The 72,089-nt window shown below is 44.8% G+C and overlaps 1 protein-coding gene across 2 annotated transcripts; it reads left to right on the forward strand.

Moving 5' to 3' along the window:
* The first annotated feature begins 1,647 nt into the window (after positions 1-1,647).
* LOC147629012 (LYR family of Fe/S cluster biogenesis protein) lies at positions 1,648-43,307 on the forward strand. 2 transcript variants are annotated; one of them, XM_086812216.1, is made up of 3 exons: positions 1,697-1,930; positions 41,295-41,437; positions 42,735-43,307. In XM_086812216.1, exons 1-2 carry the CDS (start codon positions 1,816-1,818, stop codon positions 41,432-41,434), a joined length of 255 nt encoding a protein of 84 aa, XP_086668342.1. In that variant the 5' UTR covers positions 1,697-1,815; the 3' UTR covers positions 41,435-41,437; positions 42,735-43,307. The 2 variants fall into 2 exon arrangements, with proteins under 2 accessions (XP_086668341.1, XP_086668342.1); XM_086812215.1 differs by having other exon boundaries at positions 1,648-1,930; positions 41,295-43,307.
* Positions 43,308-72,089: the final 28,782 nt, after the last annotated feature.

The raw sequence follows: 72,089 nt of genomic DNA on the forward strand, positions 1-72,089 counted from the left end.
GTAGTTCCAAGGTTATGATGGTTTAGGATTGTTTTATGATGGTTTATGAAGGTTTATGATGTGTGATTCTTGAGTGACCTTGATGCGTAGTTCCAAGGTTATGATGGTTTAGGATTGTTTTATGATGGTTTATGAAGGTTTATGATGAGTTTTTGTATGTAAATTTGATGATGGTTTATGATGGTTTATGAAGGTTATGATGGTTTAGGATTGTTTTATGATGGTTTATGAAGGTTTATGATGAGTTTTTGTAATTCAAGTGACTTGGATGTGTAATTCCCAAGTGACTTAGATGTGTGATTCTTGAGTGACCTTGATGCGTAGTTCCAAGGTTATGATGGTTTAGGATTGTTTTATGATGGTTTATGAAGGTTTATGATGAGTTTTTGTATGTAAATTTGAATTGTGAATACATTATGATACATTTATATTTAGAGGAGTGTGTGTATGCTTGTTTTCAGAGGTGTGCATGAGAGTGGAAGGTGGTTATGTACGTGAATATTGAATCCATAGAATTAGTGGTTGAGTGATAGCCTAAACCATGGGCTAGATGGGTTTAGGATTGTGTGTGTGTGCGCGCAGGCGTGCGTGCGTGGGCACACAGAGGAGTAGAAAAGTGGATAGTAGAAATAAATAGTGATAGAAATTGTTTGATTGGCTTGGAGAAATCACCTACAATTCTCTAGTTGAGCCTTGGGGAGCCGCTACTCATCGAAGAAATTGTAGGGGAGGCCCAGGTGAGTCACTCTACCCCTTTAGAATAGTTGTGATGCCCAATAGTCCAAAAATAGAAGGTAGGGATTTCACGTGTTTCCACTAAAAGTGTAAGATTTTCCCATTTGTCATGAGGGTGGAGAGAATCTGGAACTCAAGTCAACCTACTGAGTCTATTTGAGGCATGATGTGACTCGGCAAAGTATAGGGGTAGGCACATATAAGCCATGGAAATCAATCACTGTAAGGAGGAGTGTAGAAAATTATTGTGATGAACGGTCTTGTATTTGAGGGGGAGTGCTATTATTTGTGTACACATGTGATGGTCTCAAAGCTCATAAATCAAAGGTTATTTTGTTGGATTTTATGAAATTAAAAGGTAGATTGCCTTTCAATCGTCGCCCACCTTTGTGCGACATCCTGTCTCCCACCTCCGTTTGTTCAAATCCGTATGTTTTGAAGTGGTTGATAGGGGAAAGCCGGATCGCCTTCATCTATTGCATGGGCTCCATGTAGCGAGAGTTGTATGGATGGTGTGCATGCATCTTTTGGCAATAAAGCACCCTTTATGTGGACTGCCACTGCTCATTTGTGTGTTTTACGCAAGGCGGCATCCATCGAGACGATGTCCACAGGACATATAGGCAGGTGGGTGGGAAGTGAATGTTCCTAGGTGTATGCACAATGTGCCTCCAGAGTGTCCGCCCCTACAAAGCTGCATGGCATCTTCCTTGTGCGGCACTCCACAACCTCTAGGTCAAGAAGGCCTAACAGCAGCATCCAATGTGGAAGCGCTTAAAGGCAGCCTTCGCCTTAGGGCTATGGAGCCCTTTGGAGCCTTCAAATTTCACCACTAGGCCTCTAGTTTTTTTATAGAGAAGCTGCCTTTGAGATATATCAATTTTCAAATAGTCATATCAAGCGCCCAGCTTGGGCACTTTTTGGGGACAAAAAAAGCGTCCCTTCGTCTGAACAGGTTCCCCTGGTTGATCAGTAGCTGTAGGGATTTTAGTACCAGCTTGTGACAAGAGAGCCGCTTCTACCAAGCTGAACTCCTTGCGATCTCTACGTGTCTTTGACAACAATCCTGTATGAAGCATCATGGCTTCCAGCAAGGTTTCTTTGGAGCTGCAGTCCTTTGTGTTGCGATCGCATGCCCTTAGGCTTTACCGCTCTGCACTCCGCACAGCTCGTCGGGCTCCTCAACATGCTCTAGGTAATTTAAAAATGCGATACACATACAGGAATAGGGTTTAACATAACTCTGTCTGTATATATGTGTGAGAGAGAGAGAGAGAGAGAGAGAGAGAGAGAGAGAGAGATTTTATTAACGTTTTCCAAAAGGCCTAAACGGACTATTAGACTAACACAATACATACGAACTCTAAATCATAAAACATGGATAGGGAAAAAAGTCATTTCTGTCTAGAGCCCTGCATGTACAACGATGCAGGTAGGTACTATTATAGATGGATGACGATGATGACTATGACAATGTTATCGTCCACGGGAGGCTGCATATGATCTATGGGAACGATACAAGCGTAGCATTTCTGTTATGGATGGATTGAGAACAAGAGCGGTAATACTTACAAAAAAAGAAAACCTAGAGTAACATCAATTAACTGGTGGACAGCTGTGACGAAAAGAAGCTGGACCTTCTCCTCTCATGGGCCTTCGACATCGACACTTTGCCCACCTGTTGTCGATCCCCGGTGGAGATCCTCACCCTCATTCACTGCCCTCTTTCCATCTACCTGCCGCAATTCAACATCTTCCTATGCAACCCAATCTCCACCACCTTCTCCACCATCCTCGCCCGCATCAACACCTCGAGGCAGCCTACCCTGGCTACCCTCCGCTTCTTTGATGAATCAATCAGATTGATGGACCCAACCACTTTCTTGAATTGACCTCTGCCCTTGAGCAAAACCGTCCAATCAAAAGAAATTTACTCTTTTCTGCCCTGGCAGATATGCAAACCCTCATTCGGCGAGGCGTCAAGTCAGCCTGCTGCCAGTTGCGGCACATGGCCAACACCAAGACCACCTCGGGGGCATCCTCCGACTGTACCAAATAGCCTTCCAATACCTTAAGCACGCCCTCGTGTCACATGCACAGATGTGGACATACTGAGAATCATGATCTTTTTAGGGCATTAACTAGCTATTTTATGAGATTTTTGATGTTGTGCTGTCCTTGGACCTGGTCGACAGAAGCTGGGTAGGTGTAGGGATAATTTCAAAAGCCTATAAATAGCAAGGGTCACTTCAGTCTTTAGTTATTTGATCCCTCGTAGGTGGGACATGTTATAGGCATAAATGTTACCTTTTGGAGGCCATGATTGGCTAGGATCTATGTACATCTTGATACATATATACAGGAAACACTGTTTTCAGTAACATCTCTCTCTCTTCTCTATGGTCATCTTTGTGTTTTTGCATAGTTCTTAATACATGCGGTTCTTCGGCATGTTACATGGGTATCGGAGCATGGTGGAAGTCCTAGAAGTGCTGAATTGGTGCAAATTTGGAAAATGCACAGTACAAAGGTGACTGTTTTTTGGTCCAGACTGGAAAACGCAGCCAAGTGGTTCTTTAAATCAGGTATGCCGAGGGTGCTAGAATGAGGGCAGCCATGGGGTATAGAGCCACCAGGTGGGTATCATGGGGTATGGAGCCCCGAGATGCTCAGCTCAGCAGCCATGGTACAAGGATAAGGGGAGGAACAAGGGGTTGCAGGCTTCCAAGAAGGGATATAGCTTTCAGCCCAAGAAAGGTACAAGTTTCCAGCCCAAGGAGAGGACAGGAAGAACATGTGCACATTTCTCAACGCAAAATAGAGCATTAGAGACTGGTGCAATCCAAGGTTTTCAAGACAAGATCCAAGTGGTCAAAGAGCGCCTCAAGTTTTGGAAGCAGGATGCTGATGTGGAGCCCACATGGAGTAAAGGGATGATGTGAGTCATCCAAGATTAGTTGGATTCCCATCATCAAGCTTAGTAGGAGGAGATGTGACATGCATAGATGTGGACATACTTTACTCTCTATATTAGCCAGGATTAGGATCTTTTTAGGGCATTGACTAGCTATTTTATGGGATTCTCGATGTGCTGCTATCCAGGGACATGTAGGTGTTGGGATAATTTCAAGCCTATAAATAGCAAGGGTCACTTCGGTCCCGAGTTATGTGATCCCTCATAGCATCTCTCTCTCTCTCTCTCTCTCTCTCTCTCTCTCCCCCTCTTTATGTTTGCGTTTTTCCATAGTTCTTAGTGCAGGTAGTTGTTCCGCATGTTACACCTCGCCATTGGAGTGGCTATAAACCCAGCGAGGTGTGCTATGACAGATTCCACCACGTATCCAAGTGTCACGTGCATCCCGCACTTGGATGCCCCACAGACATATCTGAACAAGAAGGTGTAGGATGTGGAGTGGAAAATGGTCCCATGTGAGCCTAGTCCAGGCCGAGTCAGCCAGGGTTCCACTCTACGCATTCGAGGTTAGTTGTGCATTGCATTGTCCTGCACATGAAGCAATGCTAGTCCGTACTATGAGTCTCCCTCTGGAATGATGTCAGGTGATCTGAGTATCTGGTTCCTCCAACCTAGGGGCAGAGACTCCTAAAACTATGAGGTACCACAACTGTGAGATAATGGTTGAAGGCAACAAGCGGAAGCAGAGGAGAGACTTGGAGTAGCTAGCCAATGATCCAACACTTTAGCAAAAATGATGAATGAATTATATGGCACAAAGGCCTGCCAGTATATACATCATGATGAGGCTGGTCGGCTAGCATAAAAGCTCTTGACTGAGGACAAAGTCCACGACTAGGAAAAATGCCTAATAGAAGGTGGGAAAAATGCCCAAAAATATCAAATAAATATGTCGAATAAAAGGGGGCATAAAAGGATCAAATCTGGAGATGATCATCCTCTTAGCTCCGGCATGGTGGTCCGACTCTCATACTGGGTAAAGAGCTGATCAATAGTATCTTGAGGAAGAGGTTTGGTGAAGAGAGCAGCTAGGTTGGGACAATACTGTAGAGAAATGATGCTGTTAGCGACCAACTCACGAAAAAAGTGAAAATGAACCTCAATGTGCTTGGTCCTGCCATGAAAAGATGAAGTACGTGCCAATGCCAAGACACTCTGGCTGTCTGTCAGAATGCGAATGGGAGAGTCCGAAAGAACATCAAGATTATGCTCAGTAGTAGCATAGGTAAACTCGACCAAAGGGATGTATCTCTCTCAATTATATGGTTGCCTAGAGCCATATGTGCAAAGCATAACCTCCAAAACTTGATTCCACTCTCTCCGTCTCCCCATTGGATTGTGGATGATTTGAAAAACACAAGTCCGTTGAATCTCCGGATGACCTACTGTAGGAGTGTTGCGACAATCATAAGAGATCTCTCTCCTAATCTTAGCACAATCTGGCACACTGACTCTATCAGCTTGGGACAACAAGTTAACAACTAGTTTCGAGTAAAGGTACTGACGAGCTTCCACCCTATTAGGTGGAATGATCCTTGAGTCTTGGTTTAAATCAATGGAGTTCCCCGCTTGGACCTACTGCCAATAGCGAATGAAATGCCCATTGACCCGATATAGCCCTCTCAAGGAATCATATAAGTCAACACAAAACTAGGTGAAAGATTCACCCTCCCAATCCTAGCAATTCCATCCAAACTACTCTTCTGATTTTCTTGTCAAGTCTTCGTAAACTCTGTCTACCTTAGGGTAACTATCCCCCATAAGGATAGGACATAACAAAATTAGAAAATATAGTCTCACTTAGGAACTTGACATATGCTGCAAATCCTAGCATCCCATACCACTAGGATACACACCATGCAAAATTTTCTTGAGACTTTTAAAGGCGACTCAGGGTGATCAATCCTTTCCCAACTAAGTCTTGGTGCACTACACCTCCACCCCATGTCATGGTCCACCCTACAAGTAAACCATTGTCAGGTGCACGCCCGTGCCATGGCTAATCTTCAGCATGAACTGGTTTAATCCTTGATTAGTGCAGCAGTTAGGACAAGCATTTAGGTCACCTTCAGTAGCAGAAGCATCAGAACCATCATCTTCATCATCATCGTAAGCATCATCAGATTCAGCAACATAATCATCATCATCAACACATGGAGGTGAAGAGACTCTGTCGGCTGGCTGTAGACAAGCTGTTGGCAGCCAGCAGAGGACCTAACAGCAGGCGGCTGAGTGCCCAGCTACTGGCTGACAGTAGGGGTGATAAAAGCGCAGCATTTCTATATATTAAAAGGGGTTTTTTCCCAGCAGTGTCGGCCGACAGATGGATGCTGGCCAACCAGCACTCCACACACATATATAAACATATATCATAATTCAGCATAGGGCATTCAGTTCATAAATCACTCATTCATTCATAGCATCCAGTAGACTCATGTAGAAGGGGTCTAGGTCACCCCTATGGGCCCTACATCATGTACAAGCATTAAATTACCTTTTTGTACCATATTAATACAAGAAAACCCTGGCACTCAATCTCTCTCTTCTTCTCTCTCCTCTGTCTTATCTCATTAATTAGCATCAATGTTCTTAATCAAGCTGAGTGCTGTGGATCAGTACAACAAGGCTTCCGCGCATGCAACAACCATTGGAAGAAACAGTGCAATTTCACACGTCCACACATTAGACAACTCTCATCCTAATGGAGCTCCCATAGGAAAATATACCGTGCGATCTGTCCCAATCTTGAGATATTTTGACTACTGTCAGGCAATCTCGTCCTCCCCTAGCTGACTCATCTTGTAAGATGCAATACTCACAGGCTGCAACCCTAGGATCCAATAAATCCTATGATCAACCAACCTTCCAGCTAGAAGACCACAACTAACTCAGCAGAGAAATCATCTACGAAACATTGCACTAATGCTTCCGAAATCAATGTCCCCCAAACATCCAACTTAACCATTATAAACCACAATTAAGATTAGATGAAAGGATACCAACACAGTGAAACACTTCATAACAAATATACATTGTATTACAAAGTCTTGCTGAGTTACAAAGGACAAAACACGACCCTTCCAATCTACATGGACGTGAATAGATATCAATAATCGGGACACACATCTGTCCCTGATTTCTCCATGTCCCACCTGCTAGGTTCACATGATACACGTGATCACTTTGGTGTGTCTTCACTCCTAGCTTTTGCACAAGTTTAGCATTAACAAAGTTGTGATTGCAACGTGGGTCAAAAAAGATGTGCATAGTCTTCCCTAACACCGACATACGTATCAAGTTGTTAGGACCAAAGATTGCCATGCAGAAAACACATTCCATGCAAGCACTCTGAACAATAGTATCCACGGAAGAAATGCGAGGGTTACCTAATACTTCGGTCAAATGAGCTGCCTTGGTCTTTGCCTTTGGACAACTCGCCTTCATATGGCCCTTCTGACCACAAGAGAAACACTTGCCCTCCTTAATGTTCTGAAGGGTCTACTAATGCTTCAGCCTTCTAATCCTTCTTTGGATTGGGTTCACCCGAAGACCGGGTTTGGTTCTACGGAGCCTTCTCAGACTTAAACTTTCGTTTACGCCTGGAAGCTTGCTCATTTTATGTGGTTTGAGGTTCCTGAGAGACGTTCTTCTGAGTCTGGCCGGACATCGTCTCCTCATAAATCCTAGCATGCCAGATGACATCCTCCTATGATTGTTCGGTTCCTAGAGCCTGTGTTCCCGTGCCAACACACGACCCACACAACGTTGTCTGTGCCGCTTGGAATGCAACTCTTTGAATCTCTGTAAGTACACGTCGAAAGATAGGTTCTTCATGTCTAAGTCCGTAACTTGGCCGCCAATGAGGTGGTAGCTCAAGTGGTGAAGTGTTTGTCTTGGGATTGGGAGGTCTTGGGTTCAAACCCCCACTAGGCGCTCCCTCGGCGGCATCGCCTACAGGCGGTGAAAAAATGGTAACTATGGGAGGATCTTGGGCCTAAGGCCAGTTGGAAAAAAGAGGGGGAAGGGGGGTGGGAGGGTCCGTAAACTTGGCCACAATGTCGAACTCATTCTCCAACTGGAGGAACTCATCTTGAAACACTGGCTTGAACTCTGCCCAAGTACCAGGTTTATTCTTGAGTTTGCTCCACTATGTCATGGCTTTCTCCCTCTGAAGACCTTGAACCATTTGAATCTTCCGAGCTTTTGGGGGAATGGGTGGAACCCAAAGTGTACGTTCTAGCGGTTGAGCCAAGAGTCAACCACCTCGTGGGTTCTTTCCTTTTTCAGACGCAAAAGCCTTGGATGCGAAAGGAGGAGCTACTGCTACCAGTCCCAGAGGAGCCGTTGCACCAATCACTGCCCGTTGAAGTACGCCACCTGACCCTGCAAAAGCTGGATCTCTTCCCAGAACTCTGCCAGGAGTTGTGCCATTTGCTCCTCGAAGTAAGCTTTCTCAACCCCTTTTACAGGTGTTCCCCCGATGATCTTCCTCATGGTCGAAAACCTCATCAACAAAGTGGAGTTGTGCTGCCATGGTAAAGGGTGAAATAGAAAGAAAGGAAGAAGATACCTATGCGACTGATTCTGAACATTCAGAAAAGCTGGGGAAAAAACATTCGTTTCACGCAAGAAAGTGGAGAAAATCATGCAAAACAAAGTGACCCTCCTGCACTCCACGCACGAGAGATGAAGAGCCGACTGAGAATCCTCGGGCTGCCTTCAGTCAATTTTGTCACGCGTTGAGTACAAGGGAGTTGAGGCCTCCTCTTTTATGGGCAAAAAAAACTCCCAAGTGCATTTCCCTCCCCAAAAAAAGCCTTTTTATAACTGTGAGCCCCCCTCCCACCCCCCCCCCTCCGCTCCCTCCCTCTTTTCCTCTTTCGCTGGTGTTTTATAAAAACAGCCCCATGCTTTAAAAAAAAAATAATAACAAAAAATAGCATAGCTTTTTTTTAAATAAAAAAGAACGTCTTCCTATGGATGGCTTAAAATCTGTTTTTTTCAAGCAGCCACCATCCACCTCTGCTCTCTCTCTCTCTCTCTCTCTCTCTCTGCCCGTCACCTGTCCATATCTGTGCCAGCCTGCCTGCTGGCCTGTATGGCCTGCTGCAGGCTCTGTATTGTCTGTTCCAGGCACTGTACAGCCTGCTATAGGGCCTGTACAGCCCTTTTGCACAACACCTGCTGGCTGTACACTTGTGCAACATCTGCTGTCTCCTGTTGGCACCCCAATTCAGAGCACAAACCAGCACCTAGACAGTTGCCTGCTGCCCTCATGGAACCTGTACATGATCGCCCTTCTCTGCATGCCTGGCTGCAAGCCCTACTGCCCATGCTAGTTGACTGCAAACACCATGGAAAAAACGCAGACACTAACTGCAGTGCTGACAATTCAGAGAGAACCTAGGGTTTCTTTTAAAAAACAGGGATTTCCCGGGGCAATTTCCACTTGCACGCATGCATACAAATCTCCCCTTTCTCCCCCTTCTCTCAGAATCCACAAAAATCTTATCTTGCCAACAAAACCTAAAAAAGCACTACTTCTTGCAGATTCAAATACAGATATGGTGACCAAGAGATACCTAGCTTAGGCGACCTTGAAAAACACGACGACATGCAAACCTTGCTTTTTCCCACCTTCACGATTAGGTTAGCTCTGATACCAACTGTAAGTGTCACATGCGGAAGCTCTGGGAGTCTTCTTTTAGCCCTAAACACCTTCCTAGAACATGCTGATGCAAAACTCAAGTAGAAGATGGAGAGAAGACAGAGAGAGATAGCTGAGTTTCAGTGTATTCATAGTGTACAAAAAGGAAGTACAATCTTGCTAGCCATAGGCTGCCCCATCAAAAGGTTGAAACACCTAGTCTATGACTCAGCTCACAAAGGAACTGAATGAATCTAATGAATCTTGGGTGAGCCTATTTATAGGTTTTGAGACTCCCTTGTAGGCTGGCCAACTGCTGTTGGCCTGTAGAAAAATACACTGAATGTGCAATATGCTGTCGACCAGCCACTTGGACCTCCAGTACCCTGTCGGCCAGATCCTACATCAACAATATGCCTCTCATCCACTGCTCATGCCGTAAAAGTCCTTTGCATCTGTTGCCCTTCAGTGTAAGATTCCTCCCCAGCCTCTCAAAATGTCCAGCATCTTCTCCTGTAATCAATCTCTCTTCAGAAATATAAAAGACTTGTTTCTAACTGTTTTAACTTAGAGAGAGAAAATATTCTAAAGAGAGAATATTCAGATTTTTAATATTTTTGGATAGAAAATTCTCTCATCTTATTAAAATAAGTTCCCCTGAAACAGAAATTCAAAAAAGAACTTTCCAATGTGCAATTGGAAATGGGTACAAAGGACCTTAGCCTAAGGGTCTAGATTTTCAGAAATTTTTGGATTATGGTCCAATTAAGGTTCCTATGGGCCAATAACATCAATCCATGTGTAGGGAGGAGATAAATCCAATTTGTAAAAGAAGATACCCAAAAATGAGTAAATGCTCACATAAGATGAAGAGTTGAAAATGTACAAGGTTTATTAGTAAAAAAACTATGAGCAATATTAAAAATATGAGATATTTTGGGTATCCAAAAATGAGTAAATGCTCACATAAGATGAAGAGTTGAAAATGTGCAAGGTTTATTAGTAAAAAAACTATGAGCAATATTAAAAATATGAGATATTTTGGGTATAATGATTCCATTTTGACACATATGTAAGGAAGGGGAGTTCTTTAAAGGAGGTGCATATTTCACATAAGATGAAGAGTTGAAAATATACAAGGTTTATTAGTAAAAAACTATGAGCAATATTAAAAATATGAGATATTTTGAGTATAATGATTCCATTTTGACACATATGTAAGGAAGAGGAGTTCTTTAAAGGAGGTGTATATTTCACATGCTTGAATGAGTTTTAAACTCATAAAAATTGAGATATTTCATCTCTCCTCTCTCCTCTCTCCTCTCTCCTCTTTCAAGTCTAGTTCCAAAAAGTTAGCTTAACTGACCTAAAAATGGTCAAATATTGACCAAACTGATTTAGAAAATTCTAGAATCAGTTTGTTTGGTTAGGAGCTCAATTTTTCCTATAAATAGAAGCCTCCCCCTTGTTGAAAAATATATAGTGTTTATGCATCGTTACTCTACTCTACCTAAGCCAAGAACTGTGAATTCATTAATAATTCACTAGTTTTTGGAGCTTCCCTCTTTCTTCAATCCCCATTGGTGGCTCCATCAACATACTTAACTAATTGATTGGTTGGGGCCTCTACCGTGAACAAAGAATCAAGCAATTTGTAAGGTAATTAGTGAATTTTGATCATTTTCTATAATTTCTTAATGTTTCTCTCTTCTCAACCCCTCTCAAGCTTGAGATCCTTGTCTCCCCATGGACTTCCCAACTTGTCATCCTTCCCTTTCTGGCAACCTTTTCACTGAAAACCGTGCCCAGTCTCCAAATCTACTCCAAATCTGATGAAGATATGTGCATCTGTTGCACTTTGTCTCCTTGCCTTCTTGCCCTATCCTTGAACGCTTTCTTTGGTCTTCTTTTCCTGAGTATCGAGTCTGGCACACTCACTCCACCCCTTGGAGGATCATCCTCCCTTGGAACCGTTTTGCTGAAAGCCTTTCCTGGAATGCCTCAAGTGGCATCCGACTCACAGGGCTGCCATTCCTCTTGGGTCTTGTGGAACACCACCAATCAACCTCTTGGGAACTTCTTCCAAGTCTTGTGTTACTCTCCTTGGGCTGTGCACCTTCATCTAGGACACCATCGGTGTTTAGCCTTGCTGAGCCTGATGCTGATACAATTTTGCCTGGTCACCACACCACGAAAAGATCAAGACGCGGGCGATGGTTTTATCCATGCGCAATGCAGTAGGGGTGGGTTAGACATGCGTAGCAACAATATCTCAGAACCAGCCTAAAGCTCTGATACCAATGTCACATGTGGAAGCTTTGGGAGTCTTCTTTCAATCCTAAACACCTTCTTGGAACATGTTGATGCAAAATGAAAGCAGAAGATGGAGAGAAAAGAGAGATAGCTGAGTTTCAGTATATTCATAGTGAACAAAAAGGAAGTACAAACTGGCTAGCCATAGGCTGCCTCATCAAAAGGCTAGTCTAAGACCTAGTCTATGACTCAGCTCACAAAGGAGCTGAATGAATCTAATGAATCTTGGCTGAGCCTATTTATAGGTTTCCGGACTCTGGGGACAGCTTAAGGATCAGCCCGCTTTGTTCATGTTTGATGATTGCGCAACTGAGAACTTCATATCTACAGAGATGGCAGTTGCTTTGGGTATTGAAGTAGAGGACATGGGTCCTCAAATTGAAGCAGGGGCTGTCTTTGTTGGTAGAGAAGTGCAGGTCATGCCTATTTTTAGCAAGTTGCACATACACATTCAAGGCTATGTGGATCATGAGGATTTTCTTGTGGCACCTTTGAATGGCTGTGATGTATTGCTTGGAAAGCCTTGGCATACACGTATTGATCCGTGCAAGGATTACAAGACCAATAGGATAGCCTTCATGCATAAAGGCCGAGATCATGTAATTAATGCAGGTGAAGAGGGTGATACCATTCTCCTTGTATCTCATGTACAAATTAAGAAAGTAATGAAAAAGAGTGTTTTTGCGTACTTGATTTTTGTACGGGATCATGTTGAGGAATATAACGTACATGTAAACACTCTTTAGTAATGATAGGCTGAAATTCTTGCAAGAGTACAATGATTGTTTTGCTGATGAGCTACCAAATGAGTTACCACCCGTACGACCGAAAGATCATCGCATTGATCTTGTACCGGATAGCTCACCACCTAATAGGCCAGCCTATCATGTAAGTGCATCCCAAAAAGAAGAGATCATGAGGCTGATAAATGAGCTTCTTAAGGAGGGTTTGGTTCAACCAAGCTCTTCCCCATATTGTTTGCCTGTCCTCTTGGTTGAAAAGAAGGATGGATCATTTCGTATGTGTGTGGATTATAGAGCTTTGAATAAGCTTACCATCAAGAATCGGTTTCCGATTCCACGCATAGACCACATCCTTGACAAGTTGGATGGATCGGCATGCTTTAGCCGAATTGATCTCAAGAGTGGGTATCATCAAGTGCGTGTAGTGGTTGAGGATGTACATAAAACTACTTTCAGGGCAGCATTTGGGCTTTATGAGTATCTTGTTATGCATGTTGGTCTTATGAATGCCCCGGCTACATTCAATAGAATGATGGATTGCATATTCCGTGGGTACAAGAAATTTACAAGTGTCTTCTTTGATGACATCCTAGTCTTCTCGAAGACCGAAGAAGAGCATCGAGCTCATTTGGCTATTGTTTTTGAAGAACTCCGTAAGTATAAAATCTTCATAAATGCAAAGAAGAGTGAGTTCTTCTTGTCAGAGATACATTATCTTGGGCATATTGTGTCCAAAGATGGAGTGCGGATGGATCCTGCAAAGATTGATGCAATTCGGAATTGGTGTGAATTGAGTGGCTTATGAGAGCCGTAGATTGCATGATGCAGAGCTATCTCTTGGCATTTATGAGAAAGAGCTCTTGGCTATAATTTACGCACTTACTGTATGGAAACATTACCTTCTTGGGACTGATTTCACTGTGAAAACAGATCACCAGAGTTTGAGGTATTTTCTTACCCAAACTAAATTGTCAGAGAAGCATACGAGGATGGCCAATTTCCTCTCTATGTTTCATTTTCAGATTTTGCACACCCAGGAAAGAAGAGTGTAGGGGCGAATGCATTGTCACGAAGGCCGTATGTAGCAGCTATCTTGGTTGCCTCTCATGGGGACTTGTTTGCCATGCGTGATTTGTATCATACGGATGCTAATTTTGCCACTATTTGGGCTGATTTGATGGCTGGTCATGCACATGCCTCTTATGTGATCAAAGAGGGTTATCTTATGAAAGATAATTGCCTGTGTGGTGTCTAACATGAGGCAAAAGGTTTTGGATGAGTGTCATGCTCCTCCATATACTGGTCATAGAGGCATAATGCCTACTACGCACATGATTGAGCGGTATTTCTTTTGGCGAGGTATGCGGAAGGACATAGAGGCACATGTATGTGCATGTATCACCTGTCAAAAGGTGAAATTTGATAGGCAAAAGGCACGAGGTTTGCTTCAACCATTGCCTATTCCCATGCAGCCATGAAAAAGTATTACAATGGATTTCATTATGGACTTGCCACGGACCCAACTGGGTAATGATGCAATTTCGATAATTGTGGACAGGTTTAGCAAGCAAGCTCACTTCTTGCCAGTCAAAAAGACCATCAAAGCTGAGCATATGGTTAAAATATATCTTACACAAGTGTTCAAGCGTCATGGAATGCCGAAGTCCATTGTTGGGGTTAAGAGATCCCAAGACTACAGGTCTCTTTTGGTGGGCCTCATTTGATAACATGGGCAAATGGTAGGGAACATGGGCACTTGAGAGGATAGTGTGAGTTGCAAGTCTATACCGACAACCACTTGTTTGCAATAATGTATTCATATGCATTGGTATAGAAATCTAGTCAGAAATGGCCATGACACTATGTACTTGATTCTCCCAAGATCAATATACTTTATTAGAGGGAGGGGCCGACTGTTCCAGCTCATTGTGTGTCATTGTGTGTCTCTTGTCAATTCAGCAAATTACTTCTTGTATTGAGCATGTGTCCATCAAATCTTAGTGTATTTAAGTGTATTGATTAGCATTGTGTTCAACCAAGTTACAGGACGCCAGGGCTGACTGGCATGAACTCATGGGAGTAGAACCTTAGCCCCTGGGCTGAAGGGAGGTTTGCGAATGCAAACCTACAAACCTACGGTTGGGTGGTGAGATTGCATGCATCCCATTTATTTGGTTTCTCTAATCTTGTTTATGCATGTGTATTAGGTGATCCTTGGAAGGAGTCCCTTATTGTCATGTGCATGGCATGCACATGCTAATCCTAGGGTTGTTTCCTAAAGGGCAGCAAATAAAAAAGACTTTTAGGACATGAGCAAGGGCTGTGGGAATCCCAAGAGGCATATTGTTGATGGAGGATTTGGCCGACAGGGTACTGGAGGTCCATGTGGCTGGTTGGCGGTTGGTTAGCAAGCAGATTGCATATTCAATGTATTTTTCTATTGGCCGAAAGTAGTCGGCCAGCCTACAGGGAGCTTTACATATAACTTTGTCTTTGATATCATGTGGTGTTGCCCTGCACATCTAGGACCTTATGTACATTAGGCTTTGATGCATTTGCATTCATGCTTCTTGTTTGGGCATGCATTTGCAATATACTTAGTGCTACCACAAGTAAAGCATTTCCCCTCGCTCATATATTGCTTTTTTTGCTCTGGAGTGAGACCATAGTCTCTCACTTTGAAGGGACGCTTCTTGGTAGTGTTATTTTCAACATTTGGACCATTTATATCTTGGTTTCGGTCCTTTTTAGATGGCTGTCCATTATTTTGTAGGTTTTGGACAGTCCTCTCTTTGCCTTGAAATGAGAGTTTAGCTTTATTGGATCGACTCAATTTGAGTTCCAATTGCTCGGTGGCAGTGGCAACTGCGATTAGTTGGTGTAAGGTGTGACCAGGATACATCTGTAGTGCCGCTTTGTACACGGGTTGCAATCCCGATTCAAACCTTCTCTTTCTTTTTGCTTCGGTGACATGCATAAATGGAGACACCTCCAAAAGCACTTTCCAAAACTTTTGTACATATGCATTCACTGTTTTTCTTTCTTCACCCAATCCCACTTCATTGTTATCTCATTCAATGCATTGGGAGGCAAGAATTGAACATAGAACCTCTCCTTGAACTTTTCCCATGATCTAACAGGATTCAATGAGAGCTTTTTCGTGAGTCACCAATGGACAGTAGTGCCTTTCATGAACATGCTTACATGCCGGATCATGGATTTCTGAGTGAAATCCTCATCACTGAAAGCAATATCAAACAAGGCAATAAAAGCAAGTGTCTTTGATGCATCATATTCCCCATGATATGCGTCAAACTTCCCAGATTTGTCTTTGGCTTTGAAGTCACGAGACTATGATGCATGTGCCTGATCTCAACATGTTTTCCCCCATGTTTATCCATTGGGACAGTCCCTGTGAGACTGGCATCATTTTAGAAGAAAATGGTGTTGCATAAGGCATAGATACATGTGCCCTGTAATAAGCATGTGGCATGGCTGGTCCCTTAACATGCATTGGTGCATTTTCAGCCATAGCTTCTCCCTCACGAGCACACTCGAAGGCATGAGTGTCATGAGAGATACGCGGAATACCCGCACACTTGAAGGCATGAGTGTCATGAGAGATACGCGGAATACCTGCACCAACAGAAAATTGCAGCCCATGTTGCATGTGTTGTGCATGCACATTTTCAACCGACAATGGCATTTTGATATACATTTTGACCACTGTCATAAACATTGTGTCCTATACGGGCTATATAAGGTACTCCTACATGGTGTGAAGTCGCTGATTGTTCTTGTCCCATAGTATGGAGATTCACCCTCTTAGACATAAGTTCTTGTTCGGGCACGTGTGGGGATTCCAAGACATGTGGGATGGTTGCCTTTTTTGCATAGGCATCCTTGGTACGAGCCAAGTATGCACGTGTTGCATCCCTCGGTTGTATGTGCAACTCTTGAGCAATCATTGCCATTACGTGATCCATATAAGATTCAGCTTTCTTGGCTTTCAAAGGGTCATGTACCAATGGATCCTCGCGGCAGTAGAGATTCAATTCCTCTTGTTGTGCATGGAGGAGAGCCTGCATACGAGTAAGTTCAGCCCTCAAGACTATAGACTCTTTTTCCTGCATCTTCTCTTTGCCATGGGACGCCTATCCCACATATTCATGTTCCCTATTGTGCACCACATGAGTTTGCTCATCCTATAAAGCATTGGAGGCATGCATTTCATTGTCCCCACCTCCTTTTTTTTTTTTGGAGAATTCATTAGCTATAAAAAAAACGCCGGCTGGGCTAAAAAAACTCTCCTGCTCATAAGAAGGCAGAGCAGAGATCCAATCAAGGCAGCTAGGGAGACTCTCCCTAGGTGCAGAATAGTACAAATATCAGTACAAAATTCAAATAACTGAGAGGCTATATCATACAATAGGAGGGGGGGAAATCCAAACAGGTGGCCTGTAGTGCCAGCGGGGTACCCGCGTGTAGGGTGAAGGGGCAAGTGGTGTGAAAGGCCTGGCGTCGCAAGATCGCCGCATCCAAGTCGCCCCGGATGTGGTCATACTGTCCTCGCAGGGTGTGAATCAACTCCTGCCAAATCCCCCGAACAGTCTCTGCTGGTGGCTCTAGTCTCCCCTCAAAGGCCCTGAAGCACCGGGCTCTCCAGGTGAACCATATGGCGAGGCTGCTGAGGAGCTCCCATCGTAGATCCCTCTCCTGTGTCCAGCTGGCGGACGAGAAATCCGGTGAAGGAACAAGGCGAGGCTGGCCCCTAATGAATCTGATGGCCTGGCTGTCCTGCTCTGTCTCGTATCCCAGAGCAGGCCCTGATGAAGTCGACCAAGCAGCGGCACCCTGTGTATACATGCCCTCTGGAGAGAGGGGGGCCAAAATGCGCAGCATCCTCAGCCAAATCTGCTGCGCCTGTGGACAGTCCCATAGGCAGTGTCTCTGTGTCTCCAATGGGTGGCCGCATCGGACGCAGGCCGCCGGGAGACCACTGTAGACAAGCCAGGTGCCAACTGCAGAGCCCCTGTGGGCAACCAGCCATTGGAAAGTCGAGATCTTGCGTGCCTGTCGGCTAGCCCAGAGCCTGGTCCAAAAATCCTCCAAGAACTCCTGTGAGAGTCCTTGTAGCCGCCAATGCTCCGATGCAGCTGGAGAGACCATCCTCCTCGCAGACAAAATATGCCTCCCCAACCGAACAGTGTATTGGAAAAAGGTGATCTCTGTGGCCTCGGGGGACGCATAAGGGTCATGCCACTCGTACTCGCCAAGGTCCCACTGGAGCCGGGCCAAGGGGCGCGCAGCATATGCCCAAATGCGCCAATCAGAGTCCACATCTGCAGGGTCTGGATCAATATGCCACTTCCGGGAAGTGGCGGCCACTACCCGTATCCTCTGAAAGATGCACTCTGCAACCAAAAGCGACTCGGCCTCCACTCTCTGAAGTCTGCCCTCATCCTGGATCTCATAGTAGAGGCATCTACCATCCTCAGTGCAAGCTCTAACAGCAATCAGGATCTCCAACTGTGTAAAGGCTCCCATCCACCGTGGGGCCACTAACTCGAAAGGCATGAACCACTCCTCAGTGAGTGCCTCCTGAATGTCATCCCTCATAATCAGCCCCCCTCTGGAGTGACTGAGCCTCTCCACCTGGATCTCCTCTGGGAGACTGCAGAAGGCCTGCCAGTCTCCAAAACTGCGTGCTGGGTGTCACGACCCCGTGTTTTTCTCTGGACAGTATGCAGGTGTGCACGGGGACATGGTGGACAGTGTGAATGGCATCAGATTGGAGTTAAAAAGAAAGCCCATGTGTGGACAACCCGAAGTGTGAAGGGGGCAAAGAGACTTTAATTAAAAAGGTTTTATAACCTTTGGTGGCCAAAAATTAAAGTTAATAAGGTTTTAAAACCTTGGGAGGCCCCTAGGTAATTTTTAGAGGCTACCCTACTTTTGGGGGAGGGGCACGCCTCTTTCTCTCTCTTGCTTTTTGGGAGAGGTGGTGCAAGTTTCATGCGTGGAGGAGAGGAGAGCTTGGTCGACTGGTTGCTGCTGGTGATTGGCTGCGCACAGAACTGCCCCATCAGACAGGCCGTACAGTACTGGCCGTACAGACCTAAGGACTGCAGGCCGTACAGAGCAGGTGACAGCTGTGGATGCAGGCGGCGCTGACGACCAGAGTGCAGACGGTTGGCAATTGCAGATTCAGGCGGCGCAGGCAGGTACAATCGATAGTTGCAGGTACAATCCACGTGGCAGCTGTACGACTGCAGGTACAGGTGTACGGACATGTACAGCTGGTTGCCATGCGTGTGCTTTTTGGCTCGTGGAAACAGGTCTGCAGGCAGCGCTGGACAGAACAGTGCATGCTTTTCTCCACGCACAAGGGGAAACTGTAGGCGGCTGCTGGACAGAACGGAAAGCGCTTTTCTCCACACGCCTTTGGAAGGCTGGTCGGGAAGTTTACAGTCGGGCTGTGCTGCAGAGTGCAGAGGCGCAACCTAGTACTTGTTTACACATGCTTTTAGGGGATTAAAGTCGGCTGCTGTGCTGCACTACAGGGCAGAGACCCAGGCCTACTTCTCTCTCTGTTTCTTTGGCCGATGCAGGATTGGTTGGTTGCTGTGTGGCTGAGTATACAGGCCCGTTGGGGACTGTTTCGGGACTGTTTATGGGCTGTTTTTGTTTGGCTGCAAATTCAGCTATGTACTTGGGTTTCTGGCTGCAAGTACAGGTCACTTGGTTATGTTTCTTGGCATGGGAGTGATGCAAGCTCGCATGGCTGCATGCTCTGCTGTCAGATACATGCTCATAGCCTCAGCAAAGAAAAGAAAACGAAATGGGGCGAGAGGGCACCCCTGACGGACTGATCTGGTCAACTCAAAACTCGGCCCCCATCCTCCTGCTATTAGCACCTGGCTACGAGCTGTGGAATATAGAGCCGCCACTCCTCGAATCCAGACTGGCTCAAAACCCAGGCGAAGCATAGTGCCCTCTAAGAAACCCTAATCGACTCTATCGTATGCCTTCTCTAAGAAACCCCAATCGACTCTATCGTATGCCTTCTCAAAATCGAGAAGCATCATGACAAGAAGGAGAAAGTGCAGGAAATACAGCCCAAAATTCCTCATGAAGGAGGCGCCTTCTTCTAGAGAGAGAGAGAGGGAAGAGTGAGGTGGTGAGTTGTCCACTGTAGGTGGCAGGCAGGTGCTTTGTGGAGCAAGCTAGAAAGGACACATGGTTGGTTACTCCCTTTGTACAAAGGGGATAAGGTTTGGGCGGTGGACATTGGGTTTTGTCCACCTCAGGACATCAGTGTGTGTGAACACTGGGCTGGTCATAATTTTATAAGTGAGTTTTGGTCGCCCAAAACTTAATGAAGTGTGGACACACTCACTTATAAATTAGTGCTAATTCCTAAGGCTAGGTTTATGACCAATACTTACTACTTGTCACATGCCACATAACCATGTCAGCAGACAGTTTCACACGCACGGTTTGCGGGCAGGCGTCCCCTTACCTTGAACTACACATTGGTTAAGCAAGCATGAAAACAACATGCAATTTCAATTGCAAGCAAGCACATAAAGATGCTATGCAATGCAGCATTGGTATGGACAATCCCCGTTCATGAGACTACAGCAAAATAGACGTGCTCCAGGCAAGTACATGAGGTATCAGACCCAATGGAACATCAATCCACCAGGCATTTCCGGGCATGTACACAGAGGCACAAGTCCCAACAGAAAGCCAAGTCCACAGTATCACATGAGTGGCATCAATCTTGGCATATACAACTGCCATGGATACTAGTCTAATGTACATACATGATAAGAAAGCATGGGTGGACCAATTGGGTGGCCAAATGGTGACACGTCCCATACCACCAGTGCTTGCTCATAGGGACTCTTGGCAAGACTAACCGTGATCCGCCATGTCCATGGCAGGAGTAAGCCTCTTGGTCTGGTCCAGACTACAACGAATCAATAATAACCCAAGACTCACTTATATAGTGCATATTGCTACTGTAAATAACAGTCTAGTTATAAATAGCCAATAAACTTGGATTTATTAAATGTGAACCTTTGACACCTGAATCCGCTTGCTTTCGGCCTTTCTAACCTTTGACTCCTGAATCCGCTTGCTTTCGGCCTTTCTAACCCTGTTGGATTATGTTGAAATGTCAACCTTAACATGAGCTGACACTCACGAGGCGCCTGCATGACCGTTCGACATTTACATCACTGGCGGGTTTGGTAGCTGGCACCATAGAAGCTAAAGTACGTGTATTTTATTTAAAGTATTGTATGTCACATTTTTTTGAATAAAAAACGTCTTTATGATATAATACGTGAGCCTTTGTAGTCCTTAAAAAAATTTTGATTGATAAGGTTGGATGCATGTCGTGTGGCTACCAGCTGGGAGTTCGTGTGGCCTTTGTCTTCTCTGCGCACAAGCGAGCTCTCTCTCTCTCTCTCCGATTCCAACCTCAATGAGGTGGAGAACAAACTACACCGGCACATCATGGCCCTCGAAGTACGGGTCACGGACCTTGAACAAGAGAACACAGCACTCAAGGAGGAGGTGAGTGCATTGAAAGTGGAACTGGTAGCCGTCAAGATCACCGAGAAGGAAGAGGGGGAGATCAATGAGAACACTCTCACGGCCATCAAAGAAGAGATCTCCAAGGAGATCACAAAAAAGGACATGGAGGGAAAACTCGAAGCCAAGCAGTCAGGATGGGTTGAGGTGGTGAAGAAGAACATCCGCAAAGAAGTGAGGGAGGAGACTCAAAGGGAAAATCATTCACACCACCATTGAGGAGGAGAAGATGAGGCATGCCTGCCGCCTCAACATTCGAGTCACAGGTATAGCCGAGACACCCAACTCCACTCCCGAGAAAGATGGACATCTTCTATGCATGAAGCTAGGCTACAGGGAAGAGGACCCTCTCCCCTTCACCAAAGCATGGAGAGCCGGGAAAGACTCAACACGCAAGCGAGCCCTCATCCTACAGTTTGCAGGAGAGACGGAGAGGGTCACCTTCATGAGGAAGAGGGTCATACTACGAGGCTTAGAGGGAGCTCCTATTTTCTTGGATGATGATCTCACGAGGATGCAGCTAGAGCATAGGAGAGCTTGCATGCCACGAGTCTTACACGTGAGGAGAGAAGGCAAGAAGGCCTTCTATCGAGATGGTCGGGTCATCATTGATGGCCGGCCCATGGATTAGCGGTTTGGGGCCTATGGGACACAGACCAGGCCACTGACAGAGATACACATGGCAGTATGGAACTGTAATGGTTCACTATGGGTGCAGCCTGGACGACTAGAGCATGTTATGGTGGGGAGAGACATCATACTTCTGACACAGACACATCAGAGCCCAGAGAGAGGGCTACCTCGAGTAGAGGGATTCCAGTGGGAGTCAGCACACAGGAGGACCACACGCCAGGGTACCTCGAGAGGGTCGGGGGGAGTAGCAGTTCTATTCAGACGGGAGCTACAGGGGAGACTGAGAGTGGTAGCACAGGATCTAGAGGCCAGATACATGTGGATCAGCTTACAGCTCTCACAGGACAGGGTTATATACATAGCCCTATGTTACTTTCCTCCATCAGGATCCTCCTATGTCAGTACAGAGGACATGCCACAGGAGGAGGAGACAGGAGCCTTGCCATACACTTGTCTATCAGAGGAGATTATGCATTATTCTACACTAGGGGAAGTATTTCTTACGGGTGACTTCAATGCCCACACACAGAGCAGATAGTGTGAGGTGTATGACTATGATGACATGGAGATCCTCCACCCTGTGGATCCAGAGGAGATAGGGGCTAGTCAGGCATCAGAGAACACTGGACCAGACAGAGGACATTATGGGGACCACTTACTAGAGTTGGGAGCCAGGCATCGTCTAGTTATTTATAATGGGATGCTACAGTGGCCGGGATCAGGAGGGCTGACATGCTTCCCACATGGGGGTCATGCACGGACCGGAGGCACGGTGGTGGACTACATTATGGGGTCTTTGGACGCATCACAGCTTGTCACCTCATTCTCCATCCCACCTCGTCCTATTGGGGCAGATCATACATACTTGGCATTTTCACTAGCCGGATCACCAATATCACCATCCTCCCACTACCATCTACTTCACACATGACATGGCAGACATATACACTGGCAGAGTAGAGGATGGGCTCCTACTCATGGATCCCCTGGCACCTATGGATACCATTACAGCCCAGCTGGCATCACTCCTACACACGGTTGCATTACAGAGCTTCCCACATCGTGTCCACTCAAGAGAGCCTGCGAGATCTGGGACTATGCCCCAGAACAGATGGTATGATGACGAGTGCAGAGCCCTATACTCACGGCTCCGCATACAAAGAGCCTTGGGAGCCATCACAGAGCAGGAGTCGAGGAGAGAGATGAGGAGACTTACTCGCCGCAAAAGGCGGGCCTTCGCAGAGATACAGGAGCTAGAGATCTTCCATTTCTTCATGAGTAGAGATAGCCCTATCTCATGGCGGCACTGCAGAGAGCCCCGGACACCCATTGCAGACCCACAGACATGGCACACATATGTAGAGGGCCTATACCACGCCCCACAGCAGCCACCTATACCTCAGCCACAGGAGCCTCGACCTACCACAGCTAGCTTCTTTACCCACTCGATGGTAAAGGAAGCTATCCGCCGCCTACAGCATGGACGGGCCGCCGACCATATGGGCCTACAGGGTGAGCATCTCATATATGCAGTAGATTCTTTGGCTCCTTTTCTTGCACACGTGTTTAACAGGGCACTAGCAGAGGGTTTGCCTGCGGAGTGGACGATGCACACCATTGTGCCGATCCACAAAACAGGGGATATGCTCGATCCGAGCAACTACAGGATGGTTATGGTTGGCCACGTGTTGGCCAAACTCTATGGTGCAGTGTTGGAGCAAGAGCTTAGCTTATATGCTGAGCGAGCAGGTTTACGCTCATCAGGGCAGGTAGGCTTCAGGAGAGCCGTCTCTACCACTGACCATGTATTCACTTATATGCTGAGCGAGCAGGTTTACGCTCATCAGGGCAGGTAGGCTTCAGGAGAGCCGTCTCTACCACTGACCATGTATTCACTTTGAGATGTATGATTGATCAGGCCAGAGTGAGGAAGAGAAAGCTCTATTGCTGCTTTGTGGATTTCCGCAAGGCATTTGACACAGTACCACGAGAGAGGCTCTTTCAACGCCTGCAGTCTCTTGGCATACCAGCAGATATGACATGGGGCATGCATTATATCGAGTCAGATGCCCAGGAGGTATGTCCGAGACTATTGCTAGCACCATTGGTGTGAAGCAAGGATGCCCACTTTCCCCCACGCTATTTGGGTCATACATTGATGAGGTGGCTGACTTCATTACACGGGGAGGCGGAGATGGAGTTGATCTAGTAGGTACCTCAGTACATATTATGCTTTATGCTGATGATATTGTATTAGTGTCTGAGTCTCCAGGAGGTCTACAGCAGCATCTACATGCACTCGATGATTTCTGCACACAGAGGGGTCTTACTGTGAACCTTGGGAAAACCAAGGTTATGGTCTTTCATACATCGAGACAGGGCAGGAGTCAGCTGACATTCACTCTCGTAGGACGCCAGGTGGAGGTGGTGACATCATACGTGTACCTAGGGGTTACCTTCTCTGCAGCAGCCACGCGCTTCACCATGGGTTCAACAGCCAGAGCTAGATTGACACGGGGATATGCAGCATTGGCTAGGCTAGAGAGACAGTGCCACCAGGCACATTTTCAGGAGCCCCGGACGAAGGGGTGGCTATTTGACACATTAGTCACACTGGCACTGATGTATGGAGCAGCGGTATGGGCGCCAGGACTTGCTACCCATTGGTGGACACAGATAGAGAGACCACAGGCCCTCATGATGACACGCATGATACGCAGCAAACCGTCAGTACCTCATGACATTATCCGAGCAGAGTTTGCTGTGCCTCTTATGATGGTAGAGGTCACACGTTGGTTCTCATAGCATGGCCTAGACATGGATCATCTACCACCATTCCAGTATGACAGGGATGCACCACATATCTGTCTCTCTCATAGTGAGAGGAACAGAGTATTGAGACAGGACCTATGGCAGCTCTATACACGAGAGACATGGATATCGCCTACACAGCCTCTTCCACCGAAGATGCTATACTACAAAGATCACTTCATGAGTATCACTGATGATGGATTTATAGAGAGGCCTAGATACATGGAGGGCTTTTTACCACACGGCTCGCGAGTAGCTATTGGTCAGCTTAGAGTCTCATCACATCGACTGGAGATCGAGACTGGCAGAACAGCACGGATCCCCCGAGAGGAGAGGCTATGCAGATTGTGCAGAGAGGAGGTGGAGAGTGAGGAGCATTATGTATGCAGATGCAGAGCATATACAGCCATCAGAGAGAGATATCCTATTTTATTCAGAGAGCCACATTCCCTACGCCAAATCTTTGAGGCAACAGACCAGCGCATACTGGGGAGATTTATTCTAGACATACAGCGTCACAGAGAGACATCATTATAGGCTCAGACAGCTCCAGAGGGGGGACGACAGACGCAGATTACTACATTTTTTCAGAGATCCATCCCACTCCTAGCCCCTACATAGCAGGGAATTACTCTCCAGAGAGCAGAGACACTCAGAGCCCGCAGGAGATAGAGGACACCTGGCTTTCGGACACCACGCCTATACCAGAGAGAGATGACAGAGATCAAAGCGCAGTTTCACAGAGAGAGTGCGGAGCGACTGGCTCGCTTCTTCAGAGTAGACCCAGGCATGTTCTTTAGGGAGCTGTGGACACCCCCTTCATTGATGTATACCATTCTATACCCCCAGTATGTCACAGGATGGAGCTAGCTAGGTTGCATATCATGATTGTATACTCCATGCATATAGCTTTGCATTCTCCTAGTAGTAGAGCTCCATCACCTCCCCCACTCATTGTACTTATTGCACACCCAGATTCAGCTTTTTAGTTCAGTACTTTTTCATTTTGTTGGGATGACAGAGGATACCCCACATAGGTACACTGATTTGTCTCATAGGCCGAGTTCGGTCTTTTGGAAGACGCTAATAAAATCTTTCTTTCTTTCTTTCTTTCTCTCTCTCTCCCCGCGTCTCTCTCTCTCTCTCTCTCTCTCTCTCTCTCTCTTGCCGTCTCTCTCTCTCAACTTTCAAGCCTCTTGAGTCTTCCAACTTCCAAGCCTCTAGGCCTCTAGGCTCTCTCTCTCTCTCTCTCTCTCTCTCTCTCTCTCTCTCTCGCTTTGTTCGCCACCCACCCTCGCTTCACTCTCCGCCTCCTCTCCCACTGTTCGCCCGTCACCTCCCTTTCCCGCCTCCTGCCCATTTCGCCCGTCGCTTCATCTCCTTCTCCCTTTCCCACCAACCCCTGTTCCCGCATTCGCTCCCTGCTCTGTGTGCCGCCGCCGTCGCCCCGTCTCTGTTCATGCTGCTCTGCTCGCGCTGCGCACCATGGCTGTGCTGCGCCTAGCGTTGCCCTGTCCACGCTGTGCTGTGTCTATTCGTACCCACCAGCCCTGCTTGCCCTGCCCTACTGTGCTGCGCCTGGCGTTGCTGTGCTCGCACTGTGCTGGCCTGCTTGGGCTGCCCGCTTCACTGTTTGCTCTCTCTCTCTCTCTCTTCGCCGCCCATTGACTGCGCCTTCTGATCGCTGATCGCTTAGGCAAAAATATAGTGTAAATTGGAGGATGCAATCGAATGCTCAAATCAAATGGATTTTAAAAAAGGAATGATATAGCATGAAATAGCAACTCCCCGATGTCAGGTTTGAACCCTCAATGGTAGGGTTTAGTGCACTTAATTAGCATTAAGTTACCGTTAATAACAGATAACAAAAAACTGAGAAATGCTTGATGCTTGCGAGCCAATGGATAGAATGCTTCAAGATTTGATGTGTGCACTTCTCATAGACCCAATTGATGGCCCCTAAGAAGGTTTGCTCCACTCCAAGTACACGCAACAAATTCACTTTTTTTCTCCAAACGGGCTGCGCTATTTGTAGGCATGGGTTGGCAACGGAATGCTTCAAATTAGTTGACGCTCTTTGATATGAAGTAAGCCTACGACCTTTGCAAGAGGCCTATGTAAATGGTTTGAAGTAGAAGGCTTCAAAGAGGGAGATCTCAGCTTACAGAAATTATTTGGGACTAAAGGTAAATTCTAAACTCACTTTGAAAATCAAGTTCTTTGGTTTGGATGTCACATTTCTCTACTCACCGGAACTACATGAAGAGTTTGATGCAACAACTTCCATCAGTTGGAGGAGGATTCCATTGTTGTTCTACTCAAGAGTGTACCTAATGAGCTGCAGGACTGGTTTCTAGCTACAAAAATCTGCCTAACCCAACCTTTGAAGGAGTTGTTGCTACCCACTTGGCAGAGGAAAGGAAGATTAAGGGAAAGGCAACACATGTACCAGAACAAGCATACCTATCTAGAGGTTACTACAAGGGGCCATCATCAAAAGCAAAGGGTAAAATGAAGTGCAACCATTGTGGCAAGAACAATCACTTGGAGAAGGATTGGTACTTCAAAAAGAAAGCACAAACTTAAGCCAACTTTGCAGCTGAAGAAGAGAAAGGTGAGAAGGCCTTTGGCTCAGCAAAAGAGGCTAACCTAGCCCATGATGATTGGGCATTCTAATCACCAAAGGCCGTTAGGCTACCTCCACTTCCTACCTTTTGTAAAACATCACACAAGCTAAAATATTGGAAATCTATGTAAAACAAAATAGGTTAAATCCATATATACTAGAGAGATGGATATCACTTGAGGGGAAGACTCTTGGGAAAAATCAAGTGACACCCATCTTAGGGGGAGCCAATTAAATGCCCATGGTGTAAAGCCCAAAACCTTAGAAATGAAAGCCTTGTAATAATGAGTCTTTTTTTTTCCAATTCAGGGTGTTGGTGAGGTGATCCTCACAACAGCAGATGTTGTAGACTTATGTCTTCCAGATGTATTGTATGTGCTTGGGATTAAGAAGAACTTGCTTTTCATCTCCTCTTTTTGCTAAAAGAGGATATGCAGTAAACTTTGAGGACAACTGATGCACAATCAAAGACCTAGTCACATCCGATACATTGTACCATGGGTTATATCAGCTTGACAGGTTTGACAGGAGAGAGCATGATGCTCATGTGATTACCACTGTTACACCTGCCATGCAAGAGGCATAATTGTGGCATACCAGGTTTGGGCATGTGATTTATGGCAGTCTGATACTATTGCAAAGGCATCAAATGGTGCAGGACATGCCTCATGTAGAACTGCCACCAAAACATGTATGTGAAGGGTACATATTGGGTAAGATGCACAAAAATGTATTCCCAAAAGATGGATCAACAAGGGCTGTCCGAAAATTACAGCTTGTGCACAGTGATGTGTGGTCCTTATGTGGATGACATGTTGCTAATTGGAAATGATAAGGAGAAAATTCCAGCCTTCAAAGCTGAATTGCGAACTTCATTTGAGATGTCAGGTTTGTTGCATTATTATTTGGGCATACAATTTGTGCAGGTAGATGTTGGGATTTATGTACAGCAATCAAAGTACATTCAAAAGTTGTTGCACAAATTTGGGTTTCAAGATTGTAAGCCCATCTCTACTGTGATGGAGCCAGGGCTCAATCAAGGCTCAAGTTGAGCATGTATGATGTTGGAGAATCTTTTGATATGAGTGTTTACAACCAAGCAATGGACTGCCTCATATACTTATGCAATACACGTCTAGATATTCATTTTGGGGTTTCCTAGTGTAGCAAATTTATGCACAGCCCAGGTACAAAGCATTGGCAAGCAGTGAAGTAGATCTTCCGCTATCTCTAGGGCTATCGCAAGGGGACAGCTTGCAATCACATGCTTACAATGATTTAGACTAGGCTGGTGGTATCGTATTGTATGAACCGTACGGTATCGTACCTGACAACTATGGTTGTTGTTGTGCCTAACCCTAATTCAGTTCTTGGAGCTCTCCTCCTGGGCCAACACTTTCCGCAATGCTTTGGGCTTGATACCGTTTGGGGATTGATCTACTATGTACATTTACATTTCCACTACAGGGGATTTGGAGGACTCTTGCACATTTTGTAGTGGACATGTATGTAGGTGTTAGGAGTTTACTAGTGCTAGGCACTAAGTTTATTTTGAATTTTTATACCTTAGTGTCACTTATATGCTTAATGGTGACACATGGCACTTTGTACTTTGGACCCCTTGGTCCTTAGATGTAGGGGGATGCTTTTTACATTAGATTCGCTCACACTTATGTGTGAGTCTTCTTGTTAGCTAATGCCAAGAGTGCAGCCACACAATAGTAGGGAGAAGAGGAAGAGAGATGATAACCAACAAGATGATCAACACAAGATTAAGGGGATTGTGGGAGTACAAGATGTAGTGGAAAGCATGAATTCATTATAGAACTAGGTCTTTTTTATAGGAGAGACCTCATTACATATTCTAAGCATATGCTAGATGTGATGCCACCACATATTCTAAGTATGATGCCACCACATATGCCAAATATGATGCCACCACATATGCCTTTGAAGAGGCTATTCCTACACAAGAGACTTGTACATACTAGCGGTTGTTCACACACATTGGAATCGCTTTATTTAAGGCTTACATTCAGTGCTAGTTTACTCAATCACCTAGCACTTGTTTATTCCCACATTAATCACTATTAGTATTTAACATTTTCCCCCATGGTGATAATGTGGCTAGAAAGCCCAGTCATCTTGGACTAGGTTTACTTTATCTTCTGGTTGCTGCTTTTTGTCGTCGGAGGTAGAGGAAGCAGAGTTTGCAAAGTCTTCATCAGCTTTCAGCTTTGCGAGCCTCTTCCGACACTCTTCGATGTAGTGCTTGGCTTGTGACAGTAGTAGTGACACTTTCCTTTCTTCTTCTTGGTGTCGCCTTGTGTGACGAGTCCACTTTGCCTTTGTCCTAGGAGAAGTAGGCTAGGTCTCCTTTGCTTGCATCACCCTTGGATCTGCTCTTCCTTGTCTGTTCCTCTAGGAGAAGTAATCCAACCAACTCCTCGAAGGATATAGGATTGCCGCCTCCTCTCATAGAGAGATTCAGAGAAGTATGGAAACTTTGATAGGACTTAGATAAGGAGTTAAGAACGGTGGTGATCAATTTCTTGTTATCAACTATCTCGTCTATATTCAACAGCTATTCTTTAAAGTCTTTCACCTTGGTAAGATGATCTTAAATGGAATCACTTTCGTTCATGGTCAAGTCGTCCAGCTCTTGTATCAGATACATGACTTGTGCTTCATTACGGGACTGGAACATGGTCTCGAGAACTACCCAGGCAGCCCTTGCAGAGCTATAGGATCGGATGTGAGGTACAATCGAGCGCTTGACTGAAAGAGCAATCATGGCCATTGCTTGAGCATATTACGGGCATCACACCGTCTTTGGTCTTCAGTGGGTTGAGGAGGCGGTGCTGTAATGCCTGGCACAACTTGTGCCACAATTTGAGTTGCCCTTGATGTCGAGGCGCCAGGAGTTGGTGCAACACGATGAGGCTCTTGCCCCGTGACAATCTCCCATAGCCACTTGGCAATTAAGAGATTCTTGAGCATGAAACTCCATAACGAGTAGTTGGGACCGTCAAGTCGATCTTCAGCTGTCATGAAGACACTGAATCCAGAAAGCTCGGTGGAAGCAGTTCTTTGCAACATCCTCATAGTAGTACGAGATTTTCCAAAGCTGGAGAGAGAACTAGGAACAGGAAGGCCTCCCCCCTTGATGTGAGCTCTTGGAAAAATACGAGAAAAAAATATTTACGTGAGTGTGCACACAAGGCACTGGGATATGACGAGATTGAAGGTGCGATCGCGGAAGTATACCAAGAACAAGGTGTATACTTGAATGAGCTAACACAAGACTCTGGGAATAGTGCACAAGAACTAGAGTGCCTATGGATGCTTTCACCTTAGAAAAACTCCCCTTACGAATAAGAATCCCCAAATATGCAGCACAGAGGCCTTGAATTTGACAAAAAAATGTAAGGAAAAGAAAGTCCCAAATTTGTGTACCTCTGTGAACAAAATGCTTGTGTGAGCTGATTTGTATCTTCCCTCTTTTCCTTTGACACCCAAGCCGGGCTGAGAATATAGCCCAGAACAAAACAGAGCCAAGAAGAAGCTGTGCTGGTGCTGAGAACTGAGGTGGGACAGCAGTCCGGGCAGTCCTGACGCGGGCAGCAAAGGCGGGCGCAAGCGCAGGTGAGAAGTGTGGGGCAGATGTTGGATATATCATCCAAATCCATTCAAAGGTTGAAAGGGGCTATGTAATCTTGATTACTTCACTCAAGACACCTCCTCAAAAGGGCGCCTACATCAAATATAGCCTAGAGGGAATATTTCTCATTTAAGGCATACCCACATGGGGGAGATGGCCTCTTATGGTTGTAAGACATCATAGGTGATGTCATGTGGTCATGTACTACTTGCCTATATAAGAGGCCTTTGCTAATGAAGATTCAACTCGTGTATTTCCATTATAATGCCCAAGCTATGTCTCATTAGTGTTTCTTAATTCACTCTTAATCATGGTTATAATCATGACCTAACCATGACTATAACCATGTTTGATCCTCCTTAGTTTTGTTAATTCACTCCTAATACCAACATTTGGTATCAGAGCCACATTAATACAACCTAATCCCTCTCATTTGCCTCATCATTAGTGATTAATTAGCTTAATCATAAGCTTATCTCTTCCTATTTCATAGCCTGAAATATAGGGCTGCCTTGGAGCATCCACAGCTCACAGTCGCCTCCACGAAATCGTACGGGATTCAAACCGTGTATTCTCAACATCATAAAGAAGCTGCAGCTCGGAGGAATCAGGCGGATTTTGCGCAGAGACGCCAGCATTGCAGGCGAAACCGGCGCCAGTTTTTTTGGGGGAAATCAATCCACCGATTGAACCAGTAGAAGATTCTCTAATTCGCCTTGGCTTTGGGGGTTTTCAATAGCTGCAAACACGCCTGTGCAGTCAGTTTCTTGAATGGATTTGTGGTTTGGTGGCTTCAGGTCTGACATAATCTCAGAAAGTTCATTTGGTAACAGTTAAAGCATGGATGATTAACTCACTTAATCACTAGTAATTAGTGCTTAATCTGGCCTCAAGTCATTGCTATTGAAGGTGCTAAAGGCATTTTGTATTCAGACTTAGGCTTCTATCTCATTCAAGTACTCCAAGTGACCCATTTTTTGGAAGTTGTTTTGAAAGCATTATCACATTGGTCACCATATACTTGATGATATTACTATATTGTGATGATGATATTGTTTACATCATTTTTTGAATCACAATGACTGAACCATCTGATGCTGAATCATCAAATATTCAACATTTGAGGCCTAAGAAGAAAAGCAGAAAGCCGAGGAGACGGGTAAGAAACAATGTCTACAACTCAAGAGCAAACAATGTTTTAGGAGGGAATGATTGGTCTGAATTTTTCATAAATAACCTCCATCTATTTGGTGAAGGTATCTAATCTTGTAAAAGCATTAGACACTGCCCTTGAGGGATACTCAAGTGGTAAGACCTTGCTTTATCATCATGTCTACATCCTCATTTCATGTTGATAAGTTTAATGGGATAGGCTTTCATACCTGGCAAGTTAGAGTAAGATTTATTCTCATGAAGAAAGGCCTGTGGGGAGTTGCTAGTGGAAAGGAGAAAAAAACCTACCACTAGAGATGGTGAACAAGGATGGTTACCTAGGGATGAGAAAGCTTTTGCCATAATTGCATTAGGTCTAAGTGACAACTACATACATCATATCTCTAATGCAAACAACTCAGCTGAAGCATGGGAAATCTTAGAGAAATTATTTGGGGCAAAAGGGAAGCATTCCAAGATAGGGCTGAAAATCCAATTCTTTAAACTTGAAAAGAAAGCTTCTGAGTCTTTACCTACTCATCTTAATTATATGAAAAGCCTAATGTCACAACTTGCAACAATAGGAGTACCAATAGATGAGGAAGATGCCATTGCAGTTTTATTGAAAAGCATGCCTTATGATGAATATGGGCACTTAGTGTCAACTCTTATGAATCTTCCGGATCCTACTTTAGAGGCCATTGAAGCTGCACTCCTTGAGGAGTACAAGAAGAAGCAAGAGAATATAGGGATAATGGAAGGGGCATACTTCTCCAACAACAAGTCACACTTCAAGAAGAAGAACTTCATCGACACAAAAGGAAAGAAGAAGACTTGTGGATTCTGCGGCAAGGACAATCATATTGAAGAAAATTGTTTCTTCAAACAAAAGGCACAAAAGGCATTTCTCGCAAGTCAAGACAAAGAAGAGCTGCAAGAAGAGGCCTCCGAAGAGGCCAATTTTATCGAAGAAGATTGGGCCTTTTGAGTAAAATCAAGGGATAGCCCAAACCATGTTTAAAAACCTCTCCATCCTAAACATAACTATCTCATTGTAAGTTTTACTATGGTATTCTAGCATCATCCATCATTGCTAGCATTGTAAACCTAACTGGAATAAGACCTACGGGCACCAGCATGGTCATCATAACTAGTTCTTGTATGTTGTAACTAGAACCTAGAATTGCCATCATAAAGGTAGCATTGTCATGGATTTGGTTGAAGGAGGGTTTGTTGGATATATCATCCAAATCCATTCAAAGGTTGAAAGGGGCTATGTAATCTTGATTACTTCACTCAAGACACCTCCTCAAAAGGGCGCCTACATCAAATATAGCCTAGAGGGAATATTTCTCATTTAAGGCATACCCACATGGGGGAGATGGCCTCTTATGGTTGTAAGACATCATAGGTGATGTCATGTGGTCATGTACTACTTGCCTATATAAGAGGCCTTTGCTAATGAAGATTCAACTCGTGTATTTCCATTATAATGCCCAAGCTATGTCTCATTAGTGTTTCTTAATTCACTCTTAATCATGGTTATAATCATGACCTAACCATGACTATAACCATGTTTGATCCTCCTTAGTTTTGTTAATTCACTCCTAATACCAACAGCAGAGGCGGCGCAGAGCAGCGCGGGTGATAGAGGTGGCGGTGGGCGCAGGAGGTAGAGGCAGGAGCTGAGTGGAAGCGCCACTGAGATCAGCAGCTTGGGGCTGACCATCGGTGGCGGTGGCTGGCTGCGGACTAGTGCCGCCCAGATTTTGGAGGCGGCCGGCTCTGGATCGGCGGCAACGGTGTACTAGTATTGTCTTGCGTGGCGGCATCTGGCTCTAGGGCAGTGGAGATGGGCGGCGCTTGGCTCTGAGACGGTGGCGGCGATCACGCGTGGAGGTCGTCTGGCTGCAGCTGAATTGGCTTTGATACCACAATGTTAGCTAATCCCAAGAGTGCAGCCTTACAATAGTGGGGAGAAGAGGAAGAGAGATGATAATCAACAAGATGATCAACACAAGATTAAGGGGATTGTGGGAGTACAAGATGTAGTGGAAAGCATGAATTCATTATAAAACTAGGTCCTTTTTTTTATAAGAGAGACCTCATTACATATTCTAAGCATATGCTAGATGTGATACCACCACATATGCTACATATGATTCCACCACATATTCTAAGTATGATGCCACCACATATGCCTTTTAAGAGGCTATTCCTACACAAGAGACTTGTACATACTAGCGGTTGTTCACACACATTGGAACCACTTTATTTAAGGCGTACATTCAGTGCTAGTTTACTCAACCACCTAGCACTTGTTTATTCCGACGTTAATCACTATTAATATTTAACTCTTCTCTCTGTGTATGTTGTCGATTGTGGGTGTTCTTTCTGTGTGTTCAAGCTTTCCATTGCTCTAGCCTCCTTGCCTTGCACCACCACCAACAAGACACCAAGACGTTAATCATGTGTTGGCGTCTTTGCAATTCTAAAAAATATATTCTTAGTCAAGTGTCAAGATTCAAGAGACTCATGAATTACAAACCATTATACATTCAAATCTTAACTCTTGATGTTGTAATGGATTGCGATTTGCAATTTAAGATACTACAACAAGACAAAGAAGTCACTTATCATGTCACTCCATCCATTGGAGACAATGAAGCAACAATATCGATGCTAACATGATTTCAATCCTGCCAACTCACTTTGGATTTGATTCACTTGATTTGTCAAGTGTATGGTTCTCAAGGATTTAGAGTTGAGGGGATGCAAGTTTGTATCTCCTCCTGTTGCTGCGGCTACGAATGCATTGTAGAAATTTTCATAGGCCGGCACTCGAACAATGTTGAAGGCAAGGTTGCATTTGTAGGAGAACCTATGCTTGGCCATTTGAGCCTCTCGCTTTAGCCTTGGAGCATAGCGTGCTTTTAATGTGCTTTGCCTATGCAAAGGCTCTATATGCCTCTTCTTTGTAAAAGCTTGGGAGGGCCGGGTGCTTAAAGACTCACCTATGAGAGGAGAATCCATTGTGGTCACATATGAAGGACCGGCGGATGCACCATCCAAAGCTGTAGAGACTGCGGGTGAAGGATCACCAACTCCCGCATCCGATGTTACACCGCCTAATGCATATGTACCCACATTGGATGTGCTTCTGGCTTGTGAGCTTAGGGATTCTCTCCCTTGATTCTTTGTTGCCTTGAAGATCTTTGCCGCCCTCACTAAGGGCGATGGAGAGAGAGAGAGAGAGAGAGAGAGAGAGAGAGAGAGATGCATGGTCACCCTAAGTGAGGGGAGGGTCCCCTCACAAAGGGCGATGGGGGCGACATCGCCCCTAGTGAGGTGTCCCCCCACTAAGGGCGACGTTGCCCTTTGTGAGGGGACCCTCCCCTCACTTAGGGCCAATGCCCCTCTCTCTCTCTCTCTCTCTCTCTCTCTCTCGTAGAGAGAGAGAGAGAGAGAGAGAGAGAGAGAGAGTTCGGCCTCTAGTAGAGTTAATACAGGTTCTCTCTCTCTCTCTCTCTCTCTCTCTCTCTCTCTCTCTCTCTCTCTCGCTCGCTTGTGCTCTCTCTCTCTCAGGACTTCCAAATAGATCTTCCAAAATCTGTTTATATATGCCTGCACAGACTCATTGTCCTTTTGTTCTATCTTGTCCCATTTGCTCATGATCTTCTCTACCACATTGGGAGGCAAAAACTGTGCATAAAACCTTTCTTTGAAGTGCCTTGCTTGCATCATAATCACCATGATAGGCTTCAAACTTCACAGATTTGTCACCTGCTTTAAATTCTTTAAGCCTCTTGGCATGGTGACCCTTATCTTCCAGCTTTCACTTCCCCTTATCCAATGGGGCAGCAGTAGGTACATGCATATGTCAATGGCGAGAAAAATGCGGCACGGAGCTAGGTGCCATATGCAACGGTGATCTGTGCAACGGTGGTCTCCTAGTACTTGCATTCACATAAGGGTCCCTGCCTAAAACTTGTTCACCATGGGCATACTCGGTGGCATGAGTAGCAGACAACACATGGTCTTCCTTGGCTGTCCCAACATTATACATAGCTTTCAGCTCATGACGGGGCTCTTCTCTAGCCAATTCCATAGGCAAAGTGCTACGGCTTACATACCTATCACTTTCCTCATGAGAAGCATGCATCACATGTACATTTTCAGCATGTCTGCCACTCATTTTGCCATGTACATCTCTTTCTTTTCTCGACCCATGAGGAGTGGAGGCTTGCTTTGAAGTCGTTTCACCACATCCCCACTGCGTATGAGATAATTGAGAGCTATCTCATGAGGGTTCACACCCAATTCCTTCGCCATAGAATGCATCGTGTGTGCCACCATAGACTCGGCCTTTGTAGCCTCCATAAGCTTGTGAACTTGTGGGTTCTCATACAACATTTTGAGCTCTTCTTCCTTGGCAAAGAGCTGCCCTCTTCATGTGCTCCATCTCAGCCTTCAATACATCTGGGTCATCTTCAAGAATCTTCTCTTTGCCTCGAGAAGGTTGTTCCACATGTGTTTGTTTCTCTACATAACATGTATGCATATGCTTATTGCCCAAAGCTTTAGAAGCATGAGTGCCAGTTGCTTGGCCAGTTGAACTAGGCCCTTGTCCATTGTGTGCAAGGCTATCCATAGTGAATGACGGCTGTTCACACAATGCCCAATGCCCAAATAATCATTTCCCCATTGAGAAGAGGGAAACAACCGTGCTCTGATACCATTGAAACTACAGTGAAAAGGTGTGAACATCCTTGGGCAACGTCTCGTGAACAATACGCACGTCAACACTAAAATGAACTAGCCACAATACACATAATCACTGACAGATACTGTCATGGCCCTGTGAAAATGGAACAGCACAAGTGTGGGCATGGTGGTTACTGAGTCAGAATATTGAATGATTCACATGGGGGGTGCCCGGACAGAGTTAATGATGTGTGGACATCCCTAGGTGTGAAGGGGGGAACTAGAACATTAAACTTTAATGTTTATTAAAGTTTGCCCCTAGGCCTTAGTGGCCCCTAGGGACTTTTAAAGTTTGGGGCCCTAGGGATTATTTTGGGGAGGAAGGCCACTCCACTTTTGGAGTGTTTCTCTCTCCTCTCTCTCTCTCTTCCCTTTTGGGAGTCGTGGAGCAAAAGTGGGCACACAAGCGTGGAAAAGCAGAGAAGGAGAAAGGCGACTGCTGAAGACTGCTTTGCTGCTGTTTTTTTGTGTGCTGTGCGCTGGAGAAGGCCGTACAACAGCCGTACAACTCTGTACGACTGCAGGTACTGTTGAGTTAATGCCCGGACAGAGTTAATGATGTGTGGACATCCCTAGGTGTGAAGGGGGGAACTAGAACATTAAACTTTAATGTTTATTAAAGTTCGCCCCTAGGCCTTAGTGGCCCCTAGGGACTTTTAAAGTTTGGGGCCCTAGGGATTATTTTGGGGAGGAGGGCCACTCCACTTTTGGAGTGTTTCTCTCTCCTCTCTCTCTCTCTTCCCTTTTGGGAGTCGTGGAGCAAAAGTGGGCACACAAGCGTGGAAAAGTAGAGAAGGAGAAAGGCGACTGCTGAAGACTGCTTTGCTGCTGTTTTTCTGTGTGCTGTGTGCTGGAGAAGGCCGTACAACAGCCGTACAACTTTGTACGACTGCAGGTACTGTTGAGTACAGGTGGCGTTGAGCTGTGGAACAGAGGCAACCATAGTAGGCGACTGTCAACAGGTGGCTGCAGGTTCAGGTACAGGCCGTACAGCCTTGTACGACAGCCGTACAGTGTACGGACAGGGCTGACACAAGCTGCCCTGAACAGAGCTGCTGCAGGCGGCGTTGGACAAGTGCTGGACAGAACTGGCTGCGCTGATTCAGGCGAGCACAAGTGTGGACAGCAGGCTGCGTGTGCAAGTACAACTCCTAGCACGTATCCCGAGGTAGTACAGACGGGTACGGGGCTGTTTTTCAGATCTGTACTTTCAAAGACAGCATAGAGGTGAACACAAGGAGGAAGGTACAGGCAAGTACGTGCACATGTGTGAAGCAAGGTTGTGGAAACAAGTGCCTGCAAGTACAGTTTGGTACCGTTGCTTCCTCCAGTGCTGTGTCACGAGCTGAATTTGGTAAGCTCCGTTTCTGTTCATCTATCTCTCTTTCTACTGCTTGATGTCTGTTGCAGATATGAGTTATCTGGCCCCTTGTGAGAGGAGGGGTATGGCAGATTGACAAGGGTTGAGACAGAGTTTGGACAGCATATGTATGAATGAGCTGAGATGTTGTATCATGCACTTGAGTTATGCCAGATGTATGCTCATGGCTGCCCTGCTTAGTGGTCTTGGCTGATCGGAGGGAGGCACAGTGTGTTATTTGGAGACACAGATCTGTGTGCATAGTTCCTCTGTGCTAAGAAGGATTTGTGGGCCGTCAGATTGGACATACAGGTGTAATCTCTTGGCTGATTTCTGTTGTACTCAGCCATTCATATTATTTTAATTGAATAAAGAAATACCGCAAGGGGCGCCAAGCTTTGGGGCCAACAGGTGTCGCCTTGTTTTCAGATTTGGGCACTCTAGCTCCAATCTGTTTTGTTTTCACATCTAGACTACAAGTGGACGGGTGACTGCTAGTCTACCGCACTCTGGTTTCTATCAAGGCCGGTTTCAAGGTTCCGTCCCCGGGAACAATCATCAACTTTCTGAAGGGGGTGAGCTCGTGGTTGCTTTGAAGAAAGCCATCGCTGAAAATTCAGCAAACATGTCTGATACAGAGGATGAGTACTTCTATCATGAAGAAGAAGAGCAAGAGACTTCTCCTGAGAGAGATGTATCTGAGGATATTTTTGCAGGAGAACAGGCTGCAGATGTTGAGCCTTATGAGGATGTAACACAGCCAGAAGATGTGCATGGTAAAGAGGATGATGATGCTCGGTTCAAAGATCGTTTGGCTAGTGTTATGGATACTTTTATGCAGCTCACACAGAGTGAGAGATTTGCTGAATTTATGAGATCTCGCACAGAGCCCCGCACAGAGCCTGAGAAAAAGAAGAAGAAGGTTCGTTCAAAGAATCTTCCTCAGGGTCATAGTGGTGCCATTCCACAGGAACCATCTTTTGGCCAGTTTCCGAACATGCAGCATGCTTATGGTGCAGACTCTCAGAGTTCCTTCTATGGACAGCCACCTATTCCTCAGCAGAATATGCATCCAGGTTATTTTGGTGGTGGTTCGGTGTTCCAATCCATGACTGGGGGTTACCCTCAGGGAGGCATGGGTATGTACGGGCCGGAAGGTACAGGTAAGTACGTGCACATGTGTGAAGCAGGGTTGTGGAAACAAGTGCCTGCAAGTACAGTTTGGTACCGTTGCTTCCTCCAGTGCTGTTTCAGAGCTGAATTTAGTAAGCTCCGTTTCTGTTCATCTTCTTTCTACTGCTTGATGTCTGTTGTAGATATGAGTTATCTGGCCCCTTGTGAGAGGAGGGGTATGGCAGATTGACAAGGGTTGAGATAGAGTTTGGACAGCATATGTATGAATGAGCTGAGATGTTGTATCATGCACTTGAGTTATGCCAGATGTATGCTCATGGCTGCCCTGCTTAGTGGTCTTGGCTGATCAAAGGGAGGCACAGTGTGTTATTTGGAGACACAGATCTGTGTGCATAGTTCCTCTGTGCTAAGAAGGATTTGTGGGCCGTCAGATTGGACATACAGGTGTAATCTCTTGGCTGATTTCTGTTGTACTCAGCCATTCATATTATTTTAATTGAATAAAGAAATACCGCAAGGGGCGCCAAGCTTTGGGGCCAACAGGTGTCGCCTTGTTTTCAGATTTGGGCACTCTAGCTCCAATCTGTTTTGTTTTCACATCTAGACTACAAGTGGACGGGTGACTGCTAGTCTACCGCACTCTGGTTTCTATCAGAGGTCGGTTTCAGATACATCATTGCTCAAGACAATCTACAAAAGAAAAGCATTGCACAGTACACCACCGTTCGGGCTGTGATACCAATGATGGGTCATGGAGGATGGCAAGTGGCCATGACTGTAGAAAGGGGAGAGAGAGAGAGAGAGAGTACTGTGGAGAGGTTGACAGAGTACAAAGCCAATGTTTTTGCACGACTTAATGACAGGTAGATTAGATGTGTTCAAAGTTCAAACTTCACCAAGTACAATGCTTTTTGTAGGCTTGTGAGTAGCCTTATTTTTTGACACATACACAGGACACATGTCAACACACACACACACACACACACACACACACACACACACACACTAATGACATGTGGCACACTTATCCTATTCACTCATAAGAGTGGGTCCACACACACATGGACACATAAACACATACAAGGGTTGGTTCACACATACGAAAAGCTCCGAATACCCAACAATCAATACCTCTGTGCCTTCCAAAGATTTTGATTGTTTTGAGGTTTGCAAGCCAATTGTCTCTGGATTTGTACGTGATAATTTGTGTGATGCATGTTACAACTACATTTTACACGATAGTTGGTATTGTTTTGGCCAATTTCTGCCATGTCTGGTAATATCTTTCTATGTATGAAAAAGAAAGAAATAAATTTCTGTTAAAGTTTGCTTGAGGTCTAAGTGACCTATTGAGGACCATGTAGAAACATGAAGACTATGGAGATGTTAAGCTTAATGTGTAGTACCTAAAAGGAAACTCCAAAAGGCAAAGGAAAAAATCCTACGAGTCAGCTGGTGAGTTGTGATGTTAGAAGGTGTTGGGTATTCAGAGCCTCACGTATGTGAACCAGCCCCATCATGTGTGTGCATGTGTGTGAACAGCCCCTAAAAGGGTGTGAACACTCACTTATGTGGTTGTGTATTTGTATGTGAACCTACTCGTAGAGTAGTAAGCATAATATCTAGATATTTTATGTATGTTTGAAGTAAGCAATGATGTCATGAGCTGAACCTTTACCTATAAAGGTATTGTACTTGATTGAAGAAATACAACAGTCACCTCATTCCAGTCGTGCATTACTGTCTCTCTCTTGAGCATTATTCTCTCTACCTATCTCTCTGCAGATGCTCACAATGGCCGTCTTCCATCCTCCCTGGCTCCTGCCACAGAAGGCACAACAATTACACCAAGTGGAGGCTTAATTGGCTTTCCTTCTTTGCAAGCTGCACGAGCTTTAGCCAACTCTGCACCCTTCTGCTTCACTTGTATTGGTGTGAGCTCCTTTTCTATCAGTGCACAGTTGCCTCTTAGGCTAGCCTTCACTAAATTGTTGGTGTGGCTTTGGATATATTCTCCCATGTTTCAAAATACTTGCCATCTTTGTACCATGCTTCAAATAATCCCTTGAGAGAGAGGGAGAGAGAGAGAGAGAGGTTTTCTTGGCTTAGCAGGACTGTCTCTTTTGTTTGACACCAGCTGAACTGCAACACACAATGCGGGAGGAGATGGAGCGTAACCGCAATGCCCAAGACCCTCATGCAATTCGATTTCTGATCACTGAAGGCATGCAGAGGCTGAAAGAACTGCGTGCCATGCTAGACAACCAGGGTCACTAATAGGTAGGAGTCATGAGACAACTACACTGTTTGCCCTAGTAATTTTTAAGGTAATCAATGGTGATGTCATTTAAGCTTGTAGAAAGTGGTTCCTTCTCATGGAACCTCTGGCAATTATGACATTGTGCTATATGCCTTGGGCAAAGAAGGATTATTGTCGTGCAGCTTTGACAGATTAGATTACAGCTGTCAGCCAAGCGGAGTTGTTGGCTTTCCTGCAACAATTTTGAAGGTCGTTCTTCTGTCAGCCTGCATTCTGGGACAGCATAAGTTCTGCTAGGCTGAGCTGTCAGTATCAGGGATAGATTTCCAAGATAAAGCTTGCAAATCCAGCGATCAGGGATCACAGCTCTATCAACCTGCGACTCTCATGAGTCAAAGCTGCGAGTCCATTCTTCCTTGAAAAATGGGAAATGGTGGAAGCCACGACCTATTTTCCAAGAGGAGAAAGGATATCCAGTATCCATACTCTGACGTCATGGTCATGGAGTGGGGAGGATAGCTACATGCTCACACAGGGACAAGCGACGACTCAGCAAGATCAGGTTGGTGTGATTTGTGATGCGTTGCAGCTCTTCCTTGTCAACAACATTCGTGCTGAGTCTGCCAATTGCTTGAGGCTCAAGGGCACTTTTTAAGGGGCACACAATTCAAGGGACTGAGTTGTCTACATAAACGAGGCCAGGCTCTTCACTTTCAAATCACACGAGCAGCTAGGTCTTCATCTCAAGATCAACACAAATCAGCCCAGCCATCATCCAAGAGCTTGTGTTTGCTCTTGCAGCAGCCTATGTACTAGTTTGCAGCCCTTGCATTCGTGCATTTAAGCTTAGCTTTGCATGTGGACAAGTATAAGATCTTCACAGTCAAGCTAGGAGCAACAGAGACAAAGGTTGGATCAGCAGTTTGCAGTTATAGCAGTAGGTTTCAGCCTCGTGTTGCTTTGGAGCACGAGAAACATTTTGTTCATGCATGTAGCATTAACGCTAGCATGATAGGAGTCAGAATTTGACTCTAGATCCCAGCTGATGTTTTGCAATTATGGAGATCATGTCTATTTGCCTTGTCTTTTGTGTAGCTGCATCATTAAGTGATTGTGTGTGTGTGTGTGTGACATATATATATATATATATATATATATATATAATCAGTGTTTAATTAGCTTCAATCTAGCACACTTCCCAAGTGTGTCAATTGATATCAGAGCTCTAGGTCCCCTAGGGTAGGTTGCAGCCAAATATGCATAGGTTGTCGCAGCTTGCTGCTTTAAGTCGTGTGTTTACATAGGATTTTTTTGCAGATCCATGTGTTAGGGAGTCTTGCAAGCAGATTGCTTAAGTCTAGTTCTAGGTCTAGTTCCATGATTTTCTTCATGGTAGACATGAAAGGAGAACTCAAGGCTATAGCAAAGGACGAGTTAGAGATTTGGAAGTAGAGGATATAAGATATGATCTTGATAGGTGTTAATGGGTAAACAAGGATTTAAGTGGTTGATTGTTTCTACAAATATAAGCTAGCAAAATGGCGAAATGCGATCCAACAAGTGATCTTGGTAAAGGCAGGCAAAGTTGACAAAAGATGAGTCTTCATAAGTGACGGTATTGGTTGGTATTTTGTATGTCTAATTTGAGCAACATTTCTTTGGCTTACTTTTGTTTGGGACATGAATATACCTTCTTTGGTTTGGGAAAATGTAATTTCAAAGCAATAAGATAGTAAATGCAAATCTATCATCTCAAAAGGAGAAGACAAGTTAGCCTTTACTATTGCAATCCCCCCAAAACTAGAAAACCAGGTGGTGGTTTCATGTATTTTCTTCTTGAGACCACCATTCAAGAAAGTGGTCTTATTTGATATAGATTCTATTCTTGAGTGATGAGCTAAAATACATACAAATCCGTATGGTTGTCATCTTGGTTGTAGGAGTATACTTTTCTCATAATCAATTCCTCCTTTTGGTTTTCATCATGGTTGTAGGAGTGTGCTTTTCTCATAATCAATTCCTTCCTATGCATGTTAGTGTCTGGACAAGCTATTTAGGTTGAGTTTTAGTAGGTGTGGTTGTATCCTCCAAATTTGAAGAATTAGAGCTGGTTGGAGATAAAGATATGGACTGATTTGTTAGGTTGAAACGAGTAAGAGGCTGATTATTCTTCATAGATACATCAAAATCTTCAAAACCATTCACTATGGTAACATGTATAGGTTGCATAGTACTCTTTTATTGAAATATTACATCTTGACTTGTGATGATCTTTCTTGTGTCATCAAGCTTAGTCCTCCTTTGTGGATGTACAAATACATACGGAATTGAGCCGAAGAATCCATTTTTACCAAACCATGCACGGAAAGATGTTTTGTCCTTCAAAGCCTTTGTTGGGCACTCGTTATGAAATTAATCTTGTGCTAGGTGGACACAATTTACTTGTAACCGGCTAAATGATAAGTTTATAGGTCATATATGGATATGTTGGAGCTTTGGTAACACAATAGGCGTCCACAAGTGTTGAGGACATGCAACAATTGTTGGGATGCATTTTGGGCATAATATAAACATGCTTAATAACATGTTTGATGATATTTTTGGGACTTTTGACGAACATACTACTTGCCCTCAAAACTTATATATAAATGGAGGTTAAGAGTCATAATTTAGCTTTCAACAAATGCAACATGCCTTCGTTTGAATCAACAAAAGGTGGCCTTGAGACTTGTTAATGATTGGTTTAGTCATTAGCATGCAAAGAAGTTAGCACACAGCATTCAAGTGTCCATATGAACTTAAAATTTGAATAATAATTGTATATACGTCATGTTTTGCTTTAAAACATGCTTTTCTTGTGCTAGGTGGAATGAACAATAAGTGTACATACATCGTGATTTATCTAACCTATTATACAATGGGTGAGGTAAAGAGTATGTCTCTTCTACTTCATTGTGTCATCATTACAAAATTAAATAGAAGACAAATCTATCTAAGATAAAAATCTAAGACAAATCTATCTAAGATAAAAAAATGTAATTAAAATGAAAAAGTATTAACTCTCTTCCTTATAGATGTGTACTTTGTTCTAACACAAGAAGAATGTCCCTACTACTCTCTCTCTCTCTCTCTCTCTCTCTCTCTCTCTCTCTCGTATATATTTCTTGATTTGCCTAACCTATTATACAATGGGTTAGGTAAAGAGTCTCTCTCTTCTACTTCATTGTCATCATAACAAAATTATTAAGTAGACAAATCTAAGATAAAAAAATCTAATTAAACTTAAAAGTCTTAACTTGCTTTCTTATAGACGTGTACTTTGTTCTAACACAAGAATTATGTCCCTAGTACTCTTAACTCTCTCTCTCTCTCTCTCTCTCTCTCTCTCTCTCTCTCTCTCTCGGTTCTATAGTAAAACAGGGAATAGGTTGAAAAAATCCTGTGTGTGTGTGTGTGCATGTGCCCTATTTGCGTTGCCTGTTGCACCTTGTTCATTGCACTGCTGTCTGTGCCCCCCCTCTCTCTACAATGGCATGAGCACCCTCGTGCCCTTCTCTGTTCGCGCTGTGCATTGGTGGCCCTTGATGTGTTGTGTCCCTTCGATGTTGTTGTAGTGCGCACCCGCTGCCTCCCTTGAGTGTACTGTGCACACCTGTTGTGCTGTCGCGTTGTGACTGTGTGTCTGTGTCCTTTTTCCCACCCGCCTTGCTCAGGCCCCCAAGGCAGCAACTAGGGGTAAATAGCCACAATGAACCTACAGGAGTTGGAGGCATACACACGACAGTGGAGGACAACACCAAGAAGTTATTGGGCGAACAAAAGAAGGTGCTAGACAGGGTTCTGAGCCAACATGAAAAACAGTTGGAGGCCTCCGCAAGGAGATACATGGAAAGAACAACAAGATTGAAGAACTGACAGCCCAGGTGAACCACTAGGAAGAGGTGATTCAGATGTTGAAAGAGACCCAGCTGCAAGAAATAGGAATGCCAGAGGTTGCCCCAATGATAGGGGAACTTCGGGCAGAAATGGAAGCCCTGAAGGCTACACTCAAGGACCATAGAGTGGAAGAAGGGGAACTAAATATTCAAGAGGGTCTAAGGATTGACTTGGAGGAGTTGAAAGCTGCGAGTGATAAGCTGCGGAAAGAAATGCAGACCACTAAGAAAGATTGGGTGGAGGTGGTGAAGAAGCACAAACCCCCACAGAGCATCATACATGAGACTCTCGAGGAGGAGAAACGTAGGAAGGATAGGGCCCTCCATGTGCGAGTACGGGGGGCTATAGGCGGCTTCCCCCAAGGAGGATGCCATGACGCTTTGCGAGATACTAGGAGTGGACGGGATCTCCCCTCCCCCCCCCTTGCAGATACATGGAGGGCAGGCAAGGATATGACACGAGAGCGGCCCCTCATTCCTGATGCCACCAACAGACAGGCGGGCTGGCCTCAAGGGCACACAGGTGTACATGGGAGATGATCTCACTCCAGCAAAGGTGGCACACCGGCGTGAGGCAATGGTGACTGTTCATGAGGCCCGCAGAGCAGGCAAGTGGGCTATCTACAGAGATGGTAGGGTCATTATCACTGAGCGTCGTCCCAAATAGGGACGCGGGGTCTATGAGACCAAACACCTGAGGTTGGCAGTATGGAACTGCAATGGCATGCTAGGGTTGAATCCAGGAGGCTTGAGCGAGATTCTCACAGGCAGGGATGTCATTTTTTATACAGAGACTCATTAGAGCCTTGAGAGGGGCTTACCATACATAGCCGGGTATGAGTGGGAGTCACCTTTTTGAGGTGAGACCTGCACATCAGGAGGAGTACGTGGCTCTGGGGGGGTAGCTGTCCATTTTAGATCCCATCTCCAACAGATTCTCAGCATCGTCCGGAAGGATGAGGATGCGCGGTATCTTTGGGTACGGCTACAACTTAGCAGTGCTGACTGAGTCATCCACATTGCTGTGTGTTATTTTGCACCACGCCAATCCCCTTACGCTACACAGCATGGCCAGTCACCATACTTACCATTATATGGGGATATCATGGAGTTCTCACAGCTGGGGGAAGTCCTCCTGCTCGGGGATTTCAACGCTAGGACGGGAAGTCAGTAGGTCCCACTACCCAAGCCAGACGACCTTATCAGACTACAAGAGCTGGACATCACTGACAGAGGGCTGCAGCGATCATCACAAGACCGTGAGGAGGTCACAGTGTATAGGAGATATTTCTTAGAACTGGGAGTTGCACATGGTCTCGTTATCTATAACGGGATGTCCGGCGGCCCTCCTCTGGCGCCCTCACCTCCTTCCCTCACTCAGGAGGCACCATGGACTGACCACGCCTATCTCTCTTTCACTCTTACCTGCACACCACCCATCCCTCCACCACCACCCCCCATGTCACATTACACTTAGGTCCTTTTTTATCATGAGCTTGATCTTGTTTACTCCAACCACATCTACCACCAACTCTAGGATGTGGAACCTACTGTTCCCCTATCCACTCTCATAGCACAGCTCACCACCATACTCCACACATCTGCCACCACTGCTTCTTTCCAATGCAAGCGGCGGTCTACCCCCAAGCCACCTTGCGGTTCCATGCCCCATAACTATTGGTATGATGACGAATGCCTGGCCACACGCTCCCATCTTAAGCATGAGGTACGGATTGGGAAAATCACGAAGCGGATTTCTCAATGGCTCATCCAACGCAAGAAACGAGAATTCTATGCTCGGAAAGAGGATGAGTTATACTGACTTTTCTTAGGGCCGAACTGCAAAGAGGCCTGGAGGAAACTCCGAGAACATCACCCTCCCACACCTATCACCTTCCCGAACACAAGGCACTCCTATGCACGCTCCCTCTATCATATCCCCCATTAGCCACCCCTACCCCCACCACTAGTTCCCCGTCGTCCCACCGCCTCCACCTTCTTCACAAAGGGCATGGTCCTCAAGGCCATTCGTAGACTACACAATGGGCGAGCCCAAGATCATGAGGGACTCACTGTCGAGTACATCTCGCATGTCGATGATACCCTGGCGCCCCTACTAGCCTACATGTTCAATAGAGCCCATTGTGAAGGATTTCCACCCTCTTGGTCCACCAAAACCATCATCCCCATCCTCAAAGCCCCGACGATCCACTTGATCCTAATAACTACAAGATGATCATGATTGGCCACACATTGGCCAGTCATGATCAGTGTTAGAGGCGGAGCTCAGTTCATTTGTAGAGAGAGCCAGGGATGCAGAGCCTCAGGACAGGCTGGCTTTCGGAGGAGCTACTCTACCCTTGACCACATCTTCACCCTCCTTGCCATGACGAGGGTTGAGCACGACATCAGAGGATTTACTGCTGCTTTGTGGATTTTTGCAAAGCTTTTGATACTGTACCCTGAGCCAGCCTCCTACACCGTCTACAGGAGATCGGAGTCCCATCTGAAATGGTTTGGAGCCATGGAGTCCCCCAAACAGCTAGCACTTGAGGGCCACTCTGGAGTATGGTATGCACTAATTTCCACTTGGCTCTCAGTATATGGGCTTTGCATGGACCGCCTACCCCCCTTCATTATCGTTTGGACTCCCCTTTTCTCCGGTTGTCTCACGAGGAACCGGGTTATCCGGTTAGATTTGCTCAGCGTGGACACCGACAGTGGATCTTGTGGACCCTCCACGAGCTGCTATGGACCTACCTCGCTTTGAGAGGAGTTACCTTGGACCGAGCCTCTACACTCCAGCGTGCCCGATGCCCTCGACACCCCGTCGGCCACCACGATCACCTCATCAGCAGATCCAGGACATGCTCCATCGTCATCGAGCTACCCTTCCACGTGACATAGCTGAGGGAGACCTCTCGGCCATACTCATTAGCCCCATACTTGATATTTTGGAGAGTGGTATACCATCTACTCGGAGCTGATGTTGCTCTCATGTTTCTATGTTCTTAGTATTCCATGATGAGTTTCCATAGGCAGTTTTGTATCACCCCAGTGAGATAGCTATGTTTATGTTTTCTTTTTGTTTTATTTTCCATTCCATGATGAGATATGCCATGGACATTATTGTATCACTTTGATCTCATAGGCCCATTGGGGTCTTTAGAAGACGCTTAATATATCTTTCTTTCTTTCTTTCTCTCTCTCTCTCTCTCTCTCTCTCTCTCTCACACACACACACACACACACACACACACACACACGTGTGCGTGCGTGCATAGCACATGCACATGCGCACGCACGCGTGCACACACACACACACACACACACACACACATAAGGCTTCCAAATACATATACTCTCACATTAAGCTCGCTTATAATCTCTCTCTCTCTCTCTCTCTCTCTCTCTCTCTCTCTCTCTCTCTCTCTCTCTCTCTCTCTCTCTCTCTCTCTCTCTCTCTCTCTCTCTCTCTCTTGCGCGTGCGCGCACACACACACACACACACACACACACACACATGCACTGAAACTCATTCTTGAAGTTGTTGCTGTTTGTCTTGTGTTTATTTGTTTGTTGAAGTTAAGGTTAAGACACTTTTTCTTGTCTTTGTTCTAATTTTCTTATGGTTTCTAATCCTAATGTTTACATATTATTAATATTAAGGCCATTAATTTCAATAAATGTAGAGAAACATGTTTTGGAGATTACAAGGTACGGCAATATGGATACCCAAACCCCACTCAGTGGTGGCCAATACCACAAACAAGTCAAATCATCAAAAAGAGGGTGGTAAGATTGTGCAACATCAACTCCCGACTCAAGCAAGCACCACACCAACCCTTGTGTGGAGGAAAAAGCAAACTCGGCCAAATGGGTTGGGAATTCCTAAAGCAACTAAAGTACCCACTTTGGCTACAGAACTGAACAAGGAACTTAAAGGTAAAAACAAAGTAGTACAGCAAGGAGATGCAGATAGAAGCCCTCCACAACCAAGCACACTGACAACATTGTTCAAATAGGTATAGAAGGCACAATAAAAAACTCCCACATGGAACTAAAACGACTGCACCAACAAATGCCCAAAGGTGCCCAGGTGACCCCTTAGTTCTCATGGCAATAAACAAAAGGTATCCAATGATTTCACAAATGGGTACGAGGTAAGCAATGTATCATTCACTCATCATGAACATGTTTGACTGCTTAAGCATAAGGAAAAATGGGAAGAATTCGATCTTATGCATTCCACATGAAACTGTAGAAAAAAGGTTCACGCGCCGTGAACCACATTACAAAGGTTCACGCCGTAAAAAAGCTCAAAATAGTTCACGCCGTAAAAAAGCTCAAAATAGTTCACGCCGTGAAACGATAATTTTTCACAAGCCAACCACGCAGTGCCACGTGGCATTCTTCATTAAGATAGCTGCCTTGTCCGACGATTGCGTTATAAAATTGATTTTCTTTCCATTTTTTGTCATTTCGCATCATGTGCGTGGATTGATCGTCTGCATTCGCTTCCGTGTGCATCTCCCGAGCTCCCATCTCTCTTCAGTGATTCTCGACTATCCCTTCAATGTGGGAGCTTGATCCTCATTTTTTCTTTTTTGTTTTTTGTTTGTTTTTGTTTTTGTTTTGTGTTCTTCAAGAATCACAATACACATTAAGTGGTAACACAAATGACCTAAAGCCCTTCACGATTGTATCATTCAAACAATTAACAAAATACACCAAACAATCGCAATCAAATGATTAAAAATAATGTATGCACTTTCACGAACATTGTGTCTACACTTTCATGGCCAGAGCCTTTCACAGCATGCACTTTCATGAAAACTATGTCTGCATTTTCACAACCGCACTCTTTCACGACCAGATCCTTTCACACGGCCACACTCTTTCACGACCAGATCCTTTCACACGGCCACACCCTTTCATGGCCAGAGCCTTTCATGGCGGCCACACCCTTTCACAGCTAGACACTTTCATGGCACAACACTTTCACGGCCTACACTTTCACGAAAACTGTGTCTGCACTTTCACGGCCAGAGCCTTTTCACGACGGCACCCTTTCATGGCCACACCCTTTCACGCGCCAGAGCCTTTTCATGGCCGCATCCTTTCATGGCCATAGCCTTTCTCTGTCACGCCCTATCACGGCCAGACACTTTTACGGCTTGCACTTTCACAAAAACTGTGTCTGCACTTTCACGGCCATAGCCTTACGGCTTGCACTTTCACAAAAACTGTGTTTGCACTTTCACGGCCTGCTGACCCTTTACGGCCTGCATATTCACGTACTCACTCTCCTACCTTTCCATGAACTGACTATTAACACATTAGAGGATTGCTCCTACACTAACGACCTTTTCAATTAAACTAACCTATTTTCCATAAATTATTTTTAAAGAAAAAAGAAAAAGAAAAAGAAAAGATATCAAACCAGTCATTCGACTCATCCTATGTGCCTAATAAATGTCAGCCTCAGAGTCCGAAGCCCACGAGAACCTATCTACAACTCAAGGCAGCAGTGTTACTAGATCCCTAGCCAGCCAGAGAAGATGGGGAACACAGCGGTCGAAGCTGAACTTCTTCGTTCCTTAAGCCCAACATTTCCATGGGACCATCATCCGCAAGGGAAGCTCATACACCCCATGGAAAGGTAGCCCTCCAGTACCACAGCCCATCCGCAAGGGAAGCTCATACATGCCATGGAAAGGTAGCCCTCCAATACCACAGCCCGGAATGTCTGCAAATACTGGAAGAGGCTGAAGTTAAAGAAAAACTAGACAAAGTTGGTCTCGAAAAAATGGCACAGATACTCTCCCGCACTATCGACATAGAACTCTACGCGCGGTGGAGTACCTAAAGACCTACGACAAGGGGACCAAAAGAGGACAAATCACCAAGGCAGACGGCACTACGGAAGAACTCATCACAGAGGACCTAATAAGGGAAGCTCTGCAACTTCCAGACACAATCAGGGCCCACCAACACACCATTGACAAGATGCCTCTGGAGGCCATGCTGAAGAAGAATTTATACAATTCGAATGGTGCAGAGTACGAGAATATCCAAGATGAGGCTACAGAGAAGGCTTGCAGCGCCATGTCTTTGATGATGCAAATAAAGCCAGTAGACAGATACAACAGAGTCAGTCTCAACAGAATTGAAAAAGTACATGAAGAGAAAGAAGAAGATTGGGCATACTATCTACACAAGGAAATGGAGAACTACTTGAAGGCCCACCAATCTAAAATAAGCAACCCTTACCTTCTCACACAGGTTCCCAACCATGTAGTAAAAAGACCTCTCAAGCCTGAACCGGAAGAACATATGTAGTTGGCTCTACTACCAGACCAGCCCAAGTTCACAGAGCTGAAGATGTACACGAAGGGCAAGCCATCTTGATGGAGACCAAGGATATAATAAAGCAGATGAAGAAAGATCGCAAGAAGAGAACATATAAAAAGATGAGGGGAGTGCTTACCGATGTTGCTACTAAGTCACAAAGACTAGAGGAGGAAGTGGCCACAGAAATCTGCACTTACCAAGAGGCACTGAAAGAAAATATTCTCAGCCATACCACACAGGAACCCCGGCAACAAATCACTCCTCCAACAAGCCCAACCCAACTTATATTTATAGGCTTATCTCCTCTCAAAGACTCAAGTCTGGCAGACACGCCAACAGAGATCCAAAACTAGCAATGCTAATACAAACTGAGGAAAGACAAGATGTGGAAGCAGCCCCGTAGCCCTAGAACAGGAACCAGAGGCCCCATGGAAGCAAGTAAAAGACAAAGAACTCCAGAGCCATTAAGTCAAAGCAAGAGGAGAAGATTGGAAGATGACGAAAGACTACCCCAGCTGGCCTCCCTGCAGAACATTGACTATTAAGAATTCTTGCAGGAGACCGTGGAAGGCCTCGAGGAGTTGCTCAACCAACCACATACTGGCTGGAGACAGAATCAAGCACCAATGCAATGTGGGAGCAAGAACAAAAATTTTGGCGATGCCACCTCCTGACAACACATATGCTCCACGACCGTAACACTGCCCTTTGGAAGCAAGTAAAAGATACATCCACACAAGTACAAAGGTTAAAGGCAAACTTGAAAGCAGCTCTGAGACAACCCATAAAGAGGTAATTATGAAGAGTTTGAAAGCTACAAAGGAGCAAGAGAAAAGGTACAATGCACTGGAGAATAATAACATGGTATTAAGCCAAACAATAGTACAAAGGATCAAGGAGAATGCTGATATCAACGCCAAATTGGAACAAGCGAAGGAACAACTCCAGAAAGAAGTCAACCACACAAAAGAACTCACAACACTCCATGCACAACAAGTACAGGACTTCAAAACCAATTCCAAGGCCAAGGAAGAAGCATTGCAACACCAAATCATGTAGCTAACATCATAGCTCAAAGCAGAGGAGGAGAGGGAAAACAATCTACAACATGAAAGGGAACATACCAACAACAAGGCTCATGCAGAGAAGATCAGAGCTCTTACTAAAACAATAAGTGCAAGCTAGGAAGAAGCACACAGAAATGAGTTGGCACACAAAGAGACAGTGACACAGCTTACAAAACAACTTCAAGACACTCAGAGGTTGGCGACCCAAAGACTCTAACAGATTACCGAAGTTCAGGCACGGGAAGAAACTGCCTGGTGAGCCCAAGAAGATGCAACACAAAGATTTGAAGAATTGGATGCTGTAAGGATGGTCAGAGAAACGTCTATTTCAAACCTCCTTAGCAACACAGGCTCCCACATATAAGAATTAGAGCGCCAACTCGCAATCCAAGAAAGACGTCAGCGGCGGCGAGAACCTAATGATGATCTTCGTCTCCTCCTTGAGCGCGCCTCCGAGTTGGGACAACTGCCAATAACTCCTCGGGCCCCTTCTCAAACTCTTTCTTTGTTTTTGTCTACACTAACCCTCTCTCTACTTCAATATGATATAAATCTATCTGAAGATATAGGCCTAGGAGAACTAACATTAATCAAACAAAATACGAAAAGAGACGCTGATCCTATCGTAATCATGGGAATTTCGAGGGGGCGACTTAGTATTGACTAATCTCTAGGACATATTTTTCTATCCTCTACATCCTATCGTGCGAAACCTTCGTAGTTGGTGTCATGTTCTCCAAAACTCAGAAATTCTGGACAACAGTGTTGAAAAATTAGACATGTTTGTCCCAGATGACATTCCAGAGACGCTCGCCTGTTGAAAGAACGGTAGAGGGGGAGGAGACACACACACAGAAGCAAACCCTAATGTATATTGCAAACCCTAACCATAGAGGGAAGCCATCTCCCTTCTCACACAATGTATAAAGCCATAATCCATAATACACACAACACACTATGAGTTGTGTCCACACACATCTAACCCTAGCTAATGTCCACACACTATGACCAGCTGGAGCGGTCATTTATGTCTCACACATGTTCCTACCTAACATGCCAGCACATAGCATAGCTGGCTCACACTGACATCGAGCTTGAATCTCAACAGCCCCTCTCAAGCTCATGATGTACTGCGGATGAAGATGTAGATGAGCTTGGGATATCAAGGCTCTCAACACTCCCCCTCAAGCTCATCCCATGTACTCCCAGCATAGTACGGAAGTACTCAAACTTCTCCTTGCTAAGTGGCTTTGTAAAGATGTCTGCCACTTGCTCATCAGTCTTCACATACTGTAGATCAACTGTACCATCCAGCACCTTCTCTTTGACAAAGTGATAATGGACCTCTATGTGTTTGGTCCTCGCATGAAATACTGGATTCTTGGCCAACTGTATACTGCTCATGTTGTCACAATGAATGACAACTTTGCCATCAATAGGCTCACCCAAATCTGCCAAGAGATTCTTTAACCATACTGCCTCACAAGTAGCAATGGCTGTACCTCTGTATTCAGCCTCTGTACTGGATAAAGCAACTGTAGGTTGCTTCTTGCTACTCCAACTCACCACGGCACTTCCAAGTGTAAAAGTATAACCACTAGTAGACCTCCTGTCATATGAGCTACCTGCCCAATCAGAATCTGTGTAGCCATGTATATCCAAGCTTTTACCACTCTCATAAAGTAGACCATAATGTGCAGTGGTCTTAACATATCTCATAATGCGTCTCACTGCATCCAAATGAGGTTTTCTGGGGCTCTGCATAAACTGGCTTACTAGCCCCACAGCATAACTCAAATCCGGGCGTGTGACAGTCATGTAAATGAGACTACCAACCATCTTTCGATACATAGATGGATCATCCAACTCCTCACCATAATCAGCCCGCAACTTCACATTTTGCTCCAAAGGTGTACTCATAGGCTTACACCCTGTCATGCCATATTTTGCCAACATATCCAATGCATATTGGTGTTGCACTAACCATGTACCTGCATGGTCTTTGATCACTTCTATTCCAAGAAAGTATCTCAACTCACCAAGGTCTTTTATGTCAAATTGCCCACTCAATGCTTTCTTGACATGCATCACATCTGCACCATGATCACCTGTGATAATCAAATCATCCACATAGATGACGAGTAAAACAATCCCATGATCTGTCTTCTTCACATAGAGTGAAGAATCTGCGGTAGAAATCTGAAAACCAAGAGAGATAAGATATCTGCTCATCTTATCACTCCAAGCACGAGGTGCTTGCTTCAAACCATATAATGCCTTTTTCAATCTGCATACATGAGTGGGATATCTTGGGTGTACATACTCTTCTGGCTGTGCCATATACACTTCTTCTTGTAGATCTCCATTTAGAAATGCATTTTTGACATCCATTTGATGCATTTTCCAACCATTAGCTGCAGCCATAGCAATGATTGCTCTTACTGTTCCCATCTTTGCCATTGGACTAAATGTTTCATCATAGTCCAATCCTTGGGTTTGTGCATAACCCTTTGCTACCAATCTTGCTTTATGTCTTTCAATGGAACCATCAGACTTGCACTTCACTTTATAAACCCATTTACAACCAATAACATTTTTGTCCTTTGGTAATGCAACCAAATCCCATGTGTCATTATGAACCAATGCGTCCATCTCAACATCCATTGCTTTCTCCCATACATGCTTTCCAATAGCCTCTGTATAGCATGTAGGTTCCACATGCTTCACCATAGATGTCATATATGCATAATGCATAGCAAAATCTCGATATGTCAACCTATCAACTGGATATCTGACTCTTTGGGATCTCCGCAATGCGTGCGGATCACTCTGAACACCAGTCACTCTAGCATGTGGTGGCACATATCTATCCTGCCTTGCACCAGGTGTGCGTAAAACAGGTATGCCAAGCTCCTCATCCAAACTCTCTGAACTCGATGACTCATAACCTGTAATTCCAATGCCTTCAACCTTCTTCTTTCCTTTATCCACAGCACTACTCCCAGTACTCACACTCTCATGCCTCAAAACATCCTGACCATGGATGTACAGTACTACTCCCAGTGCTCACACTCTCATGCCTCAAGACATCCTGACCATGGATGTACAGTACTACTCTCAGCCTCTGCTGCTGGCCCAGACATAGTAGTAGAACTAGAACTTGCTTGTGGCAAGTTTACAGGCACATCAGCCTCAAGTGACTCAATGACACCCTCATCCTTTGCTTTGTACCAACTAGCAAGCTCATCAAACACCACATCTCGTGAGATGACCACTTGTCTAGTTTGTGGATTGTAACATTTGTATGCCTTTCGATCCTGTGCATATCCAACAAATACACATTTTTCTGCCTTAGGATCCAACTTTCTCCTTCTCTCATCAGGCACATGTACATAAGCTATGCATCCAAAAACTTTGAGGTGTCCAATGTTTGGCCTATAACCTGTAAGCCGCATCTCTGGCGTACTTCCATGAATGGCTGCTGTAGGTGTTTTGTTCAGTATATACACTGCAGTAGCACATGCTTCTGCCCAATAATAATCTGACATGCTCTTTTCATTGAGCATTGCCCTAGCCACTTCACAAATGACTCTATTCTTCCTCTCAGCCACACCATTTTGCTGAGGTGTATACCTGCAAGTCAATTGTCTTCTTATTCCATGCTTTCTCAAGAAATGCTCAAAAGCCTTGAGGTGTATTCACCACCTGCATCTATCCTCAAACATTTAATCCAACAGCCATATTGCTTGTCTGCAAAAGCTTTGAAATCCATAAACTTTTCCAACACTTCACTTTTCTCTCTGAGAAAGTATATCCATGTCATCCTGCTGAAATCATCAATGAATGTCACGTAGTATAAACTGCCTTTGATAGTTGGGTTTTGTGCAGGACCCCATACATCACTATGTACTATCTCAAGTGGCCTACTACTCATATTTTCTTCTCTAGGAAACCTCAACCTTGCCTGCTTTCCAAACTGACAGGCTTAACAAACATGCATATTCCCATCATACTTGAATCTAGGCAGCCCACTAACAATGCCTCTTGTCTGCATGTTCTTTAACCTTTGTATATTGACATGTCCAATCCTCTTATGCCACATATCAATGTCCTGTACCACATTTTTGCTTTTGGAGAACATGGCTGATTTTAACTCAGGAATTCCGGCATCCAGCTTAAACAATCTGCCTTCTTTCTTGCCTTTAGCAATGACTCTACATCCATGTTTAAAATCCTCAACGAAGCAACCATGCTCGTTGAAACGAACCTGTAATCCTTGTTCCACCATTTGACCAACTGAGGCCAAGCTTTTTGTGATAGAAGGCACATACAATACATCTGACATAGACTTTGTTTGACCATTGTGCATAACCAATGGTACACTTCCAACATGTGTAATGACATGCTGGGTATCATCACCTGTCTCCACATAGCCTTTCACATCCATAGGCTTCATATGCTCAAACCATTTACCATGACAAGTCATATGGTTTGATGCTCCAGAGTCCATATACCAAGTATCATCATTCTCAGCATTTGTCATCATAGATCCCACAACATGTTTCATGGCAAACAAGTGATTCGCAGTGCCATTATTGCTGCTTGATGCATAATTTCCACCATGTTGTGCATAATTTTCACCATAATGACCACTACGTTGTGCTCTACCCCCTCTCAAATCATTCTGTTTGCGGAAACAATCTCTTGCCATATGACCAGATTTCCCACAGTAATGGCATTCCACATCTTGCATAGATGTTTGTTGGCCTTGCCAACATCCTCTACCATGAGGATTACCTCTGCCTCTTTGAGGTGTATATCCACGACCACCTCTAGCACCATATGTGGGCTGAAAATTCTGTTGTGATAACCTGTCCTGCCATCCACGACCATTACCACCACGGCCACGTGATGCGAATCTCCCCCTTCCTCTAAAACCTCTCTGTGAATAGAAAGCCTGATTTTTGCCATTATCATCATGGCTAGTAGATGCATCCAGAAATGAATCACTGAGTTTGATTTCCTCAACAAGTAAGAGCGAAACCAACTCATCAAAGTCTGGTAAACCTGTACTCCGAACCGAGATAGATGTATCAAAAGATTTATATTCCTTGCCAAGACCACGCAAGGTAATATCCACCAAATCATCATCAGGCATGGGGGCATTTATTGTTGCCAATGCATCTGCAAACTTCTTTATCTCTTGCACATAATCATGGATGCTCCTTCTATTCCGCTTCACATTATGTATCTGTTGTCGCAATTGAGACTTGCGAGCACTCGTGTCTGTATCAAACATCTTTACCAAAGTATCCCATGCATCTTTGGGATTCTCAGCATCCTGTATGTGTATGAGCATAGCATCCGAAATACATATAGACAGATAATGCAACACTTTGAATGCTCTTTCTGACCATTGCTTATGAGCTATAATCTGCTGATGTGCACGTTGTCGGGGTAGTTCCGGCTCTGGCTCAGCACCTGTAATAATGCATCAAATTTTGAGTTGCTTTTCTCTGTTTTGTGAGAGCTCAAAAACCAGAATTTTCAGATACATGTTTGTTTTGCCAGATTTACATGTATTTCCACCATACATCAGTGGTTCCAAGCTTTAATGGAAAGCTTCCAAAAACCAGAAATTTCCTTTGCTTTGAGTTGCTCTAACTTGCTTTGTTTTTGCCTGAATCACCTGCAATCCGCTCAAGGATGTTTAGAAGACCTTACCCAGTAGGCCAAGCTCTCAGATCTGATAAGAATCGGTGTGCTCCAAGCTTCACAGCTCCAATGGCAAGCTTCACAGCTTCTTCTCCCTCTTCTCTCACTCACTCATAAACCCTAATAGACAGCACAAGGCTCTGATACCATGTTGAAAGAACGCTAGAGGGGGAGGAGACACACACACAGGAGCAAACCCTAATGTATATTGCAAATCCTAACCATAGAGGGAAGCCATCTCCCTTCTCACACAATGCATAAAGCCATAATCCATAATACACACAACACACTATGAGTTGTGTCCACACACATCTAACCCTAGCTAATGTCCACACACTATGACCAGTTGGACGCGGTCATTTATGTCTCACACATGTTCCTACCTAACATGCCAGCACATAGCATAGCTGGCTCACACTGACATCGAGCTTGAATCGCCAACTACGAAGTAGTAGCACATAGTTACCAATGGGTCATAAGTCACGTGGCTGGCTAGAGGTATAGTCCACTCTCTATCACCCTTTTGGCATTCTAAAACTCTACACTAATATCTACAAACATTTAGAAGCCATGCTAACAATTGTATAATACAATTTTGATGCTACCCATACAGAGTATCCCACTATAAACGAAGAAGAAATTCCAGACTTAAGGGAGTTTATTAAGTCTCCTAAGCCTAGCCACCCACCCCCTAGCAGCACAGGTCAGGGTCAAGAAGAATCTTCTTCTTCATTTTTAAAATCAACTTACCTTGTCTATTCTAATGTTGCTAGTAAGCTACTTAACCCATTTCCTAACACGCAACTACTAACACCTCTCAGGCTGACTGCATTCCATGCCCTTTGCATGTGACTTCATAGCATTTAAAGCCTTTGCATGTGATGGCATATCTTAGCATGTGAGTACAATTAACAAGGTGAATAATTTCAAGATTATTACATAAAAGCTATCTACTATGCCTTGCGTAAGAAGCAATGAAGAATGTAAATTTAGTAAGGTCAATAATTTTTCAATTATGACTGAGATTATGGCCTAATTCTTTGAGAGGAAAAGGGAGTGAGTGAGAGAGAGAGAGAGAGAGAGAGTGAGAGAGATAAGAACATGACGCTGCTATTCAAAACATACAATAAACCTAAAATCTGATATAATTAATCATAACAACAACAAACCCATAATTAATACGAAAGACATGGCAATCTATAGTTGAAACCACTTTATTCCAAAAAAGGGTTATTACATGGGCTGTTGCAATCTAACATTGTTTAAAATTGAAAACATACTATAACTACCTACGGATCCTACACCTATACACTTTTTTGGGCTACTTTATTCTTTCACTTCTCCCGTAAGGGCTCCTTCGCCTCTTCTGCAATATATTCGAAACTTTGCCAAGTACCGATATAGCGCTTCCAATCTTCATGTTCCTCACACGAACAAATCTCCATAATCAATAGGCTCATCTGCTAACATCTTTGTCGAAAGGTTGTGGGCCTCTACCGTGATTCTGAGATGTTTTTGTTGCATCTCTGTCCGTTTTGTTGCATAAATCTTTCCTTCAGAGTATAGCTAGGGCCATTAGAAGAATCCATTAGAGATGAACAAAGGTACTTGATGGTTGTGAGGGTTGTAAGGAAGAGAACAATAGAGAGAGAGAGAAATACAATGAGAGGGCGAGGGAGATAACAAGAGGGAGAGACAGGTAACAAGATTTGGAAGTGAGGATTAGAGTAAGAGGTAGGGGTCAAATTTATAGATACACAAAGCAAAAAGTTACTTTGCATGGTTACACACTAAATTTAAAAAAGTAGATTCTTGGCTTTTCCCTGAATTTAGAAAAGTACATGCATGATTTTTTTCCTAAATTTAGAAAAGTAGATGCATGTCTATCCACTTTTTTTTTGAAAAAGTAGATGAATGGAATGAACATATTTAAGGCATTGACATATAACCATGTTGAAACATTAAAAAAATGAAAAGTAAATAATCAAACATTTTATTATTGCAACATGATCTTTTCAAAACTACAGTACAATGTCATGAACAGTACTAGGTCCTTTTCACATTGTTCTCCTGTTTTTGTTGAAAATTCTCATTAGGTCCTTTTTTAGAGTGGGTTGATGTATAAACATATTATGGTTTGCATCTAATCCAAAGATACACAAATATACAAAGTAAAGGTGTTTGTATGCACAATATGGTTGCCTTCTTGCACCTGCCTTGATTTGAAAATTGGGACATGTGCATGATGGATTCTTTCCCATAGTCACCTGGTATTTTTCATTGCGCGTTGTCGAGTACAGAGATAGAGTATAGGGGTGCTGCTATGGTAGCTTATGAGGTAGCTTGGTTTGAGAAGCTACTTGTTGGTGATGTGGGTGAGCCCGTGGATAGGGTAGTTGTCATTTATTGTAATAACATGAGTAGCATACAGGTGGCCAGTAACCCAGTATACCATGCTAAAATGAAGCACATTGAGGTGCACTATCACTTTGTGAGGGAGAAGGTTCTAGCAAGGGATGTAGATCTAGTATATGTCAGCACAGAGGATCAGGTGTGGCTGACATCTTCATGAAGGCATTGGGCACAGAGAAGCTCCACAAGTTAGGAGCTTACTTGGAGTGTAGTGTGTATGGAGTTGAGCTCAAGGGAGAGTGTTAAGATATTGAGCTCAACTACTAGTGCTACAGAGAGCAGACATTGATGACCCGCCTGGGTGATAGTTTTCGCACTTATGCCACTGGCATGGTTGGTGAGATTATGGTCGATATGCCACTAGTGGATGACAGGCTATGTGACAGCCATTTTGGAGTACTAGAGTTATAGTACCAGCTCATGTAGTCGGGGTTCACACTATAGACCGACTACTTTGTATGTTGCTGTAGGAGAGTACTTTCCCTTTATATATGTACTCTTATCTTTTAGTTATATGGTTGTAGAGAAGAGAAGAAGTTTTATTAAAAAAAAAGGCATCCATCTCTCTCTTGTGTGTGTGTGTGTGTGTTTGCTTGCAAGGAACTCAAGCTCTCTCTCTCCTCCACATTCTCTTTAGGACGTTTGTGGGAGGAATCTTTGTCGAAGAGATTCCAAGATAGTTGTGGAAAGTGAGGGAGACGAGGGTGACAGGATAACCATGGTGAAGATGGGGGATGAACAAAGAAATGTGGTGTGATGTCGGTACCTGGGAAGAGGGGATCTAGGAAAGGAGAATCAGAGGTGAAGATGCCATGGAGGTTGTTGATGGTGAAGCTATTCGATGATCAGGGTGGCGGTGGCATGGACATCAAGGCGGGGATGGTCGTTGCTCTAGAGAGGTAAAGGAATATGAAGCCAAAGGCGATGGAGAGGATGATGGTGATGGTGATGGAGGTTGCTCCCCTGAGGAGGAAGTGGGTGCAACGGCGACGAGTGGGTAACGGATGGTAGATGTGGCAAGGATACAAGTGGCATGGTTGTCAATGGGAGGGGTGTTGATGACAAGGGTGAAAAAAGGATGGTAGTCGATGGGGGAGGTGTCGAGGAGGGCGCTCCCTAAGGACGCGGCCCATGTGCGAGGTCAGAAGGGGAAACCAGGGTCAAACGAGGGATGGCGCTTAGGATGGGCCACTGAGTGCGCGTAAAAATACCGTGCAATGTGTGTGAAGTGTGGACCGACAAAACATAATACTGGTGTGTGTGTAGAAGTGAGACGAGTGACTATAGAGTGGAGGACCGTGGAGTGATGAGTGTAGCCCAGTAAAAGGGATGAGTAGTGTGCAGCAAGAGGAATGCATCAAACAAGGGAAGACGGAGTACTCCTAGCGGGAATGAGGGGCGAGTTGGGTGAGGAGCTAGTAAATGAAAGTGTGTGGGGTGTGAAGAGGGGATTTCCACCGAGAAATCATGACCCCCTTGAGATTAAGGAGCTAGTCAGCCGTCGGAATCTCGAATACCCCATCTTGTCTGTTGTGCAGGCTTGGGAATGGTGGGAAAATCGAAAATCTTGACTATGTAGGTGGTGGTGAGGGTGGGAATCCGCTTGGTGTGGCGAGGTCGACCAGGAAGGAGTGACAGAAGTCATCGGATGCGGTGGTGAAGTCGAACGAATCAAAATGAGCCAACCCTACCAGGGAAAGCTCATCTAGTGATAGAACACGAGACAAAGAGGGACCCAGGGGGTGGTGAGGAAATGCTACCTCAGCTAGTGGTGGCAAGGCCGATGATGCGGTTGTGGCGGTGGCGCCTGTCAAGGAAGCGGTACGAGAAGTGATGGTGATGGAGGCCACAAGAGGGATTCGAGAAGTCGAGGAGATGGTCGTTGGTGGGTTGGCAAGGAGCGACACTCCCAGGGCCGAAGCTAACCCATGGGTGCGGGCCTGACTGCTTTTGCTGCTTGTTGCCAAGGTGGTGGTGATGGTAGGGACATGGCGCTTCTCCATGCTCTTCCATGGTGGTTGGTGTGGCGGCGCAGGGACAGAGCACTCCTCCAAGGTGACTGCTCTACAGGCAAGGACTAACACGGCAGACATGCAGCTGCTGCTGGGGTGGGGTGAGAAAGCGAGAGAGGGGTAAAAGGGGTTGGTGGGGTGTAGGTGGGAGAGAGAGAGGGGGGGGGGGGAGAGAGAGAGAGCGGGAGGTCGGTGAGGTGAGAAGGGAGGGGTAAAAAGGACGGTGTCGGTGAGCGCGAGAGGGGGTGGGTTAAGGCGAGCGAGAGGGGGGTGCATGGGGAGTGAGAGAGGGTGGTCGGGGGAGGGTGGGTGACAACGGTGAGAGAGAAGGGCGAGGGGGTGGGGAGTGCACGAGACAGAGGGGGGCGGTGAGCGAGAGAGGGGGGTGGGTGATAGTGAGAGAGAAGGAGGAGAGGGTGGGGAGCGCAGCGGTGAGCGAGAGAGGGGGGTGGGCTAGGTGCGCGAAAGAGAGACAAGGGTCAGTGAGAGAGAACAAGGGGGTGGTCGGTGAGAGAAAATGAGAGAGGGGGGGAGGGAGGGGGTCGGTGAGAGCAAACAAGGGGGGGCTGGTGAATGCAAGAGAGGGAGGGGGGGGCGGGCGGCAGGGTGCACAAGGGACAGAGAGAGAGGTCGATGGGGAGTGAGAGAAAGGGGGGGTGCGCGAAAGAGGGAGGTTGGGTCAGCTCTGCGCATGAGAGAGAGAGAGAGAGAGAGAGAGAGAGAGAGTGTGGTGGTGGTGGGGAGCGCAAGAGATAAGGGGTGGGGTCGGCTGACGAGAGAGAGAGAGAGAGAGGGGGGGGGGGCGTGGAGTGGGGTGGTGCGCAGGAGGGGACAGAGAGGGGGGTCGGTGGGGGGTGACAGTGGTCGATGGAGATGGAAAGCAAAGACATGATCCAAGAGAAAAAAAGAAAAGAGAAAAATAAAAATACTAAGAATAACAATAAAGTGAAAAAAAAACATTAAAAAATATGTACAATCCTTGTCAACACGACCCTTTGCTAGCCTATCACACCCGAGGAGGCCAATACTTCTTCACTCTAGATCTGTTCATGACTAACGGGAGGAAGGCACCTTGAAGAGTTTCTTCTTGCACCGCACCACCCATGGGCAAGATCTCCACTACCTAAAAGGGACCTTGCCAAGCATACACCAACTTCCGAGACTTTTTTAAATATTTAGAATTATAGACCAAAGCCAAATCACCTTTAGAAAATTGGGGAAGTCTCAAGTGTCGATCGTGCGACACCTTGCGCCGAAGTTGCTCCACCTGTATGGCCCTCCGAGAGCGAGTTGACGGGTCTCTTCCAAGACTTCGAGCTGCTCCTATCGAGCCGAGTATGTGGGGTGATAGGTGGGGGCCCTAGGCTTCCCCACTCCGGATGATCCTACATTAAATTCAAAAGGTAATATGGCCTCTAGCCCGAAAGCGAGTTAGAATGGAGTGTGCGAGGTGGTTGCCTTGTAAGCTATGTGATAGGCCCACAATACTCCAAAGAGGGCTTGGTCCCATTGGTGAGAGTACTCCTTGGCTACCTGTATAACAAGGACTTGCACAAGACCTTGTTTGTGCTCTCCACTTGGCCATTAGCCCTAGGGTAGTAAGCACAGGACCTGTGGTGGAAGATTTGATAGCGTGCTAGCAGGGTATTGATGACTTCGTTCACAAAATGTTTCCCTCTATCACACTGATGATTTCTATGGGGCAAATATGGTGAAGATGCTCTCATATAGAAACTTGGCCATTGTGAGAGCGGTGTTGTCCCGAGTGGCTCTGCTGGTCTCAGCCCATTTAGTTACATAGTCAATGGCCACCAAAATGTACTCGCACCCAGAGGGGTGGGACTTTGGGGTGATGGGTCCCACAAAATCAATGCCCCACTTCTTAAAGGGCTCCTAGGGTGGGGAAGCATGGAGAGGCAAGACGTGCCTACTATCTGGTTTGGGTCTAGACCTTTGACATATGACACATTGTTGCACACACTTTTTGCACTCATAGAAAAGGGAGGGCCACCATAGACCAGACTGCATGATCTTTCGGGCGTTGACATGGCTAGGCAAGTGACCTCCACCTGGTCCATAATGAGCATCCTCCATGATGAGGGGAACCTCATGAGGGTTGACACACCTCCTCACCATTGTGATCGCTAGAGTAAGCAAGGATTTTGTCCAGTCCCGTACTATTGCTTCTTCTGAAAGTCTTATTCTTGGAACACCGCTTGAATGGGGTCTGGGTCCAGCTTCACTATGTCCACCATATTGTAATGAAACCCCTCATAGGAATTTAACCAATTACATAGAGGTTATGCCGTCTCTCCTTCTGAGACGAATGCATCTCCGGCCTCATCCAATGGTAATCCTTGCCATTCATCTGTCATGAACTCCAACCACGGGTTGGCTAGCTTCTGCTCTACCTCTACACCAGTTCCTCCCTTCTGAAGGGGAGTCGTGCCACGTAGGGTGGTTCCCCTTGCACTCTCATTGCTGTATTTTTCCAAGGGCAAGTTCAACATGCCTTCCTGGTTAGGGATATGCAAGTTGTCCATGCCCCAATCATGGATCACCCAAGTTGCCCTCAACCAAGGCCTTCCAATGAGCAAGTTGTAGGCCCCTCTAGCTAGTGGGAGGTCTAACACCACAAAATTCATTTCAAATACTAATCCTTCAAAAGTGATTGGAACTTGCCTGACTATTCCCAAGGGAATCACTTTCCTCTAGTTTGCCACTCTGATGGTGAAGGGAGCTGGCTCGGTAATTCAGAGGCCCAAAGCTTTTCTAGTAGCTTCATGCATGATGTTAACACTAGAACCCCCATCTGGCTGTACCACACGTCGGCACTTTCTTCCAACGTTGTTGAGAACAAGACCAAGCATGCATCATCTTGTTTGAGCCCTCTTGAGTCACACATAGTGAGGAACCGTCACACACGATCTTCCACATCTTTAGTAATGGCACCTTTGAAGATTGGTAGTTTAACTTACACGTGGTTAAGGATAGTAGCCAATGGCTCTGGCCCTAGCGGAGCCGCCATAGGGTTAGAAGAGGAAGATGCTGAGGGAAGAGTAAGGGAACAAGGAAGAACCCTACGGCGACTAGTTCAAAGAGGAGAATGAAGAGGTGAATTACCTCCAGAAGCTCTAGTCTTCGGGGGCATACACAACACTCCTCTCACCACGATCAAAAAACACTAAAAAGGGGGGGGAAAAAAGAAGAGACTATCCTTGACTTCTAGGAGAGTCCCATCGTGATCGCGCCAAATTTTGTCTTAGCTGTGGGTGGATGACTCCACCGGTCCTCGCTAGGGAACTCGTGAACTACCTACATAAACACTATGGTTGGGGGAAGGGAGAGTGTGGATCCTCTCAGGGCAGTATACCTGCCAAAAGGCTTGGTCGACCTCACTGGCTAGACATGTAAGACCTATGCTCCACCCATCTATTGTGCTCTCCGGCCCTCCTAGCACCGCAGTATCCCCACAAGGCCACTCGCTCACACCACACCCACATACCACTCACTCACACCACACACAAAGATAGAAAATACCACAAGAGAGTAACACTGAAAAATGCAAAGAGAATGATACACTGAGGAGAAAGTGATGCCCTTTCCTCGAAGTTCCAACCCTTCATCATGTTGTGTAGAGTGAAGATCTTTTGACGGGAAAAGGTAGATGTGCTCAAAGAGGATCTTGCCTTGCCTTGGGATGTGCTCAAAGAGGATCTTGCCTTGCCTTGGGAAAGGGAGAGGGGTGCTCCACCCATGAGTATACTTGGCCAAAGAGGTGGCCATGCACGTCCCTCGGGAAAGGTGGATAGTACTCAATGACGATCTCTCTCTTGTTGACGGAGCAGTGTACCACTCATGAGTAACTTCGGAGTTGGCCATGCATGTCATAAGTGCATCTGGTCGTCAGGGGACCTGATGGTGGGTAGGAGATGTCGAAGGGCACCAGTAGTGAACGACGATTGGAATGTGGTCACACGGAGGTCGAAGGTGATACTAGGAGGAGTTATCATTAGTGGAGTGTGGAGGACTTGGCTTCCTGTCCACATTGACCTTGGCCTTTAGCTTCCCTCTTTCAGCTTACCATTCTTGTAAATCTTGTGTTGCAAGTCTTCCCTCAAGATTCGATCTAGGTGTGATGTGGCCTATCATCATTGCGAGATGGGTTTATCTTCCTACATTGGTAGCATGTGGCGATCTTTCTGAAAATGTGGCTTTATATCCTAATACAAGGTCTTGGCAGTAGTAGTAGATAGAGCTTTAGGTGATATGGTATGGTCCTAGTTGTGGAGGGCTTGAGGTGGTTACCTAGATGGTCAGGGTGAGTATCAAAACAACCTAGTAACACCGCTTGACAAGGGATCTCAAGAATTATGGATAAGCATGTGTCTCGGCATTATTCCCATGGAGTATTTGTGCTACCAGATGGAATATGTGATGATTAAGCTTTGTATCTTTCTATATTGGGTTTACCATCAGATAGAACTTAGTGCTTGAAGCTCTTGTAATGGTGATGTCCTTGGCCAAGGAGTAATATATGTGGTGACCGGGGGCTTAAGATCATTAAAGTTTTTTAAGCCTTAGATAGAACTTTGAGATCTGATGGTAGACATGGAAGACTAGAATGGCACGGCGTGAAAGGCTAGACTAATGTGAGCAAAAGGACCTAGTTGCCTCAAAGAGGTTTCGGCTATTGGAAAGCATCAAGAAGGTATCAAATAAAATAATCACCTGGGCACAACATGGTAGTAGCCAATCACCTATTGAGAAATGATGAAGGAAGCATAGTGTGGGCATGTGGAGGCTAGGGCAGGCCGACGATGAGAATAGCTATAGGACGCAATTGCTCAAAAGGGTCTCGATTGTCAAGAAGGTGTCAAATAGGAATCACATAGACTGACGTGAGCAATGGAATCAGTCGTCTTCTTTGAGGGAATTAAATACTGGTCTCTATTTAAGGACATGGGGGGTTATAGAAGGGGGATTTTGGGAGATCCCATTAGAGAGGAAGGACACGAGAAAGCGGAGGCTATTTGTTGTTGAGAGTGAGTGGGACGCAGAGAGAGAAGCAGTGTGAGTAGGTGAGGGCTAGACCAGAGTAGAGAGAGTCTGTGTGAGTCAGAGGATCAACTGAAGGTTGCAAGCCTAGGATCTGTGACTGGACCTCTATTCTTGGAAGTTGGTGCTATCCAGGACATGCTCAACTGCAATTCATGTTTGAAAAAGAAGATTCGCAGAAGGTGGTTGCAGAATCCATCAAAGAGGCTTGAAGTTGTGGAGGATCCCTTAGCCTTTTATGTTTTTTCCTCTTGTTCGAGCTAGGGTCTCAGGGTTGTTGAGATTGGTTTTGATTTTATCTATATGAAAACAAACAGAGTGCTTGGGTTTGAACATGTTGTGAGTGTATCGTTGAGCTAAGAGCGTTGAGCTAAGAGTCAACAATGGTCAATTAGGTCAGTTGAGTGTCAAGATAAGTCAGTTGAAGGTGTAGAAGGGTAGAAATATTTTTTTTGCATTGAGAAAAAGTTAGTTAGGGTCAAGTCTCTGACAACAACTAGAAGACTTTCAGATTTAGAAAGAATTTTTGTGATTGAGCAGGATGTCAGAAGATGTCAAATAAGGAGCTATAGTGCTGAGTTATTGAAAGATCTAAGGTGTTTAAGGGTTTGTATGTGTGAGAGGACACAGAAATAGGAAGGTCTAAGTCAACTGAATCAGATAGCTAGCTAAATCAGGGCTGGATAAGATAGAAATCAATGGGCATTCAACAGAGGTCAGTTGACATGATCAGCTAGGGTTCTAGAGTAAGGGGTTTTGAGGATTGTTGGTCCTGGAGGAAAATTTGGGAGTTTGGAGGACAAGAAGCTACCTGAAAATCTGATAGTTTGTCGAGATTAGATAAGAGTTCAGTCAAGCTGGGGTGAGATAAGGTCAGTTGAGGTGATAGGACTAAAGATCAGGGTTGTTGAGAGTTAAATTTGATCCAAAAGGACATTCTGGTGGGTCAATTGATTCATCCTGAGGAAGGTTAGGTGTTCGACTATATCAGCCAGCAAAGAGTTAGAGAATAGTTGCAGGGCTGCTGGGTACCTTGAGTTGGGTGTTTTCAATGATTTAGATGCTATAGAGGAAGATTTTGTTTGGTCTTCCCATGTTTTGGTACCTCCACGGAGTAATCGGGTTGAAATACATTTGGTGTTGCTACCTACAAGCTGTGCATATTATGATACTATAAGACCTTTATGCTTTGGAAGCTTCTTTGGGAGTGAGATTGTCATGTGACTGTGATTGGAGTTTAGCAAAGGGTCATTGAGTGCTCCTCGAGTATATTTTAAGGGTTGAGAGACTGATAGAGGCTAGTTGTAGGGGCAAAGATTGATTGCTTCTCATCACCTCACAACGGCTCTTGGGTCTTTCTTATCCCCCTTATACTTGAGAACTCCATTTTTTTTATTTTGGTTTTATGCTGCCTCTAGTGAGTCATGTTGCCTTCGAAAAACATTTTGGTTTTATGTTGCCTTCGGTTATGCTACCTCTAGTCAGTCACGTTGCCCTCGGAGAACATCTACATAGTAGTTGTATCCAAATGGGCTGGTTACTTCCTCTTGTGTCCCATTTTGCCAGAGGTTTCTCTTCACTTTACGGATCTTCGCTATTCCTCTCATTGAGCCATGAACTTGGTCTACATTCCCATAACCTCCATGTTGCTTCCTTAGACTATAGACATAAATCTCTCATAGCAATCTTATTGCCTGCTCTTGTCAATCCATGGACCAAGTCTACATTCCCGTAACCTCCATATTGATTCCTTAGACTATAGAGAGAATTCTCTGACACAATCTCATGGAATCGTGAAGAACATTCCTTATGGTGTAGAAAATGACTTGATAAAAGAACTTTACTCAATAAGGCTGGGATGGAGAATTGATTTGTGTAAATTAGATCAAGTAGGGATGTGCACAGGGTGGCCAATGCAAGTGTGTGCAGCTTATAGTAAGATAGTCTACCTAGAAACATTTTGATTTGTTAAATGTTGTTGAACTCTATATGTATTTTGGTCAATGCAAAAGTATGCACCTTATAGTAAGATAGTCTCCCTAGAAAGATTCTGGTCAATGCAATTTTACAAACTCTTTGGTCAATGCAATTGTACACACCTTATAGTAAGATAGTTTCCCTAGAAAGATTTTGGTCAATGCAATTGTATGCATCTTATAGTAAGATAGTCTCCGTAGAAACATTTTAATTTGCTGAATTATGCTCAACTCTATGTGCATTTTTTTATCATCACAAAACCAGTAGGATCACAAAATGAAGACAGGAGTTTGTTTACCTTGGTTTTAGTGATTGGTCATTACAGGGAGATTATCCTCGGGAACTCTAAGGTAGCACTTGATCTACCTTACACTTTGAGTGGAGTGTGTAGGTCGATTTCGGTACTGTTACCACTTGCAGTTATCCAAAAGATTATTGAAATTGAGGTAGAGCGTCGGTGCATACGTGCAAAAGACATTAACATACATACAATCAACAAGACTTAGTAACAATGACAAATGTGAGACAATGAAATAGAGTGAATCACATAGTGAGATAGAGTGTTGGTAACATTAACATACAATTAACAAGACTAGTAACAATGACGAATGTGAGACAATGGAATAAAGTGAATTGGAATTGTATTTCTCGGGAAAACTTGGAGTACAAGGTGTATAAAAGAGCTTTAGATTCTAGAATGGCCAAGTGTGACAAAAAGTTACAACAATTTTAGAGAGATTAAATTAAAGCTTCGAGAGCTAAAACTTTAGATAGTGGAAAGAACTAAAATTCCAGAGAGAGCTCAAATGACTACAAAACATCCTATTTATAGGTCCGCTTAATGCCAAGTGCCGCTATAAGTTTTCACACTATTGCGTCTTGGTCTAATACCTAGCCTTGCCTTGGATCGCTTCCTAGCAATGCTTTTCCTTCTTGATTCATCCTTCTTCTAACTTTTGATTTGGACTACAAAAAGTATCTCGGCTCCTTTCGCGTGATTACTTCAAAGTCCTTATTCAAACATTAAAACTTCTCTAGACATGTTCCAAATTGTGTGGTGTTTAGTCTATTTCCTACAAAGGTTCTATATATAATCCTTTGCTTGTTTTTTTATTGTTTGGACATCCAAACAAGTTTCTTATGCCATGTGCACTAGTATCATAAAAGAGCACTCTTAAAATTAAGAAACACCTACAATTTTCATCATTAAAGGTCTTGAGATTCTTATATTCGAAAAGAATTCATTTATAAATAACCTTCAAATTTCTCAAAGTAAAATACAAGTGAAGATTTTTGTCATTGAAACGAAGAAACAAAAATGCATCTCAAACTGCATCTTACCTTTCTACATGAATTGAACTTGAAAAAAATAAGCCCCTTTCTTTTCATGGGATTTAAAAATATACAAGGTCTTAGTGTGCAAAAAATATATATGTGTATAAGAATTTTACCTCTCAAATTTAATGCATTAATATTGACTATTTCTAGAAGGTTTTAGTGATAAAAATACTTATTTGAGATTACAAAATTTTTTGGCAAATTTTCTTAATGACATTTTCCACCATAAAAACTACCTTCATGTATTCTAACTAAAGTTTTCCACCATAAATAATTGAGCATAACTAGGTCGGTCACTTTTTGTGTAAATATGTATGTGAAGATTGCATTCAACTTTAAAGGTCATTTCAACCTTAAAGAGAAACCCACCTTTGGAAATTTGGTAAGCCACCCTAAGTACATTTGGTAAGACACCTATGTAATGGGTTTCAACTTTGAGTTCCAAGGACTTGTTTCCACACGTAACCTGGTTAAAAGCTAGCAACCTCTTTTCTGTTTTCATGACCCTTTTGTTGAATTTGAACTAGTTGCCACTTTCATAGTTAAAAAGTAGAATCAACAACTTGGCAAGCCTACTTTATTTGAAGCCGAACTCATGTTTAATAATTGGAGCAATCGCATTCTAGAAAATACCAATTAGATTATTTTGAACCCCTTTGCTACACTTTCTAGTTGGCCACGCAAACTATCTCAAAAAAGCATGATTTTTTTATTATCCTAACTTTTCATGTAGCTTAAAACCTGGAAACAACCAATTGCAAAAACAAAACTAAAGAAGATAAATACAAAAGCATCTTCATATGG

Source organism: Cibotium barometz, chromosome 18 (assembly GCF_041138505.1).
Source record: "Cibotium barometz isolate CiBa-2024 chromosome 18, ASM4113850v1, whole genome shotgun sequence".
Classification (NCBI taxonomy): domain Eukaryota; kingdom Viridiplantae; phylum Streptophyta; class Polypodiopsida; order Cyatheales; family Cibotiaceae; genus Cibotium; species Cibotium barometz.

Bases quoted from the DNA above. Each gene is read 5' to 3' on its own strand.
- LOC147629012 (XM_086812215.1), top strand. From the start codon at position 1,816: ATGGCTTCCAGCAAGGTTTCTTTGGAGCTGCAGTCCTTTGTGTTGCGA. The intron at 1,931-41,294 runs GTAATTTAAAAA...GTTTGACACCAG, and splicing joins GGCTCCTCAACATGCTCTAG to CTGAACTGCAACACACAATG.